Source organism: Lathyrus oleraceus, chromosome 6 (genome assembly GCF_024323335.1).
Source record: "Lathyrus oleraceus cultivar Zhongwan6 chromosome 6, CAAS_Psat_ZW6_1.0, whole genome shotgun sequence".
Lineage (NCBI taxonomy): Eukaryota > Viridiplantae > Streptophyta > Magnoliopsida > Fabales > Fabaceae > Lathyrus > Lathyrus oleraceus.
The window spans coordinates 362,817,799-362,889,887 of record NC_066584.1 but is presented as its reverse complement, the minus strand read 5'-3'; the positions used below and the strand labels follow the sequence as shown (position 1 = coordinate 362,889,887).

General features: G+C 36.4%; 3 protein-coding genes, 1 long non-coding RNA gene and 1 pseudogene across 4 annotated transcripts in view; 2 read left to right on the top strand and 3 right to left on the bottom strand.

The window, feature by feature from the left end:
* The window catches only part of LOC127093119 (magnesium/proton exchanger), a 5,380-nt gene extending 927 nt beyond the window's left edge, over positions 1-4,453 (top strand). The window contains exons 2-9 of the mRNA XM_051032018.1: positions 1-130; positions 867-1,042; positions 1,539-1,657; positions 1,744-1,895; positions 2,032-2,156; positions 3,211-3,427; positions 3,536-3,665; positions 4,028-4,453. The exon at positions 1-130 is cut by the window's left edge and continues 306 nt beyond it. Coding sequence (XP_050887975.1) covers positions 1-130; positions 867-1,042; positions 1,539-1,657; positions 1,744-1,895; positions 2,032-2,156; positions 3,211-3,427; positions 3,536-3,665; positions 4,028-4,325 — 1,347 coding nt within the window. The 3' untranslated portion in view covers positions 4,326-4,453. The remainder of the gene's footprint in view (positions 131-866; positions 1,043-1,538; positions 1,658-1,743; positions 1,896-2,031; positions 2,157-3,210; positions 3,428-3,535; positions 3,666-4,027) is intronic.
* Positions 4,454-11,092: 6,639 nt separating this feature from the next.
* Positions 11,093-13,895, bottom strand: LOC127097167 (blue-light photoreceptor PHR2). The gene is made up of 4 exons (XM_051035678.1): positions 12,841-13,895; positions 12,118-12,344; positions 11,932-12,033; positions 11,093-11,404 (listed from the first exon to the last, which is right to left on the bottom strand). Exons 1-4 carry the CDS (start codon positions 13,798-13,800, stop codon positions 11,320-11,322), a joined length of 1,374 nt encoding a protein of 457 aa, XP_050891635.1. The 5' UTR covers positions 13,801-13,895; the 3' UTR covers positions 11,093-11,319.
* Positions 13,896-18,700: 4,805 nt separating this feature from the next.
* Positions 18,701-20,201, bottom strand: LOC127095646 (3-ketoacyl-CoA synthase 19-like; annotated as a pseudogene).
* Positions 20,202-36,379: 16,178 nt separating this feature from the next.
* On the bottom strand, positions 36,380-49,513 carry LOC127097166 (gamma-tubulin complex component 4 homolog). The gene is made up of 16 exons (XM_051035677.1): positions 49,172-49,513; positions 48,788-49,055; positions 48,565-48,701; positions 48,079-48,177; positions 41,479-41,599; positions 40,983-41,252; positions 40,695-40,775; positions 40,520-40,603; positions 39,759-39,845; positions 39,591-39,646; positions 39,281-39,469; positions 38,624-38,852; positions 38,264-38,352; positions 37,464-37,617; positions 37,076-37,198; positions 36,380-36,992 (listed from the first exon to the last, which is right to left on the bottom strand). Exons 1-16 carry the CDS (start codon positions 49,318-49,320, stop codon positions 36,924-36,926), a joined length of 2,205 nt encoding a protein of 734 aa, XP_050891634.1. The 5' UTR covers positions 49,321-49,513; the 3' UTR covers positions 36,380-36,923.
* A 1,022-nt stretch (positions 49,514-50,535) lies between these two features.
* Positions 50,536-52,005, top strand: LOC127093139 (uncharacterized). Its single transcript, XR_007792436.1, has 4 exons — positions 50,536-50,656; positions 50,735-50,993; positions 51,219-51,462; positions 51,554-52,005. It is a non-coding gene; the product is annotated as an uncharacterized LOC127093139 (long non-coding RNA).
* Positions 52,006-72,089: the final 20,084 nt, after the last annotated feature.

The following is a 72,089-nucleotide window of genomic DNA, read 5'->3' as shown; positions in this document are numbered from 1 at the left end:
ATTACGCATGAAAAAGTTTGGAATTATACAATTGCAGATATTAGCTTGTTGGCGTTTGGAACCAGCTTTCCTCAGATTTCGCTAGCTACTATTGATGCTATACAGAATCTAGGGAACTTGTATGCTGGAGGTTTGTGTTTCAAAGCTTTTGAACTTTATCTTTCTTATGATGGATATTAGAATCAAGTTTCATATCATATGTTTGTTGAGTCTTAAATTCTTCTAAAGAATTCAAGTTATTTGATCTTTTTAGCTTATGTTGGACAGCACACTCATTTGTTTATCAATCGCAATATAGAAAAATGAGATTTTAAAGGTACAAATGTTTTAAAAAAGAATATTTCATTAAAATAACTTTTGTTTCTAAAGTTTAATTGCAGGGAGAAAAAAAGAGATTTGCTTTCAGCACTAAAATTTGAGTGCATTAAAAGCTTGTTCCAAACTTACTGTCCCTAGAAACACAATTTGACGTCTTGTCATATTTTATCTTTATAGGGATAATGAATGTTAAAAATCTATCACTAATTTGTTCCTCATGACTTTCTACAACATTTTTTTACTACAACATAGTCGTTGTTGACTAATTGAATCTCCAAACTCGGGATAGCTTTGTACCGAGAAGCAAAAACAGAGATAAACTCAGCAAGTTAATAATTTTTGGAATTGTCACCGCGGGAAAGTGCAAGGAATTGTTTAATGAGTGAGTTGAGTGTTGTGATCTCTTCTTTCCTTTTGGATAATATTTGATGTGGCAGTATGAGTATTTGTTTTATTCTGAGCTTCAATTGCTTTTTATTTCTTGAGGGGCTTTAGACTTCTGAGCATTATTATAACTATAATTCTACATAACTGTGCTTAATATTCAGGTTTGGGACCTGGAACACTCGTTGGTTCTGCTGCATTTGACCTCTTCCCCATCCATGCTGTTTGTGTGGTAATTCCAAAAGCAGGAGAATTGAAAAAGATTGCTGATCTAGGAGTATGGATAGTGGAGTTATTTTGGTCATTTTGGGCTTACTTTTGGTTATACATGATTTTGGAGGTAGTGCTCCAACATTCTTTTGTTTTAAATATCGTAAATTAAGCTGTTTTCTTCCTTTTAATTTTTATTAACTCATTTATGGACGTATAAGAACTATAATTTGAGCCTTCATTTATCACTAGAAGCCTTCTCTCCTTAGAAACTGTAATTGACCTATTGCGAAATTTAGGGAAAGATAGAATAAGAAAACTTCAGAGGCTACCTCTCACTTTAAAGTATCTTAGATATGTTTTTACATTTCCATGGCCATTGTGTATAATCACGTTCGCATCTCCTATATTGGTGCTGAATATCTAACGCAAGCTTATATCCAAATCTGCAAGTTAGGATGATTATAACTTTGTTACTCATACTTAGCTTTGATAAATTTATACAGTCAGAAGTATTCAAAAGTTAACTTATAAGCAATGCTCTCGTATAACTGTCTCAGTTTGCTTGTTGTTTAATCCTTGATTGTCCTTTTTATGCGGAATATTCACCGTGTAGCTGAATGTAGGTATGGACTCCAAACGTGATAACTCTGTGGGAGGCCTTGTTGACAGTACTTCAGTATGGATTACTGTTGATTCATGCTTATGCTCAAGATAAACGTTGGCCCTATATTTCTCTACCTATGTATGTGCTTCAGTTTGTTTTGTGTTTTAGAATAAAATTTCAGACAATTTTGACCTTTCTATTCTGACACCTCATTATATTTGAAGTGCAAGAGATGAAAGGCCAGTGGATTGGGTGCCAGAAGAAACTCCTAAACAAAAGTCCCAAGAGATAGTGGAATGCTCTGAGATATTTCATTTTATTGAAGAAAACAGGGACACTGTTGATATTTTTTCCATTCATTCTGAAAACCCCAGAGGTACCTGTTCCACCTTAATGTAGTGAAATTTGGCTCTACTTTCAATATTTTCTTCTCTCTGAAACAATTTTCTTATTATGAGAAACATTCTTAAATGTAAGAGCAATCTTATGTCACAATGTGTTCAAATATGCAGATGGGTCGTACATAAGAGTGCCACAAATAGAGGATGCAGAAAATTCTGACAAAGTTATGGAAACGGAGCTGGAGGATACCGGTCTGCTTACTATATGGAGACAGCAATTTGTTGATGCCCTGACGGTACATTATTTATAGTGCTAATGTGTCTTTTAAGATTAAATGCTGATATCATAGATTCAATATAACAACAACCAAAACCAAATCTTACCTGTTAATTGAGGCTATATAGATCAATTTGTGTTGTTGGTCTCTTCAAAATCCAAAATTTTAGTAGAACTATTTAAAGCAAGGTCTTATGAAAAATTCATTTCATTAACATTGTTTGTAATACTGCTAATAACTTACAGTAGCTTAGTTAATCAGGGGATTTTGTGGATATGAAGGCCTGCATATAGTCCAGGCCTCGTATGACGAGATTTTTAGGTACATTATGTACTTTTTCATTTAAGAAATGAATTATGTGATTGCTTGTTATCAAATGCACTGGAAAATCAATTTAAATTTGATTATGATTGCAAATCAAAGCAGATGAGTGACCTCATGGAGTTTACAGGGAAAATTGGATATTATTTCATGATTCTTTGTTTAGTACACCTGTTAAATTTCAGATAGGCCATATTTTCTTATAAAGTAGCTCATTGTAAACAATTTTTCCAACTTTAGTGAATCAGTTTAGTGATAATGATTCCACACTAAGAAATTACGAATAGGAAATTGTAAATTGGAATTTTGTAACTGGTCAGGTTAAATTTCTTAAGGAAACTCCCTATCATTGCTTTTCGTAGTTATAAATTTGAGATGTTGACTTGAACCTTGCTCTTATTGTTGAATTTGGGACTCAGATAGAATGTTGTTTAATGAAATGCATAAAGGATTTATTCATTGTAAAAAAAAAAAAGCAATGCAGAAGTTTGGAGTCAGTTTGGATAGTTGAGCAATTTACTGACGCTGCATCCTTTGATAGTTAAGAGACGCACTAGTTTATGAATGGATCTAATAATTAGTTTGAATTATAAATTTATAATGGAAGGACTAAAAAATTGTTTAATCTATTTAATAATTAATGTCTCATTAGTTTATAAACATTAGTTCACTAATAAAGAGTACTTATGCAGGGGAATTCTAAAAATATACCGTCAATTTATGATGACTAGTCTATAATTTTTTTCAACAGGTGGAGAGCCAAGAGTCTAAAAAGATGAACAATATTTTTATCCGCATAGCTAAAATATTCTGGCAGTTGTTGCTTTTGCCATGGAAATTTATGTTCGCTTTCGTTCCCCCGTGCCATATTGCTCATGGATGGATTTCTTTCATCTGTTCTCTGCTTTTCATCAGTGGGATAGCATATATTGTGACTAAGATAACAGATCTTATAAGTTGTGTCACAGGTTTTCCTTCTAACTCAAGATATTCCAGTCCACTTTCTTGACATTTCGTTATACATCTAAAGTTGCTTTGTTAATTGCTTCTTTCATCCTTATTTACCTCTTTAACAGGAATAAATGCTTATGTCATAGCATTTACAGCACTAGCAAGTGGAACCTCATGGCCTGATTTAGTGGCGAGCAAGATTGCTGCTGAACGTCAAAAAACAGCAGACTCTGCAATTGCAAACATCACTTGCAGGTCTTCATCTCAACTTACATCTCATTCTTGCTTTTGGATATGGCTACATACCATTACATCATGATTTTACGTAAATAATTTCTTAAAGAATATTAATAACAAAATTCATGGAATGCAGCTTTTGATTTTTCGGGTCACCATAAAAATGTCAACTATGAATTCTAAATACCTAGAAAAAGTTATTTCCTAGGATTTTAGAATCAAATTTCATAATATGGTGTGAGACTTCATCCCTTTTCATTTTATACCCATATGAATTCTGTAGTTAGGTTATTATACTGGCCTGCCAAATCCTTGTTCTATGAAGAAGCTTTATAGAGTGAATGAGCTCAAATTAACTTAATAATTGATTCTTTTTGCAGCAATTCAGTAAATATATACGTTGGCATTGGTGTTCCATGGCTTATTGATACTTTGTACAACTACATAGCATATAGAGAACCTCTCAGAATCCAAAATGCAGGGGGACTTAGTTTTTCATTGATTGTTTTTTTCGCCACTTCTGTTGGATGTATCTCAGTTTTGATTGCTAGGCGTATAGTTTTTGGTGCAGAGCTTGGAGGACCAAGGCTTTGGGCATGGATTACATGTGCATTTTTCATGCTGCTGTGGTTGATTTTTGTTGTACTATCTTCACTTAAGGTTTCCGGGTTCTTTTAGAATTGTATTTCGGAGACATTTGTAGTCCTTTTAATTTATCATACAGACCCTTATCCATTGTTCATTTTTGCATTATGTTCATTGTTATATATGTTTCCAGGGTGCCTACCCCAATTGTTAGCATTTAAGTTTTCTTCCCTTTTATTATTTTGATGTATTTCATACACACATTTTTTGTTTAGAGTTTTTATTTTTTAGGAACTATACAATTTATGTTGAATAAAGCTTCTCCCTCTAAAGGAACTAAGCAAACTATTGTATATGACCGGCTTCATGTCAGAGTTATCGAAAGCGGCGCTAGCAGTCTGGTGCGGTGACCCTCCGCTATGGAGGAAGGAGCGGTCTGCGTCTTAGTCTGAGATAGCAGCCACTATTTGATGTTTAGCAAGTAGTGGGAGTGGAGCGCTTTCCGTCCGAAGCAGGTTTGACTTGTTTTGAAAATGAAAATTCAGATTTACCCTTGAAATAAATAAACATGGGAGTTTTGTGGTTTTTTTCTTCCCAATTTGCCTTTATTAAGAACACAAAATAGAGGATTCAATCTTCTTCTCACACGCAACCGCTTTATCTTTCAGAGTTTTCTTCTCAAAATCTTCTTTCTAAATCTAAGGCCGCTGCCTCCATCTGCTTCAATTCTCATTGCTACCCCGCCTCTCTTTGCTTCGTTTTTTAGGTTTTGTTTAGATTGATGGAATCGGATGGAGCGAAGCGGAATGAGATGAAATTAAATGATATTCCAATGTTTGGATCATTTAAAATTTGATGGAGTGGTATGGATTCCATTCCATTCTATCACTTACCATCATATTTCTTCTCCTCCAATTTGGGCGGAATAAACAATTTGTCTTATTCTAAAATTTTCAAACAATGGAATGAGACATTCATTCCACTCCGTTCATTTTTATGATATTCAAACATAGTATTAGAGTCCCCTTTCTTAAGTTGGTTTTGTTAATCGGGAAATAATCTTTGTATTTATTGTGAATAATTTATTTTCATAGAATAGGAAATTAGTCATTAAGAGTTGTAATTAGTCATTATGAATTTTAATTATATGTAATTCCTAACACTATTATATATAGTATCAAATGCAATGAAAAAGGCATCAAGTCAATTTTTCTGACATGGTATCAGAAGGTTCGATGAAACCAAACATTTGAAATTGTGTTACCTTCGCCTTGTTCAGCAACACCCACTAGATTGCTCTCGAAATTGTCTCTTTTACTCAAGTTCGTTGTTGGTTCGTACAACCGTGGTTGTTCGCGGTTTTGTGTCGTATCTTGATTTTGTCTCGATGATGTTAAATTTGAAGGATTGAGATCGTGATTCTTGTGTTGTTCTGGATTGTCGCGTAATTCTGAGTCTGGTCGTCTTCTCTTGATTTCGTCTTTGATTCAAGATTGACGGTGTTACTTCGGGCGTTTGGGATCGCTTTTGGTTGGTGCTTGCTCGTGATTCTGTTCATTGTAGCGATTTTGATCAATTTTGGGCGTGTTCTTTGCTCGTGATTCTGTGTAGGATTCCACAATCACGTTTGTTGGTAACAAAAATTTCTTCCCCTGTTTTACAATATTGCTGTTACCATTGAGTTTGTTGCAATATATTTTTTTCTTTTGTAATATATATATATTATATATATATATATATATATATAATATATAATATATATATATATATATATATATATATATATATATATATATCCGATTTATCGAAGAAAAAAAATTCAATTTGGAAATTTCAATTAAAAAATTATGTCAAGGGAAAGGGATTGTGGACTCGCCTAGATGGTGTCTCCAAGGCAGCAACTGAGAAAGATGCACTACAAACGTGGGAAACTAAAGATGCTCAAATAATCACTTGGATCCTCAGTACTATTGATCCTCAAATGATCAATAATTTACGTTCATTTTCAACTTCTCAAGAAATGTGGAACTATTTGAAGCTTGTTTATAACCAAGACAATGCAGCAGCGCTTTCAATTGGAGTTGGAGATAGCTAATTACAAACAAGGTACTTTATCTATTCAAGAATATTATTCTGGTTTTCTGAAATTGTGGACAGAACACTCTTATATTATACATGTTGGTGTTCCCAAGACTTCTCTCGCGGCTATCCAAAAGGTCTATAACACGAGTAGCCGAGATCAATTTCTCATGAAACTTCGTCCAAAATTTGAAGTTGTCAGATGTGTATTGCTGAATAGGAATCCCGTTCCTTCTTTAGATACATGTGTTGGAGAACTTCTAAGGGAGGAACAATGACTTATTACTCAATGAGCCATGTCTCATGATGATGTCATTTCCGAGCCAGTGATGGTTACATACTGCTCAAAGTAAAGTTAAAGGTCGTGATATGAGACATGTTCAGTGCTTCTCTTGCAAACAATTTGGTCATATTGCTTGTAGCTGCAATAAGAAGTTTTGTAATTACTGCAAGCAACAGGGTCATACTATCTCTGAGTGCCCCACACGTCCTCCACGACCAACACAACGTTCAGTGCAGGCATTCCATGCAACTACAAATTTTGCAGTTGATCCTTCCATTAATGTGGCATCAAACAATTGTGATATACATCCTGAATTGATTCAACAAATGATGCTTTCCGCTCTTTCAGCCTTGAGAATTCAGGATAAGTCTTCTAATGTTTCTCGCCCATGGTTTCTTGATTCGGGTGCATCCAATCACATGACAAGTTTTTTAGAATATTTGCACACTTTACAATATTATCATGGTAATCAAAAAATTTAAATAGTTGATGGTAATACTTTACTTATTACTGATGTTGGCGACATAAATTATGATTTTCGGAACGTGCTTGTATCACCTGGACTTGCTTCTAATTTATTATTTGTTAGACAATTGGTAGATAAAAATTATGATGTTAACTTTTCTAGTGTTGGTTGTCTCGTGCAGGAGCATGTGACGGGGAAGGTGATCACGAAGGGGCCTAAAGTGGGAAGAATGTTTCCACTCCAGTTTATTTCAAGTCATTTACCTCTTGCTTGTAATAATATTTTGAATTCTTATGAGGATTGACGTAGAAAATTGGGTCATCCAAACTTTTCTATTTTGTCTTACTTATGCAAAACTGGTTTGTTAGAAAATAAAATTGTTATTTCTAATGCCTATGTTTCATGTTCTGTTTGCAAATTGGCTAAAAGTAAAATACTTCCTTTTCCATCTGATGTTCACCGTGCACCCACTTGTTTTGAGATGATTCATAGTGATGTATGAGGAATGTCTCCTGTAGTTTCTCATGCCCACTATAAATATTCACATTTATTGATGATTATAGTCGTTTTACTTGGATATATTTTCTCCATTCTAAATATGAAGTGTTTTCTATGTTTAAGAAATTTTTGACATATGTTGAAACTCAATTTCAAGCAAGTGTTACAAATTTTCACTCTGACTCTGGTGGTGTGTACATGTCTCATAAGTTTTAGGAATACCTTCAACAAAAATGAATCTTGTCTCAACGATCTTGTCCCAATACCCCTCAACAAAATGGTATGGTAAAACGTAAGAATCGTCATTTGCTTGATGTAACACGCATATTACTTCTCCAAGATTTTGTACCATCCCGATTTTGGGTGGAGGCTCTTTCCACAAATGTATTCTTGATCAATCTTCTTCCTTCTACAGTTATTGATCTTGATTCTCCTTTCTTTTGTCTTTTTAAAATTCATCTTGATTATAGTGCTTACATACTTTTGCGTGTGTGTGTTTTATTCACTTACCTCCATTTGAAAGGCATAAGCTTGGAGCATAGCCCGTTCAATGTGCATTTATGGGATATAGTCACTCTTATAAGGTATTTATGTGTTATGATGTCACTAACCATCATTTTCGCATTTTTAGGAATGTGACATTTTTTGATAATCAGTTTATGTTTCTATGTGTTTCTCCTGCCATTAATGATATTGTTACTCTGACTGCCACACTCTCTAAGCATATATATTACTACTTGTTATTCACAGGTTGTTAAAGATGTGCGATAGATAAAATAAGTGAATGAAGAACTTCAAGCTCTTCAAGAGAATTTCACATGTGACATTGTCTCTTGTCCTCCTAATGTCAAACCTATAGGTTGCAAATGGGTGTATTCTGTGAAATTGAATTCTGATGGATCCCTCAATCGTTACAAGGCTCGTTTGGTTGCTTTAAGAAACAAGCAGGAATATTGAATTGATTATGATGAGACATTTGCACCGAGTTTCCAAAATGACAACAGTTCCCACGATCATCTCTATAGCTGCTTCTAGTGGGTGGTATCTTCATCAAATGGATGTGAATAATTTTTTTCTTCATGGTGACCTGACAAAAGATACTTATATGACTCTACCTCAAGGCTTGTTCTCTTCATCTAAAGGCGTGTGCAAGCTCAAACACTCCTTATATGGTTTGAAACAGGCACCTAGAGCATGGTACGAGAAATTCCGCTCCACTCTACTTGGATTCTCCTTTACTCAGAGTCAGTGATTCCTTTTTATTTATTCATAGCATATATGTGGGTATTGTTCTACTTCTTTTGTATCTTGATGATATGATTATTATTGGTTCTGATCATGCTTTCATTCAGCGGCTTAAGCAACAGTTACAGGCCTCATTTCACATGAAAGATCTGGGTAATCTACATTATTTTCTTGATCTTGAGGTTCATTCTACATCCAAGGGCATCTTTCTCCATCAACACAAGTATGCTACAGATTTGATTTCTATGGCCAATCTTGAATCGGCTAATCTGGTAGATCCTCCTCTTGAGGTTAATGTTAAACATCATCGTGATGATTGCAATCTTTTGCCTGATCACTTATTGTATCGACAACTTGTGAGTAGCTTTAACTACTTGACTATTACTCGCCCTGACATATGTTTTGTTGTTCAAAAAGTAAGTCAATTCATGCATTCTCCTCACCATCTTCATTTGGCTGCGGTTCGTCGTATAATTCGCTACTTAAAAGGAACCTCTCACCGCAGATTATTCTTTTCAGTTGGAATTTCTCTTCAGTTGAGTGCTTATAGTTATGCTGATTGGACAGGGTGTCCTGATACTCGTCGATCTATTATTGGTCGGTGCATGTTTCTTGGCTCTTCATTGATCTCATGGAAAAAAAAGAAGCAAGCAAGAGTTTCTAAATCTTCTAATGAATCAGAGTATTTGCCATGTCTGCTGCTTGTTCAGAAATACTTTAGCTTCGTGGTCTTTTGGCTGAACTTGGATTTCCCCAGACAGAGTCAACTTCACTTTACGCTGACAATACAAGTGTCATTCAAATTGTTGGAAATCCTGTTTTTCATGAACGCACCAAACATATAGAAGTTGATTGTCATTCAATATGTGACGCCTACGATGATCGAATGATATCACTTCCTCGTGTCAGTACTCAGTTGTAGGTTGTAGATATTCTTACCAAGGTTGTTCCACGCCCACGACATCAGTTTCTTGTTAACAAATTGATGCTCCTTGACCAACCGCATCAATTTGAGGGGGGTATTAATCAGGAAATAGTCATTGTATTTATTGTGAATAATTCACTTTCATAGAATATGAAATTAGTCATTACGAGTTGTAATTAATCATTATGAATTGTAATTAATCATTATGAATTGTAATTACCTATAATTACTGAAACTATTATATATAATATCAAATACAATGAAAAAGACATCAAACCAATTTTTCTGACAGATTTTTACTTCTATATTGTTGTGTACTTCTTTCTTATTTCTTTTCTTTGTTACCTTTTTTGAAGTCTTCTTTTCTTCTTTCTTTCTTTTCTCTTTTTTCTTCTTTCTTTTCTCTTCTTTATTCATATTATCCTCTGTTTTTTTAAGTAATAATTAATTAATAAGTCTATTTATTTTATTTTTTACATTAAATATATTTTAAATTATTCATATAATTAGTTTAAAAAATAGTAAAATAGTCATTATTCGACCATCCGCTATTTTATTTTTGAGATCGGCCGCTCCACTTTGTTGTCTAGAGTCGACTTGATTTCATTATTGTTTGCCGGTTACATACAATTAGAGGTTAAAGCTCATGAGTTTTATTACTCCTTTAGGGATGACAATTTTACACATCCCCAATGGACACCCGCAAATTTACCCACAACCCCCAATGGACACCCGCAAATTTACCCACAACCGGTAGGGTAAAAACCCACAAAAATGGATACGGACATGGGCTCGGACAATTACCCATAAAAATAAGTGGGTATGGGTGCAGGTATGGACACCTTGATACCAATCCCGCCTCATATTCGCACACTATATATTTATGTATTATTTATTTATTTATATATTTTAGTTTATATTATTATATGAAAATGTATGTCCATCAATTATAAAATATATATCAATGTTAAACCATTACGTATTTAATATGAGTATTCATTTATTTCAACAATAAATTATTTAAAAACTTTTTAATGTTTTTAAAAACTTAAAATTAAATGATATATTTATTTTTAATTAGAATGCGGGTCACGGGTACGGATACTTACATATCCATAGTACACGGGTACGAGTGTTAACTTTGGCACCCAAGAGGGTATGGACTCGGCGGGCACGGGGATTTTTTAAAATAACGGATATGAGGATGGATACCATAATACCCTGCCCATTGCCGCCCCTACTCAACCACAGTATCTATGAGATTTGAGCAATTGCAACAAAGAATATCCATTCACAACTAAAATAAAGATTTGAGAACTCATCTTGATATTATTAAAAAATATTAGTTGATATACTCTCATGAGTTCTTCCAAAGTATCATTCATTATTTGGGGAAGAGACAGATTTTGAACCCATATCTAGTTAGAAAACATGGTTGATGCAGTCAAAATGCTAATAAAAAAATAACAGTTGTCATCCAAAAAATAATGTAAAGAGCTTCCATTTTGATACAATGTGATTGCTAGTTACAACAGAACTTGTGAAGGGGAGGTAATCAACATCATGAAACAAACTCTTAGAAACTTGTGGCTTAAGCAAGTGCACCCGTACAAGCAGTGGCGGCGGGAGCACCCTCCAGTTGTTTCTTTGTAGAACTGTACTTTTTGGTAATAAACCTGATGGAAAAATCAAAATGATAACACCAGATACAATTGAGTATAGTTATTAGAAAATTCATAGATGAATTTGTGGAAAAAAATATATGCACTCATATAAATGACTAGTCAAAATGCAAAGTTGTTAGTTATTGATGAATTTTTCTGTTAGGCAGACTAAATGATAAAGTTAGGATTTGAGGTCCACATATAGGTTTTCCTTCTGATTTCACTGCTCAAAATTGTGGCGATAACCTCCACAAACAACTGTGACTTTCGGTGTTATAGTGCACGTGATAACCGCGAAAGAAAAACACAGCGCAATGAGAATAAAGAGCTGCTACCTGCTGTGATGCAACACAGCCTATCACTGTATCACAATATTGACTACTACGACAAAAGTAACCATTTTACGTCATAAAGTTATAAATTTCTAATTAGGAAAACAATCTCCTATTGCTGCACTAACTATTTCCATATATATCTCGGGGAAAGAAAAGAAACGTAACGCTAAAGTTTCAACAAAGTAAGAAGACCAGAATAGTTACCTAAAAAAGTCCCTCCATAGCAACTCATACATCAACCAATTAGTTCCAGTTTTGGATGAGCCATTGCCACCACCATTTCGGTTTGATGAAGCGGAAACAACACTATCAGAGATATCAATTCATCAGTAAGTATTCATGGCAAAAACACCTAATATTCCTTAACAAAAAAAAACATTAGGACCGCACCTGCTAGCAGTTTTCTTCAGCTCATCAAACATTTCGCGAGGAGAGAGGCATCCCATTGCCAGCCATGGAGAAATTTTGCACGAAAAGTTGGCACCATATATACTCTGTGTCCCATCCTTAAACCCCTTGTTTGGTTGAGCTACGCACTCAGCTGCAAATCTTTTAAGCCTCTGAAGTGCTTCAGTCTCCCCTCCTGCCATAGGAGTATTTGGCCCTGCCTTCCCATCCTGCACAATGTCAACAACCAATATAGATTGTTGATGACAAATACTTCTATAGAATGAAAGAAGAAGTCCGATAAAATACAGATAGCAACATAATGCAAAAGCAGACATAGTTTAGCAAAAACAAGAGGGGGTGAAAAAAGTTGTAAATTTCCTGCAAAGCTTTAAAAATGAAACTTAGATAACAAAACACAGATAATAATAACATGTAGAGGAAACAAACAGGATGTAATGTCGCATATGCAAATATCTAAATACTTGTTACTCGATAATGTTATCCTACTACTTTACATCAACGATTCAAACGATACACGTGATTTACATTCAAATTCAATTAATTCATTTTCTGAAATTATTAACTAGCCTCGAAGCAAAACATAAATAACCACAAAAACATTAGATTTACAACAATACCATCTTAGAACGAGCCAATGCAGCATCAAAGAAACAACAAGTTGAATATAAAATCAGTGAATAATGAAACTAAAAAGAAAAACACCTGTGACATTGTAGCAGATGGATTAAGACCAAGGTCCATCAAAGTAGGAATATCACCAATCTGAACATCGCCGCGAGAAGGAAGACCCTTAAGTTGATCCAAAGCTTCAATAGTTTTCCTCACCTCCAATTTCTGAACTCTATCCCTAAAACCACCGTAATTCGAAGGCATATCCTCCAAATTGAAAGGCAAATCATCAACATGATACAAAGTACTTCCCCAAAAGTACTTAACTTCCACACTCTCCTTCTCCATCACACCCTCAATCTTCTCCTCCATCTTCACCTCCTCATGAGAAACCTCTCTATGAGCATAAACAGCATCCGCCCCAACTTCCTTAGCCAATTCAACCAAAACAGCCTCCGGCTTCCCAACTCTCACCACTAGATCCGACCCTCTTGCCTTAAGATTCCTCCGAAGATCCGAAACCGATTCAATCAAAAAAGTAGCACGAAAAGGACCCGTTTTGTCAAACCCAGAAGATGATTTACCGTAATCCGCAGGGTCGAAACAGTAAACCGGCAAAACAGAAAGCGACTCATTATTGGCTGTGTTGAGAGACTCATTATCATGAACGCGGAGGTCATTGCGGAACCAAACAATGGAAACACGACGAAGTGCGGCCGCAGAAGAAGGATCGTTAGGACGGTTAGGAATTACAGAAAGCGGTGATTTAAGAGGGTTAGCAGAGAAAGTGGATTTGTAAGAAGTTTTGTTTGAAGGAGAAGATTGGGTTTTTGTGGAGAGTGAAAGATGGGCGAGTGATGAAGCTTGGGTTGGGACTTTAACCTTACTGGGTTGTGGTGGTGATAATAAAGACGGGAGTTTGGGTTGGAATAAAGGGATAATTGATGAGAGAGAAAGGGAGAGAGAAGCAATTAACGGCGGAAATGGGGTTTCCGGTGACGGGTTTTGGTTGAGAATCTCTTTCTCCGATGATGGTTGGTGGTTGGGTTCCATTTTGGATTGAAGATTATCTTCTGTTTTTGTGATGTTGAGAATTGAGATAGAGTAATAAAAAAACTGTCTTTTAATGTGGTCTTTACTTTTCAGGGTTTTTTTGTATTTTAAATTGTAATGTTGTTGTCTTTATGTTGACTTAGTGTGGTGTGTAATTGTTAGGACTAGGAATTTGGATGGAGACTATCAACAAACATTTTCACCTAACATTGTTCTTGTTGTTCTAAGTTTCAATTTTTTGTGTTTGTTCTACCTACACAATTTCATTTATTTTTGTGTTTTTTTATTCGACCTTGGTATATAGGGACTTGGAGTTGTTAAATGAACTAGTTTAATTCAATGTATAATAATAAAAAATAATTGAAAATTAAAAATGAATTTTTTAATTTCAATTGTCATAAAGTGACTTGGAGTTGTTGAATGAATTACTTTAATTCATAGGTTTAATGATGATGCACTGAAAGTATAAATCTTTTTTATACTGTTATTTTGTCATGTTATACAAGTATTTTAAAATTTTTAATCTGATTTGACGGGATGTATGGTCGTCATTGGTTGACAGTGTAAAATAAATTTACACGGTTAGTGTATCATCCCTTTTCTCTTATGTATAATAATAAAAAATTAAAAATGAATTTTTTAATTTCAATTGTCATAAGATTTTCATAAGAGATCGATTAGTAAAAGCATATTCGAACACTGTATACAAAATTGTTGATGTGATAAAAAGAGAATAAAATAATAAAAAATGACATTGTATATGAAACATGTTACTAGCCGGCAAAAAAAAAAGGCTAATGACAATTTTATCATCACCACCTATTTACGTTGAATTATCCATTGTTTTTATATTTGTGTTAGAAATCCACAATAATCTATGGAGAATTTTTATCAATCTTGATAAACAAAATTATTATTAACCACGCAATGACAATAAAAAGAAAAGAACGATTGAGAAAGAAAGAAAAGAACGCTGGAGAAGAAGAAGAATATTTTCTGCAAAACACAACCTGTGAAAAACTTCTTTATTCACTTTGCAACTGTAAAATTTTGTTAATACAATGTTACGAGTTATTTTCAAGAATAGGGGTTACTCCCTCTATTTATAGATTTATGTTAACTTACTCCCTAAGTCAAAGTCCAAAATTATAAAAGCCCAAAATAGTTAACACTACTAAAAATAGACCTAAGTTGAAATTCTGTGTGAAGCAACATGCTTCGACACTTCAACACACTAATACAACTCGATACACTAGGTTATTCGACACATCCTTGTTCTGTCGAGCAACCTGCTTCAACACAAGGAATTACAATCCAACACACCATCTAATTCATTATGTCTAAGTTATCTACATTCATCATATCTCTTAGTCTTCTGAACACTTTGACCTGCACTCCCTTTGTCATGATGTCTGCAATCTGATTCTCAGTTCTGCAGTGTTACAAATTCATCTTCCCATCTACTACCTGCTCTCAAAGGTAATTGAACCTCATTTCGATGTGCTTGTTTCAACCATGTGTTATCGGATTCTTCGCCAAATTGATAGCTGACATGTTGTTGATCTTCATGGTAATTGCTCTATGACTCTTCGTTGTTATCTCTTCGACCAGATTCACCATCCACGTTGCTTGACATGCACAAAGGGGAGAAACTATGTATTCTGCTTCGCACGATGATAATGCCACTACTTGCTCCTTTCTCGAACTCCAAGCAACTGGTGCACCACCTAGCATAAGCACATAGCCAACTGTGGACTTTCGATCCTCAACATCACTACACCAACTTGAGTCGATGTATTCCATTAATTTGAATTCTTTTCCTTCATCATCTACAGGGAACAAAATGCCATAGTCGAGAGTTCCTTTCAGATACCTTAGTATCCTCTTCGCCGTTGTTAGATGGGATACCTTTGGCTTCTGCATGAATATACTCAACATACCTACATTGTATGCTAAGTCAGGCATTGTGTGACAAAGGTATCGAAGTGATCCAATAAGTCTTCTATATTGGGTTGGGTCGATATCATCTTCATCTGAATCTTTCGATAGTTATAATCTGGGCTCAGCTGGAGTCGGAGTTGGGTTGCAATCTTGCATATCAAATCTCTTGAGTATTTCGCCTGCATACCTTCTTTGATGCATCATGAAACCACTACCACTCTTGTATAATTCGATGTCAAGGAAATATAAAATGTCACCCATATTTGATATTTCGAATTCCTTGTTGAGATCACCTTTGAAGTCTTCATTCTCCTTCTTGCAGCTACCTGTTATCAACAAGTCATCGACATAGAGACGTAGTATAAGAAATTCGCTCTTGCTTCTTCTTACATATACTCCATGTTCAGTTTTGCACTTCGCAAATTCCTTCTCCCTTAGAAAACCATCTATCTTCTTGTTCCATGCTCTTGGAGCTTGTTTAAGTCCGTACAGGGCTTTATGCAGCATGTACACCTTTCTTTCTTCGCCTTGTTTCATAAACCCAACTGGTTGTGCAACATAAACTTCTTCTTCTAATGGGCCATTCAGAAATGCATATTTCACATTCATCTGACACATATGCCAATTGCTCATGTTTACTAGACCAATAACCAACCTGATTGTTTCGATCCTAGCAACAAGTGAAAAAACTTTGTCGAAATTGATTCCTTCTTTCTGAAGAAATCCTTTCGCCATAAGTCTCTCCTTGTATCGAGTCACTTCTCCTTTGGGATTCAACTTCACATTGTATACCGACTTCACATCGATTTTCTTCTTGTCTTGGGGCAATTTGACAAGTGACCAAGTGTTGTTGACTTCGATTGACTTCAGTTCTTCACTCATTGCTTTCACCCACTTAGAATCTTTCAATGCCTTAGCTGTATTGACTGGTTCGACATCTGTGTAGAAAGTAGTGTACTAGCTCATCTTATTCATTGACCAAATCATCTTATGTAATCACACATTTTTGCAACCTTGCAGGCATGTGTCTCGTTCTTTGAGGCCTGCTTGGGCTTGCTTCACCTCTGACTTCTTGTTGAACTTCTCTCTTGACTTCACTAGTTGGTTTATCACATAAGATTCTCACTGAATCCTTATTAACATTCTTAGTCCGATCACATTCCTTAAGCTCATCTATGATCACATCCCTGCTGATCACCACTTGCTTGTTCACTGGGTCGAACAACTTGTATCCTCCAGTTGAATGATATCCTATCAGGATCATCTGACTCGACTTGTCATCAAGTTTTATTCTCAATTGATCTGGCACATGTCTGTATTCTATAGATTCAAACACCTTCAGATGACTCAAGTTAGGCTTGACACCAGTCAAACATTCTTCTGGTGTGATTCCTTCTAGCTTCTTCGTCGGACATCTTTTCAGGATATATGTTGCAGTCTACACAGCTTCTCCCCATAATTCTTTGGGTAGATGCTTGCCTTTCAACATACTTCTCACCATATTCATGATGATTCTATTCTTCCTTTCTGCGACTCCATTCTGATGTGGAGTGTAGGGTGGTACCATCTCATGCATAATCCCTTCTTTCACACATAATTCGTCAAAGTCTTTCGACACATATTCTCCACCACCATCAGTCCTCAAAATCTTGAGTTTTCGATCGCTTTGTTAATATGTCTACATAAACAATATTCATATACAATGATATATATTACAAATTATTGGCCTTTATACATAAAACTATATGTATATAAGCATCAAGTGACATTATCCATATATATAAATATACACGTAACCATATACACATGTTATCTCATAAACATATTATATAATTTATCAATCGCGGGATAAAAATATTCTAGTAATATAATCATGGTTTAATTTAAAACACATTCAACAACATCTAACTAATATATTTTTCATTGTTAGTTATCTACTTTTTATTTTATTAATACAACTAATATATGAACCAATGAATATATACATATATAGTTAGATATTAACTTTTTTTTATTAATAATAACAACACATTGTCTATAATATTTGGGAAAATACGCTAAATAGAGATCTCACAAAATAATAGATATATCTACACAAAACAGATACAACCATTCATCACAAAAATCTCAAAAGGGCATAAACATATTCGTATGATCAGTATAGTAAAAATGAAGAGATGGAAGGGTAATGATCCATCACTATCCTGACTGTCCATAAACACTCATTAGTAAGGAAATTCCCCTCGCCTCTTACCTTGAAATAGATCTTTTTCCATAATCCTCTGTGTATCCAAATTCTTCATGCTCCTTCAATTTTCACGATAACTTTCCTGTTCGCTTTTCTGTATGTTTTTTTTTTGTTTACCATACAACATACTCCTCTCTTTCTCTCTCTCTCCCTTCCCATAATATAATAATAATGATAATGACCATAATAATAATAATAATAATAATAATAACTGTAATAATAATAATAAAATAATAATAATAATAATATAAAAAATTAGCTTAAATGGACTTTTGGTCCCCTAGCTTGGGCGTTTTAAACAATTGATCCCCTATTACAAAACTTGTTATTATGGTCTCTTAATTTTGATGGTCTTTGAATTTTTGTGGTCCCCTCCACTTTTGCATACATGACATTGATGATTAGGATAAAATATTACTTTTAATTATTTGTCATTGATGACTATGATATTTTAATATTTAATATTGTTTTAACTAATTTAATATTTATGATACTTTAATATTTAATATTGTTTTAACTAATTTAATATTTGTAATACTTTTTTAAAATATTAATAAATTATTATTTAATTAATTAAAATTTTGGAAAAGCATCCAGGGCCTAAAGCCCATTTCATTGCAAATATATTCAGTTTTCAAAGACCCAATTCTATCCCAACGCACTTATGCAATACCTTATCATTATTTAAGTTTTATAAACCCTTCTATAATTCTAAGAAAAAATGATGTGGATTTTTTCATCTTCATCTTCCATTTATATGCAACAACTGCAAGCTTTATCATCAACACCATATTGTGTTCTCTCCATGTGTTTCACTTTCAAGATAGCTTTGTGTTTCAGCTTCATTTTGTTTGTGAATAGCATAGAACAACCACCTGAACAAAAAAGACAGTTAGATAACATCATTTTTTTGTCCTTTCCACAATACCAATGAGAACCAAGATCTTTTGTGCTAACAACAACTCCTAAGGAATTTTCATGTGTTTTGAAAAGTTGTTGCACATGATCAATTGCTACAATACTTGCACTACACCCCATTCCTGTGAGATTGAAGACTTCTACATCTTCTCTCATTTTGTATATGTTTATTATTCTTGCTATGAGTGAAGGTATTGATGAAAATAGTGAAATATTAACAACAAGAATATTTATTTCTGAAGGAGATAAACATGTTCTTTTGAAAAGACCATCGAGTGTATCAAACATGATTTCATCTATTTCTTTATATGTATCTTTGAGATTTGGACATGTTTCTCTTACTTCAAGAACGTTTTTTGGACAGTAAGTGCTTTCACCGATTCCTGAACTAACCATCGTTTTCAAGAGAAACATGAATTTCTCTAGACCAAGGTTTTTGTTTCTGTTAAGAGTCTCACATTGGACAATATATGTCCTGAACATGCATTTATAAGTGGGGGCAATCCTCACTCTATCAACTGGTTTTGTAGGGTTGAGTTAGGCTCAACCACATTTCTTAACATGGTATCAGAGCCTCGTTTAAGATCCGGTGGACCACCCATCATTTATTTCCATGCTCCAGATATCCAGTCCTGGGCATGGGGGGGGGGGGGTGTGTTAAAAGTCCCACATTGGACAATATATGGCCTGAACATGTGTTTATAAATGGGGGCAGTCCTCACTCTACAAACCGGTTTTGTAGGGTTAAGTTAGGCTAAACCACACATTCTTAACAGTTTCTTAGGACTATTTTGGCACATGCGTTTGTGTTGAGTTTTGTTTCTTATTTTGGTTTGAAACACACATAGGCTAACATGAAACTTGATTGGTTTCTACGTTTAAGAATCAACTTAGAAAATTGTAAAATGGAAAAGAGTAAAGAAAAAAAGACACAAAATCTTTAAGATATGTTCCATGACTTGGAATTTGTATTTTAAGGGAAAAATATTTGTGATTTGTTTCAAGTACAGGTGTTTATATATATATATATATATATATATATATATATATATATATATATATATGTGGTGTTACACTCTCGTTTCAAGTTTGCAAGTTGCAAATGGATATCATTTTGTTGTGATGGTTGCCTCTCAACGTTTGGATATAAAAGTATGTCTCTTGATGTTGGCTACATGAGTTACTTCAATTCATTTTGATATAACTGATCTTAATAGAATTCTCTCACTGTAAGTTTATTATTAGGATAGATAGCATAGAAAGACCTTGTAATTATAGAAGGGTTGTCCCACATCGTTTTTTCTTAAAATTATAGAAGGATTTATAAAGCTTAAACAATGAAAAGGTATTGCATAAATAGGTTTGGATAGAATTTGGCCTTTGAAAATTAAATATATTTACAATGAAATGGGCTTTAGGCCCTGAATGCTTTTCCAAAATTTTAATTAATTAAATAATAATTTAAGTTATTAATTCTTTAGAAAATGAGAGATAATTAAAAATAGTATTTTTATTTTAATCATCAATGTTATGTATGCAAAAGTGGAGGGGAATCACAAAAATTCAAAGATCGTCAAAATTAAGAGACCAAAATCATTGGTTTTGTAATAGGGGGATCAATTGTTTAAAACACCAAAACTAAGGGAACCAAAAGTGCATTTAAGCCTAAAACTTATATTAATTTCCCTTAACCATTCACTTTTCTTCCTGACTTTTCCCTTCTATTTGCATCTTTCAATTCAAAGGACTAAATAATTTTTCAAAATTAAATATCTCAATTAATTATTCCAACTCAATAATTATTTGATTTTAATAATAAAATATTATCACACCTTAAATAATTATTTAAATAAATATTTAAATAAATATTTAAATAATTATTTAAAATACTAAAGTAATTAAATAAATATTTCTACCCTCCCCGTTGTCAAAACCAATCAACATCAGTAATTATAAAATTACTAAAATATCTTCAATCATCATAAATAGTTGATAACATCAATCAAATCACACAGCAAACACAAAAATAATTAAAAATAGCAAAATTTCTAACTCGAGGTGTTACATGCACCGCCATTAATATTGTAAAGGATCACCATAAATTAAGCTTTGAAATGATATTTCAAGACATTTTGCCTCCTGTTAACAAGGACCCGTCAGTGAAAGGTAAGTATAATAATCTCTCATATTGTTACACGATACAAGTATACTTCCTCATACAAGAAATCATGGATTGGGAGAACAAAGTTTGTTAAATGAGTATACAAAAGTTGGGAGAATTCGTACAAAGAATTTTCATAAGATTTAATGGCACTTAAGACATATGCTTTGGAAACTGTTGCAACTATGGAGACACTTCTGGCATATACGCCAAACAGAACCTGTGTTAATGAAAATAGAATATTACATCGACTCTTTTGAGTGTTTCAACCATACATCAAAGGTTGTGCGTTATGCAAACCCACTATTCAAATTGATGGAACATAGTTATACGGAAAATATAAGGGCACAATACTTATGGTAGTGGCACAAGACAGAAACAATAATATCTTTCCCATAGTCTTTTCTCTGTTTGAATGTGAGACTGGTGGTGGTTGGAGTTTCTTTCTCAAGAATCTTAGAATACACGTTGCTCCATAGTCCAACCTCGATTTGATTTCAGACAGACATGCATCTATTGAGACTGCATACAGTAATCCTGATGACGGATGGCAAAATCCTCCTTCTACCCATGTCTACTGCATTAGACATATTGCACAAAACTTCAAAGACTTTAGAAACCTATAAATAAGCACGTTGGTGGGAGCAACCTATTTTAGGTTCGGATCACATTTCGCAACCAGGGGCGAAAATGGAGTTCGATGTTATGGTTAGGACAATTATTCAGTGAAAGTTGCATGAAAGTGATGAAGGGGGAAATTATCAAAGCTAGCACACACACAGTCATAATCTTTGACTGTCATAGACATATTTTTAGTGTAAAGTAAACAATGGACTACAATGGGGAAGGTCAGATGGATACTATTGGGTCAAACTAAACAAAGGTTGATGCGACTGTGGAAAGTTTCAAGAGTTTGTATGCCTTGCTCCCATGTCATTGTGGCATGTTCATATGCTCGTCAGGACGCTTCCAAACATCTATCCGCCATTTACAAAGTCATAAATATATTTAATATGTACAACAATAGCTTTTTGGTAGTAGCAAAGGAGGATTATTGACTTACATATCAATGAGACATAATTTGGCACAACAAAAATATGCGAAGGAAGAAAAATGGTGGCCCAATTGCACGTGTATTAGAAGCAAAATAGATACGACTGATAAAATAGTAAGATTGTATGGTATATGTCGTCAGCCCGGACACAATCGAAAAAATTGTCTCAATGTTAGAGTGAGTTCTGCATGTGTTAATTTGTGCAACAATCTCTAGCCTTCCTATATGAGGTTTATTTGCAGGACCGGCTAAGGAGTCTCGGACTTGGTGTTTTGGGTGTATGACTATTTGGTAAACAATGTTTCTGACTGGTTGAAAGGGTGTAAATGAGACTCTTGACGAGTCAAGAAAATAATAAAGGTAAAATGACAATTAGAAACGATAAAGTACTGAAAGAAAGATGATAAACGATAAATTGGGACAAAACAAAATATAAACTTTGCGAAGATTAAATGACTTGTAATTATAAAGTGGAGGCAAAATATATTGTTTGTGAGGAGAGTAACTTTTTTCTCGTAAACGCTTTGATACTTCAAGCTTTACCCCTACTGCAAATGTTCAAATTGCCACCTTTGAATCCTCGCCTAACATTCGCTTAAATACTAATTAGAAAGTAACCGTCGGGGGGTTACAAAGCCTTCTTGAGGTGTCACGTGTCGGTCCACTTCTTCCATCTCGACGCATAACTACCCACGACTTCTTTACGTGCCCACGTTCTCCTTCTCCGCTCAAACCCTTGCATGTGTCAACCGACAGACTCTTCCATCCTTCTATCGAGGAGCTTCCGACGGAACCCCCGGTCAAAATTGGTTTTTTTCCCTTAGCCTAAATTTTTCGGCTAACAAATTGCCCCTTGAAAAGGCAGGCTTCGACATGAGCGAATCGATCGAGAAGCTGGCCTTTTGACGTTTCATATTTCGGCTAGCTGTCTTGTCAATACACATGACTTAATATGTAATGATGACTTTTTTCGACCGCGCGATTTCCAAGACACTCAACCATCATTAGCAGTCATCCCTAGGTCGTGGGATTTCAACCGAACCCCACTAACTCTTCAAATTACTCCCTAGCCAACCACTTTCCAGTCGCTTACATGCTCGACTGTTCATCTTGCTTGGCTTATAAATAGAGTCTTCTGCTTCTTTGCATATTTCTCTGCCCCCATACTCACGTATTATCTTTCTCAAAACCTCAAACACACTTCTGCATTGCGTTTTCTTACACATCACTTCTAAAAAACTTCAAACCTTTACTTTACTTCTTCAATGGCTTCTTCATCTCTCGTGAAAGAAAATGTATCTTACGGTACTGGCCATAACCCCATTGCCTTCAACCTTACTTCTAAAGAAGGGATGAAAAATACTCCTCAACCTTCACCGTCTGATGAAACCATTCTCAAGAACTGTCAAAACCAGTTGGTGATCCCGTTTGTGGTGGACAAAAAGCTACTGGCTTTCCACGGTCCCCTTGTTGATGCCAAATATTCTCCAACAAAGGTGGCACCCTTCTTTCCTGGGTATAAACTTGTTATGCCTCCTGCTTTCGACAGATCCGTTGCACTTGATGTCAGGTTTATGGAGGCAAAAGCTAGGGTTTTTCGTTCCGTGCCCACTCCTAGAAATAAGGAGTACTTGGCGTGGCTTAGCAAAGTCCAATGCAAACGTCATGCCAGTGGAGGAGCGTTGGGATTTTCGACCTCATTCAGATATCGAAGTACGCCCATCGTGTTAACCCTTGCATGTTGTTGGCGTCCCTCTACTTCTGGGAAGGTTCGACCAACACCTTCCAGCTGCCATGTGGGATGCTGGCGCCTACTCTCTTCGACGTGGCGGTAATTACCGACCTTTCACCCTTGGGGGAGACCTTTGACCCAACTCTGTCGACAGAGAATACCTTCACATTTGGTCGGGCCAGCCTCCTGAATTACATCGAAGACCATCACAACAAAATTTTTATCGAAGTGTCTGATGAAGAACACATAGATTTCCTCACCCTGTGGCTCTCTTATTATGTCTTCTGTCCTGGGTCCCTGCAGATAGCCAAGAGTTATATTGCCCTGACGATCCAGATACATGAGGGTTGGCAGATATCATTAGGAAAACTTTTGTTGGATTCTTTGTACCAGGCCCTGGCATTGGCAAACTTGAAGCTGAAACTCCTCGCCAACACCCCCAAATCCCTGAATTTGTCGGGTCCTTTGTGGCTCCTGCAACACTGGCTAAACGCTACCTTCGAGTATCAACTGGGATACAACATGTCGAAGCGTCTTATGCGACTGAACGAAGACCGACCCATCGAAGGGGCCAGATTAGCCCTGACGACCAGTCAGGAAACTCCCAACGCCGACATCTTCATGAAATATCTAAACATGTTCATTAAAGCGGACAAGTTCGTTCTTGGTATGGCGCTGTTTGTTGACAGGAATTTTGGCCCTAAATGGTTCAAGGATCCCTTCCCTGGAAGCTCTCCCCAAACTGCAGCACAGTCGAACTCTATATGGAGGGTTTTCCTGTCTCCAACTTTGTTGTCCTATAGGATTGAACCAGGGTCGAAAGGATTCGGCTTCATGAGCCACCAGCCGAACCTTGTCGCCCGTTAACTTGGCCTGAGCCAGATGATCCCAAAGTCTCTGGTATCTCATGATACCGATATCATTTTTTCTGGTTGATTGCTAACGGCTGACGACCATAGGGCATGTCTTCGTTTCTGTCGATCCAACAACCGCTATGAACTCCCAGTTTTTCGATTTCAATAATCTTTCTTGACAACCACTGAGTTTGATGATTGGTGGAATTCTTACTATAATCACTCCTTTGCCAGCGACCAATTCCTCCAGAACATGGTCGACACGCTCTCCACCCTCGTCGGCGACATACAGCATCCGCCTCCGTCTGTAATTGCTCTCGACCCAAAAATCCAAAAACCTGTCGTTGACGAAGCCCCCAAAATGGTACATGTACATTGACTTAATTTTATTTATTTGGTGTTCTGCCAATCTGACGGTATTTTTCTGTTAGGGTCGAAAGAGGGTTGTTGACCCGCCTCTGGCGAAACCTCTGAAAAAGCAACGGGTGCCTTCGACCCCTCCTCCACAAGTATGACCCACTCTTCTTACAAACCAATTTTCTACTAAGACTTTTTTAACCACTTCTTTATATGTCTCCATATTCAGATGTTTGAAGAGGCGCCTACGGCGAACGACGAAGATTCAAAAAGGAGTGCACACTCCCATATTTTCTCTCCATCGAAAGCTCCACCCTAAACTCCACCCGCTCCTAAGCGGCGGAAGAAGGCTCCAACCCAAAAAACTCTGACCAAGGTGGCTCCTATGGCTTCCCCGACCATCCAAAAAGAAGTCTAAGAGGTTCCCGCCCCCCGGGATCCAAAAAGGACTCCAACTGCTTCGCCTCCTGTCGATCTCCAAGTATTGGCTCATACTTCTCTCCCCACACATGGGTTTCTTTTTCTTTGTGATCTAACACTTGTATCTTTTCAGGGACCAGTGGGCTCCTCGATTGAGGTTGAGACCGAAGTCAGGGGTTCGACTGAACATCCCCCCACTGATGTTGCCTTAAGCCCACAACAACAATCTGAATTATAACCCGATTCTCATGCGACCTCTCAACCTCTTGCTTCTCCGACACCTCCAAACGCGAACGTGGCTGAAGAAAATGCACCGGCCAACCTTCTGACTTCGGATGTCATAAGGCTAATCAAACACCGGAATCCTATAGAGGCCTTAAGAAAACTTCAACAAATTCGTCGGTTGTCGAATGACGCACCACCTCCATCAACTGTTGTCGGTGGTTCCTCAGAGCTTTATGCTAAGGTTGTCTTCATCCTTCAGCAACTGAAGACGTCACTCTGTGACGATGGATTTTTGGATGCTCTTAGAGAACATTGGGAGGTCGCTTGTGATATCTTCAAATTTCTCGACTCTCTAGCCCTTCGTAACCTTTCAGCCTCAATGATGAAGTATTTTGTCGAGTTCGAGGCTTTCTTTACTCAATTCACCAAGGATTTGAGCCTCCGACAAAATTCTGACTTCCAAATAAACATGAAACTCAATGAGGCGAAGATCGAATGGGATTCCAGTGAGGCTTACGAACGGGAGCTTGATGAGTTCGAACACAAGAAAGAAGAGCGTCCCCGACAGCGGGAAGTCTTTAATCAGTAAATCTCTGATTACCAAGCCCAAATTGTGGAGCTTCACAAAAGGATTGGCGAAGTGGAAGCGCAAAAGGCTTCTTTGGAGACGGACGAAGGGATCCCAGAGCAGGAGGCAATCGACAGTGAGGTCATGAGGGGGGTGTCTCATGGGGAGAGAGTCCTCAAAATTGAAGCCGATATCAAGTATCTATGCGGGAAGAAAATCTCTCTGGATAATAGGATTAAGCATGAGATGGTCGCGTTTGAGGATTTCAAATCTAGGTTCCCCATTTTTAAAAAAAACAATTATTGTAGGTTTTTCGACCATATTTGTAATGTCCCTCTGGGACACTTTTTCAGCAATTAATGAAACTTATGTCTGGATATGTATTTCCTGTAGCATAGGTTTATATTTTTTCAAATATTTCCCATTTACTCTTAAGACCCTCTGATCCCCACCAAGTTCTTCAATTTCATATGCATTGTTACTGTATGTCCGAGTTACTCGAAATGGTCCTTCCCATTTTGGTGAACATTTACCTAGGGTTCGATCCCGACAATCCATAGGCAAAATTACTTTCCATGCGTAATCATTATCAACAAAGGTTTTCCCCTTTACTTTTCTATTGTAGACCTTAGCTACGTGTTCCTTTTGTCGGATCAGCATTTCGATCGCAGCCAACCTTTCTTCGTCTAAATCAGCCAACTCATCGAACATCATGTTCCAATATTGCTATGACTGAAGATCATTTTGACGCTAGACTCTGACGGATTGTAAACATATCTCCGCCAGCAATATGGCGTCCTGACCAAACGTTAGTCGAAATGGTGTCGAATTCGTCGCCTCTTTGGGGGACGTTTGACACGTCCATATAATTTGGTCCAAAGTCTTGTGCCAATTCTTTGGATTTTTACAAACGTGCTTCTTAATCAGAAATATTATTACTTTGTTGGCTGCTTCTACTTGGCCATTTTCTTGTGCATAGTAGGGTGTGGAGGTGACCAATTTGAAACTTGTCTCGTCGGAAAATTTCTGCATCTTTTGTCTCACGAACACTGACCCTTGATCCGTCGTAATGGTTTCTGGGATACCAAACCTATACATGATATGTATCTGAATGAATTTGATCTCCGCCTCTTGGTCCACCTTTACCAGAGGGACAACTTCGACCCATTTGGTGAAGTAGTTTATCCTGACTAGGATAAACTTTTGTTGCTTCGACGAAGCTGGTCGGATTTCTCCAATGGTGTCTAAAGCCCACCCCCTAAAAGGTCATGGTTTGATAATCGCATGCAACTCACTTGCCAACATATGTTGGATACTCGCATGCCTTTGACATTCCTTACATCCTTTGGCAAACTCAATGGAATCTTTCAACATGTTGGGCCAGTAAACTCCTTGTCGGACAACAACCATTTCATCGTATAGCCTGCCTGGTGGGTGCCATAGGCCCCACTGTGTACTTCGTAGATGGATAAATATGCTTCGGTATCTCCCAGGCATTTGAGTAGTAACTCTTCTGGTGTTTTCTTTAACAATTCGTTGCCTGACCACACGTAGATCAAAACCCTATATTTTTTTTTCTGTCAGTATTTCTGACTGGATTCTCCAAGTAATCGATGATCGGCTTTCTCCAATCTGTCGGTGATGAACTATTGATAGAAAAAACTTTATGTTCCCATGCTTCTTTGACTTCATGAGTTTCTTGACACTCTTCCTCGGGCTCTTTACCATGACTGACGTTCTCGTCGAGTACGTCCTCTGTTGGGAGCGTACTTAGCACCATCTTTTCTCGAACCTCAATCATATCTTGCAACCCCGACTTAGACATCTTGTACCCTGAAGTGATTTGGGCCAGCTCGTTGGCCTCTTGGTTCTCGTTCCTGGGCACATGTCTTATGTCCGCAACTTCAAAGTGTTATAGTAGCCACGTTGCAGTCACAAAGTATTTCAGCAGACTCCCCTTGATGCACTTATATTCGCGCGTGACTTGCTTTATTCTCAACTCCGAGTCTCCCCTCACTTCGATTCGAATGGCTCCCAACTTTTTTAAAAGTTGAAGGCCGACTATTAAGGCCTCGTATTGGCTTCGTTGTTGGAACACTTCTTGTTGGTCCTATAGTTGAACTTTGTTGGGCCCACTTGAGGGGATAATATCAAAACCCCGACTGTTGTTTCGTCTTTGTGACTCGAACCGTCCAAAAATAGGCGCCATGGTATGGTGTCAACGACATTCAGGGATGATTCGACCGTGGCATGATCAACTATAAAATTCGCCACGATCTGGCCTTTCATGGATTTTAAAGGCTTGAAAGTTAGCAAAAACTTTGTCAACGCCAATGCCCATTTCCCAATTTTACTATGTAGAATTGGCTTAGACAACATATGCTTAATAATATCATAGTGAGACGAAACATAAACATCAACTGGTTTAATATATTGTTTAAATTTCATACAGGCAAAGTACAAACACATACATAGTTTTTCTATGAGACTGTACTTAGTTTCAGCATCTACCAACATTCTACTGAGGTAATATATGGACCTTTAGACACCATTACAATCCTCTTAGGCTAACATGCTCCCTATAGTTGTATCATATGCAACAATATATGAACTCATACTTTCATTTCTACTGGGGGGCAGCAGGACAGGAGGCCTAGTAAGATACCCCTTGATCGCGTAAAAAGCCTCTTGTTGCTCATGGCCCCAATGAAAATCACTTTCCTTCTTAACTTTAAGTAGTGGTGAAAACACCTTCCCTTTACCACTTAGGTTCGAGATGAACCTTCTTAAGAAGTTTATTTCCCCCAACAAAGACTGGAGTTGTTTCTTTGTAGATGGGCTTTTGAGGTCTAAGATCGCCTTCGTCTTGTTCTGATTAATCTCTATCCCTCGTTTGTGTACCATAAATCCCAAGAAGTCACCTTCGTGTACCTCGAAAGCACACTTAAATGGATTCATTTTTAATCCATATTTCCTCATTCTATCAAACGAGCGTCAAAGGTGCTCCAGGTGTCCTTCTTGAGATGACGATTTCACCATGATGTCGTCGATATATACCTGCATAAACTTCTCAATGAAGTCATGAAAGATGGCATTCATGGCCCTTTGGTAAGTTTCTCCTACGTTTTTAAAACCAAACGACATGACGACCCACTCGTATGTCCCCATCGCACTAGGGCATTGAAACACTGTCTTGGGGACATCCTCTTCAGCAATGAGAATCTGATTATAGCCGGAGTATCCGTCAATCAGGCTCAGATACTCAAAACATGTGGCCGAGTAGACCAACATTTCTGCCACTGGCATCGAATATTCATCCTTTGGCGTGTCGTTATTTAGATATCTGAAATCTATACAAATCCTAAGCGTTCAGTTTTTCTTGATGACATGCACTATGTTGGCCAACCATTCAACGTATCTTGTCGTTCTTATGAACTAACTTTTTAGGAGTCTTTCGATTTCTTGCTTGATCTTCGAAGTAACGTTGGAAGCAAACCGTCGAGGGTGTTGCTTCGCCGGCTTCCTCCCAGGTTGGATAGGCAGTCGATGTTCTACTATGCTTCGATCCAAACCTGGCATTTCGTCATAATCCCAGGAAAAGCAGTCTTTGTATTAAGTCCACACCTCGACTAGCTTTGCCTTCATCTCTGACCCTACCTTAGTACTTATGTAGGTTGGTCTTTTAGTGGTTCTATTTCCCAGGTCGATCTCTTCGAGGGGATCTTGCGCTTGCATCTTCTGGGACTCATTTTGTGGGTTCTCTTCGAACCCTAAAGGCTCATTATCATAGATATAATCAAGCCTCCGACTTTCCGAAGCTGTTGTCTGGTCTAGTCGACCATCATCTCGAATTTCGGCCTCACAGGCCAAATTCTGGAGTCTCTTCCTTTCTAGAATTGACTTCCTCTTGTTTTCAGCCAAATAGGTCGAAATTCGAGCCAGGCTTTCTGAATCAGTGGTCATCTTCGACGACTGTTTGCCACCCCATAGATGGGATTCCCGTCTCTGATCCTGTGTCTTCCGCGTTATCCCAGATGAAACCATGATCAGGGTCCAAGTTCAGAACTCGACCATTATTGACGAAAGTATAGGATTCCGACTCGTCATCACATGGCGCTATGTTCGCCAAATGTTGGTAAAACGGTCTTTTGGAACCCCTATCGTCAACCCGGTAATAGCTTTGGTCAGCCTCAATATTCTCTACGATGCCGTCTTTTCTCCAGATGATAAACCTTTGGTGGACTGTTGAGGGAACAACCCATATCCCATGGATCCATTCTCGACCCATGAGTGCGTTGAAATTGGCTTTTGAGTCTATTACCATAAATAGTGTTGAACGTGTTGTCGTGCCTACCGCGAGGTCGAACTGGATCACCCACATTATATTACTGGTCTTCCCTTCATAATTTGAAAGGACCATATTGTGTTGTCGGAGATCTTCATTGACTTTTCCCATCTTCTTGAACAGAGTATAGGGCATCAGGTTGATTGCAGCACGCCCGTCGAGAAAAACCTTATTCACTGCCATTCCATCCACCTTAGCTCTAATGAACAATGGTTTTAGATGGTACATCATCCCAGAACTGGGCCTTTCAAACATTGATTTCTGCTCTTCCACCATGCTGATGTTCATGACATAGTAGCATAAAGGTTGTCCCCCTTCTGTTTCGTCTGGTACAAAGTCCCCTTCTATTTCAGAAACTTCAAATACCATGTCGTATTTGGCTGGCAGTACCGACACAATGCCGCAGTTTACGACGAAATCATCACCGTAGATATCGTCGTTGTTTTCGTCGTACATGTCCTCGTCGAATTCCTCATCAGACTGAGGAGAACACTCAGGTTCTTCTTCCTCTGGTTGGGGAGAATATTCTGGCTCCTCCTCCTTCGATATTTCCTCGCTTCGTGGCCGTCCCTCGATCTCTAACAAACATTCCACGTTCTGAGTAATCACTGCCTTTTTTCCCGTTGAGTCGACGGTCATGGCCACTGTCTGGTTGGCCACCATTTTTGCAAGCCCCTTGACCTTTGACACCTGTTCCTTTTGTCCAGCAGTCTTCGGAGTCTTCGACTGTGGGGTGGTAACAGGTTTCCCAACTTTTTTGTTCCGTTTGTGGCATCTCCACTGTGTCCTAATCATAGGATTCTTTCCTTTGTAGTTAGGAGATATTGTGTAACCTCTCCTCTTCTCTAGAGACGTTGCCTCTTTTTCCAACACCCTCTATTTCGGCTTTTTGCCCCCCTTCTGATTGACAGGTTCTATCCACTTCTCCTATGGAACATCTGTTGGAGGAATGAGTGTCTTCGGGCGGGGACGTTGAAATTGTCTCTTGTACTCTTTGTTCCGTCGAGGCGCTCTTTGCCTGTCGAACACAAATCGTGGGACAACAGGATTTTCCTCCTTATCGGTCTTGTTGTCGGCCTCCAATCTTTCGGCGGTTTTCTTGTTGAATACCGCGATGCACTTTAGGCATAATAGAGCCTTCGATCCTTTCTCCTTTCATTTCTCCTGGAAGTCAGACAAACTCTCGCCAAGCTGGGGATAGGCCGACTCGGGCCTTCTTTCGTCTTTGACTCCGAAACCTTCAGTAGTTTCGACCATCATTACGTTAATTGATTCAGGTAACTTGGTTGCTTTGAGAACCTCAATGAGACCATCAGTAGTATCCATCATCATGCACTCTAGAGGCTCACCATACAATGCTTCTTCCACCTTCAAAGGGTCGGAATCCACCTGCTTTTTTTGCCTTTCGCCAAACTGGAGTCTTCTTTCTTTCAGAGCTTTCTGCACCAAATCCCTAAAAAGAACACATTGGTGAGTTTTGTGACCAGGGAAATTATGAAATTTACAAAATCCCCTTTTCTTTTTCTGTTCTAGGGGAGGGTCTTTTAAACCCTAAGGGGCGAAATGTGTCTGTCTTTTACCAATAGATCAAAGATCTCGTCGCATTTAGACACGTCGAACGTATATGTCTTAGCGACGTATTTGTCTGTTCTCTCGGGTTCGACAGGGTTTTTCCTATTCAATGGTTTCAAAACCTTTCACGTATATGGAGGTCCTGGCTTGAGTTCCACCACGTTGACCTCACTCTTGTCGACTATGTCTTCGTCGTCGAAAGAGTCTCCTTCGACTGTGATGTAGGACACTTTCTCTTTTTTATGATATCGATCCGCCTTAGACTTTTCAGATTTCAAACATTCGATACGTCGAACCCTATCGGCCAATTGGTCCATATCTCTAAGATACTGGGTATCCAGTTTCTTCCTTATAGAATAATTTAGGCCCTCAACCGCCATTTTGACCAATTCGTGTTCATGGACTTGAGTAAAGCATTACACCTTCAATAGCCTAAACCTGTTTAGGTACTGATCAATTGACTCAACGACCTTTCGCTTAACGCTAGCTGGTTCTTTAAGGCTGGTCTTTGATTGTCCCATATAAAATTGTTCATGGAACAACCATTCCAATTGTGTCCATGTTTGGATCGACTATGGAGGTAGCATTGTGAACCAGGTAAACACATTTTTCGTGAGAGAACTTGGGAAGTATTTCAACTTCAAGTCCTCGTTGTTTTCTATGTCACTATCCTCGGTCTGGTATCTCGCTACATGTTCGACGGTGGATTCTTCAGTATCCCCCGTAAACTTAGTAAATTTAGGGATTTTCCATCCCCTTGACAATTCTGTCTGTAAGATAAAATCTGGTAGAGGAGAGGAGCATGTCAGCTGTTGGAGGCAAGGACTTACTCCATTTCGCACTATGATCCGTTCGACGATAGCCTATAGGTTTTGTTCCCCCATGGCTGCGTCGTGTCGAACTTGTCGAACCACCTGATCGGGATCCTAATTATGGTTAACCAGTACCACGGGGGGCCTTCGTGTCACTCTTGGGATGTGTTCAAACTCCTGGTATTCTTGTTCGACATTATCGTCTGTCATCTCCTCTTGTCGAACCGGAGTCTCTAGTCGAGGAGGAGGCGTGGGATTTTGACGCACTTGAGCTCTTGGAGCTCCCCAAAAGTCTCCAATCTTGGCCATCTGGGTCACCAACTATTGAATAACTCTGCGTCGAATCCTAGATCAAATGCCTTAAAATAGTACTCATTTGTTGAGTCAGTATGTGTACCATTTCATGGTTACTTTCGTCCATTTGATGTCTCATAACGACAACGGAGCTTGAGGTAAATGTTGGGACTGATTGGGACGTCAATCCAAACCTTGGGGCCGACCAAATGGGGTTGCCAAAGGTCCAAAAACCTGATAACGAGGGAATGGAGATGACGAGGTATCGTTGTAAGTCGAATCGAAGTTATGCATGTTTGCCATAAACTCTGTCGGCATTCCCAACATTCTGTCTATGGAAGCCGTGTAACTGGGCATATGTTGCCCCATAGTTCCCATGGTTGTCGGCGTTTGTGGATGACACGGCGTCAGAATTGGTCCTACGAACGTTGTTGAAATTGTCGACGCCATACTAGAGTCGGCATCAGCGGCCTGGGGTGTCATTGTGTCTCCCGCCGAAGACGTTTCTTCGTGGGGTCTAGGAGACGTCATTTTTCCACTACGCAATCGCACACAACTTAACACTGTCGAGGTCCCACCAGGTGTGCCAATTTGTTGTTATGCGCAACAATCTCTAGCCTTCCTATATGAGGTTTACATGCAGGACCTGCTAAGGAGTCCAGGACTTGGTGTTTTGGGTGTATGGCTATTTGGTAAACAATGTTTCTGACTGGTTGAAAGGGTGTAAGCGAGACTCTTGATGAGTCAAGAAAATAATAAAGGTAAAATGACAAGTAGAAACGATAAAGTACTGAAAGAAATATGATAAACGATAAATTGAGACAAGACAAAAGATAAACTTTGCGAAGATTAAATGATTTGTAATTATAAAGTGGAGGCAAAATACATTGTTTGTGAGGAGAGTAACTTTTTTCTCGTAAGCGCTTTGGTACTTCAAGCTTTACCCCTACTGCAAATGTTCAAATTGCCACCTTTGAATCTTCACGTAACATTGACTTAAATACTAATTAGAAAGTAATCGTCGAGGCTTACAAAGCCTTCTTAAGGTGCCACGTGTAGGTCCATTTCTTCCATCTCGGCGCATAACTAACCACGACTTCTTTACGTGCCCACGTTCTCCTTCTCCGCTCAAACCGTTTCGGTTTCGACCGAAGCTTGCCTGTGTCAACCGACAGACTTTTCCATCCTTCTGTCGAGGAGCTTCCGACGGAACCCCCGGTCGAAATTGACTTTTTTCCCTTAGCCGAAATTTGCCAACTAACAGCATGATAATCGGAAAAAAAAAAATTAAAAGCTTGGTATTTAAAATTACTAAAGCATGATAATTTAAGAAACTTTTGGTTACAACAAAATTAACATAAACACTTCTAAAACAAAAAACACGCGGACATAAACACGCCTAAAACAACACAAATAACAAATAAAAAGACTTAACACTATAACATGTCTAACATATCATAACAATCAAAACAATATCATCTAATGCAGACATTACATTCCTAACATCATTGTCATTTTTAACTCGCGCACCCACATACACTGCATAATATTATTATCATCTACAATTGAGATGTATGAAACAAGTCTCTCAATATTTCTATTTCTTTCTCCATCTTTAATGTCTTCGTACCAACTATTTAAACTCCTTTCAAGATACTTGAAACTTTGAATTATCCAAAAACCCATTTTCATCATAGGCTTCGTCGGCAAATAACATAAATGCTCATTTCTTTTAACAATCATGATAGTACTAATGAAGAAAAGATAAGAAGAATATGAAAAAATATATGTTTTAAATTGTAGAAGACACCTTTATTTATACTAAAAAAAACATATAAACATAATAGATAGTTGAATTGGCGCCACCACTAAGATGTTATACACAAACGTCAATTAAATTGACGCTAACACTTGAATCATGCATGAAGTTGTCAATTCAATTGACGGCGTCACTTGTTTTTTAATTGAAGTCGTCAATTCGTTCCAATTTTTTTTATTGGAAGGTTTATTACTTTGAAAAACACATGAAAAAGATGGTTACTATAGAAATTTATTTGAAAAATTAATTATTTGCATAAAATTTTCACATAATTTTCCATTAGTAGAAATATTTTTAAGTTGCAATGTGTACATAAATCATTAATTCATAAGGATTATTTATAATTTTTTTTAGCTTTGTATACTAATTATAACTCATTATAATGTTCAATATCGCAAATACAAAAGAAATTATGCAGTATCCCGCGCATTGGACAGGTTAACATTAGTTATTCATTAGTTTTAAATATGGGTGGCAATTGGATCCATTAAGACAAAATCCATTTAATCCATCCATCAAAAAATTCATTCAATCCATCCCCTACATAAAAATTAAGTTAATGGATTGAATTAAATCCATCCATTTATAAGCATGGATTATCCAATCCATCCAACACATTTTAATGATTCAATGGATTTTTTTATTTAATTTTAAAAAAATAAATTTTTTCAAATATTAATTTTTTTTTTGAAAAAAAAAAATTGAAAATACAAAAAATCGATTTTTTCCAAAAATTTAAAAATCATTTTTTTTGAAAAATACCAAAATTTTATTTTATTTTCGAAAAATTTATTTTTTTACGAATATAAAAACATTATTTTTTTTCGAAAATAAAAATAAAATGATTTTTAAATTATTTTTTTCGAAAATACAAAAGTATATTTTTTCTGAAAAAAAACTGATATTGTTTTATTAAAAAAGAAGTGATTTTTAAAAAAAAAATTCAAAGAAAAAAATATGGATGGATGGATATCCATCCACTAAAAATATGATAATGGATGGACGGATATTCTTCCACTAAAAATATGATAATTGATGGATTGGATGAATTTTATTCTTAATGGATGGATTGGATTGAATATTTAAAAAAAAAAAATTAGTGAATTGTTAGTGAACTAATGGATTGTTTTGATCAATCTATATCCATCCAATCCATATCGATCCAATCCATCCATTTTGACACCCCTAGTTTTAAATACATGTTCAACATTAACAATTAAATATCAATAGTCTCTATAAATACAGTATAGGGACAACTCTGAATAACAATTTACAATCTGAATTAGTAAATATCAATAGTCTCTATAAATACAGCAGAGGGACAACTCTGATATACATCTTACAATCTCAGATATTTTAGAAACCCTAGTCAATGCACTACAATTTTTGAGACCAAATTGGATGTTTTCTCAGTTTTTGCAAGTATTATCGATAGTAATATTAAAAACCAACAACACTATACACACCAACACTCACTGCCTATATATATCAACAAGCAGCACCAAATTGGGAAAAACAACAACAGCCCTAAGAAGCACAAGCATAGCATCTTCCAAACTGTCCAGTGTTACAATAAAATCAATCCAAATCAACCGGAACAACAACCATATGTCACTGACATCCAAATGGCAGCTGCGGGATGGTCCAACAGCGACAGCGAATAGATAGCAACTTGATTGTCAACATTGAAACTCTCCCTCCAAACAAAAATATGACGAGGGAAAATTTACTCGACCGAAGGCCGCATGCCATATAATAACTTCACAAGTAACAAAATTTTGAACTTGTGTAGAATAAAATGTACTACTGCTGACTTAAACCAGAAAGTGTAGGACGTGGTCTGACAACATTCATTACCCCCTTCGCAGTTGACTGTAAAGGGACAAAAGAATATACAGTAAGACACAAGGATCTCAACTCAACTGTAAAATTGAGAATGTGTCAGATTGTTTTACCTCAAAGAAGGAATTCAAATTTAGCCGCAAGAGAAAACGTCTCAAAAATGGAGTCCGCTGACTTCCAGCAAGTCGGCTGCTGCGCAGTATAGTGTACAAGGAATTTGATTTCTTGTTGAATTCCTGATAACGTTGAAGTTAGAAAAAATGGAAATCATGAATAAAGAAGGAAAAAGATAAATTTAAGGGAAAGAGACCAGATTCTAAAATGTAGCGGAAACAGGAAAGGCCCGGTCAAGTGCAACAAAGAAGAAAAAAGACAATGTACTTAATAAACTGGTAAAATTTATATATCTATATGAAGATGTATGAGGAAAATAATCTATTTTTGGTGAGATTCTTATTTATATACACTATTATTTTGGTAAAACCAGAAATGCACCATCACCTCAGCTATATGATCCAGTTCAGAAGTATTTGAGAAGTTATCTTGGTTCTCAATATTCCAGCAAAATTGCAGGCAAAGCTTCATGATGCCATCCAGTATCCTTGAAACAGAACCAATGTCCAAGAAAGTTTGGGAAATCAAGGCTGATAAATACCTACAGAAAACATTAAAATTATGTAAAGAAACAAGGATGCAGTAATTAGTAATATTTAGGTCAAACAGTTACCAAAAGGAATACAAGTAAACCATTTTAACAGGCTCATAATGCATGTAGAATAACAGTTAAAACGCTCTGGCACCTGGGAATTGCTTCCAGACTCCAGAGAGAATAAAGTGCATGTAAACTCAGATTCCTATTTCTCCCCCATTAAACTGGTTAAATACTGTAGAGAGCAGTGTTGTTAATCGTGATTCGCAGAAACTAATGGTTTGTTTTAATTCTGCTACACAACAATACTCTAGCCACTATTTGCCAATATTTTGTACTAAATAGTAAATACATATTGTAGAAAAATAGCAATTTGTTCTAACTCCACCATACTATAGACCCGTTATTCAGCAACACAGGTAGAGTTGTTTTCCTTAGCAATTGTACTATGTCACAAACAGAAAACTGAAAACCAGGTTAGCTTCAACCGCAAAAGTTAGAATATCACCAAGAAGCTATATTTAATTTGGATAAATATACAAGCACTCTGATAATCATTTTATGCATGTGATAGTAGAACAGTTTAGCAAACAATACAGTAAGTCGTCGTAAAATGTGAAAAACTAAAAATACGAAATTGAGAAATTATTACTCTTGATGAAAGCCCACGAGTTCCGTGAAGTCGTGAGAATCTTGAATATGAGACTGTAGAATATTCCACTGGGACTCTATCACATCCACCTGTAAAGGAAAACATAAATTATGAATGTGAAACACTCGTCATAAAGAGATACGATACACACGCCAAAGAACTGTGATTAAGAATGCCATTCAGTGCTTCTTTTGCTCAATTCACACAAACTTAAGATGCATCCGGCGTGCATTTGCATCCAAACAAACATATCAACATCTAACTAGTGTATAGACCACACAACTACTTTAAAGCTCAAATAATATTTTTAGTAGTAATCTAATAAATTAAACATACATAGCACAAGATATGAATGACAACCTGAATATAAAATTGGAGATTTCTGATTAAGAATGCCATATGTTCTCTAACACGCCACATTGACCGAGATCTTTGATCCCTCTGCTGTGTCAATGGGCTTTTGTCTTGGTCTTTCTTTTTACTTTTGGCAAAAATACCGTGGTACTGATGCATTACTGATGCCCATAACTTCTCCAACTCCATTTGTGTTCGTTTAAGCCGCAGTAAGTATTGGAATACTTTAAGGTACCTGTTAAAAGTGTTAATTGTGAAGTAGCGCCACTGACCTTGTAAGTAGTAATTATATTATGAGTTTATTAACATATGTCACAAAATTGGTTTATCATGAAAGCAGATCTTAACTATTGGATATTGTATAAGTGGCCATGATTGAAACACGAAATCATGTGGAGAGCTCTCTTAATATTAGCCAGTTATGTCAGCTAAGATCCAATAGTCATGATTTGTTCATAGTAAAAAAGTAAATTAATGCTTCCAGAAGACATATCCCCTGTACATATATATCTCTTAAACCAACGGTCCCTTATGTGTTCAACGAGGCCGTGACACTTTCTAAGTAAAGTCTTGCCGAATAAAAAGGGATCCTAGTACATCTAAATAACTAGGAAGAGAAAATAACCCATCCTCGACAGCAGGATAATATCAGCAGTGTCTTACTTGGAGAGGACTTCTTGAGTAAAGAACAAATGCAAAGGCCAATCAACAGAATACGCGAGAGCAATACCATCCCAACCATCAACTGACATTTCTGAAAGTGAAGCACCAGAGATGCCATCTACAGCTGCAGAGGTTGCCTTTGGTAAATCTAATTGTGAAGATTTAACTGTGATTCCAAAAGATGGCATCCTAGAAGATGAAAAAGACATTTTAGGGCAAATAGCTCAAAGCAGCTCAATATGAAGCTAGCACAAGTGAGAGCTTGCATTGCATATCAAAATGAAGAACAATAGTGCACATGGATTCTAACCGCAATGACACTTTCGAGAAATATTTGTCTTCTTCACCAATAGTTTTCAATGAAGCCTGCATTGCAAGGGAATTGTATTAACCTTTTGTTGATGCGTCTAAAAAAGAACATGCTTATGTAACAAATATGTGAATGACATTAAGCCATAAATTCACAAGTTAAACAAACCAGCTGAAATGGAACCATAAGATCGGCTTCAGCAGTTGACTGACGAGGTGGCAACCGCATTAACTGTCTACTTTCCTCAAGGAAACACTATACAGAAAATCATAAGTAAACCACGGATATCAGTATAACTTCTTAGGTTTGAACTGCAGTGAGTAATTGATGCATATTCAGGGCACAGAATATTGAGTAAGAAGAAGCAAGAGCTACCCAATGTTGATATTATAGTTTAATTAAAGTTTAAACTATTAAGAAAGATCTTGAGATTAACAAATTGGATAGAAATATGGTCTTTGATAGAACATTATGAGATAAAGCTTGGTTGTTGTTGTAATGACATACGATATGACATTAGACATATCTTCACATACAAGAACTATGATAAAACTCATGACTGGTCAGTTTTCATGAATACGGTACAATTAGTTAAAAGTAATGTCATATGATATGACATTAGACATATGCGAGCATACAAGAACAGTGATAAAACCCACGACTGTTTCCAAGGGTTAAAACAACTCAAAGAGAAAACATATCACAGTAATCACTATCTCAAGGATAGTTATCATATATTCAAAGCTCTTAATCCTCTACCTCTCATCCCCCCAAAAAAAACTAAATGTTTGTTCTTCATCATTCAAACAAGTGTCAAACATAAAATATAATGAATAGTGTTTTCTTAAACACTAAACAACAGGAGCAAACACGGCACTCATAACATAAGCAAGTCCAAACTTTAGGATAGCTCATAGTTCATGCTTTACCTGGAAGAAGTCTCCTTTTGCCAAAAGAAAATAGTCTTTCAGAGCCCTCAGGTGGCCATTCAAGTCGGCACGTACAACCACAAGCTGCAGACAAGGATGGAATAGAAGTTCATGGCTTTGAACATAAATGTGCCAAAACCAATGAACATAGGAATCAAATATTCATCATAAAAACCTGCCAGAGATGACTGGCTGCAATAGCCTGAATGGAGTCCGCGGCATACTCAAATGATCTTTTATGAAATTCAGATGACTCCTGCAAGAGTTAACAGTAGTCACCTTAAGACTAATCCGAAATGTTAGGGTGAAAGAAAAGCTGACACAACACATAATTCATGAGTTAGATAGAAGTTAGAACTGAAGAAATACGCCAAAAAATGTTACCAACAATCCAACTACTTAATAAAACAGGCTTTCCGAAATCAGCATCAATATGATACAGTAAATTGGAAGGACGCAACACCTTTAGGTCAATAAGCATATTTTCAATCTTATCAGCCTCAGATTGCGGAAGCAAATCTTCTCCACCCATTCCAGTATTAATTATAGACTCCCTTTGAAAATTAAATCGCCCTGCAAATCCATGTATTTTCGGAAAGCTTTTAGGTACTTGAGGAGCGACATCATCCCGAGACAGGAAAGAAGGACTTGGATTCCTCAGAACCCTGACAGCTTTTCCAGCAAAAAGAATTGATTCTGCAACACGCATGGGTATATATTCTGGCAACATATCCTGCAAAAAATAATTAGTTGTATAAACCTGTTGTAACATTTCATTTTGAAGTGAAGGGCAAAAAAGAACTCCAGATATTAAATTGGATAAAAACTACAATTCATTAAAGAAAAAGACATGGACTTTCCCTTAAAGACAAATAAGCTACAAACATTAAGACCCAAACGTTTTTCATCATAAAGGCCATGTAACTTGTTAACAATTTGCTGATAGTAACAGGAATTACCAAAGAGATATGAAAGCCCATGTGCCAATCAGTTAACGATGCCTCAGCAGTGGATAAACGTGCCAACCTTTCAGAGATTTCTATATGAGGTGAGCTATTTTCTACAGTTCTATCTTCTTGCCTGAAAAATAAATAACAGGGTCAAGACGTCAAGTACATAATTGCAAAGCAGTTGTAAATATCAGACTTTAGAAATCAGATATAACCAATGCTACCAAACCAACCACAGTCTAAAAGAAGTGAAGAGGATAGCCTACTGACGGTCTAACCGTCAGACATTCAGAAGATGCCGACGGTCCTCAACAGCACGACGGTCTAACCGTCAGGCTTCTGAAGCTCAAATTTTTCAAAATTTTCCATTTCTATCCTCTTCTGGTCCTGCACTTAATACCTGGTCACTTGTTAATGAAAGCAAAATATAAAACGGAAAAAACATTAGAAATCGTGGGTTGCCTCCCACGCAGCGCTACGTCGGTAAGCTCGACTAGCAAATGATAATTCAGCAGCAATAAAATAAAATCCTAAATTAGAAAACGATGGAAATCCTAATTAGAAAACAAAACGAAATACTAATCTAGAAAAACAGAAAATAATTCCACCCCTACACTTAAAAAAACAAAACCAAAGTATAAATCAGCCACCATGACATTCCACATCAGGACCTAGGAATCTACGAATGGTGTAGATTTCCTGGTATCGTGAAAACTGATGTTACCCTCTAGAGAAGCAGGATGAATCACCCACACCACCTCAGACCCCGCCTGCATCTGAGTACCACCCTACTCCATCATCTGATACTTCCTCCTCCTCCTCCTCAACTGGTGTACCTCCTCTTTTGGCAAGCGCCATACAGAGATAAATACTCTCCGAACAAAACTTATCACCCTCATAACTGACATAACCACTCTCTGCCGCGATTTTAAAGACTATACTAATGTGATGGTCAAGCAGATGGATCACATGTACCAGGAAATCTACATCATTCATAGATTCCTAGGTCCTGATGTGGAACATCATGGTGGCTGATCTATACTTTGGTTTACTGCCCTTGAACATTGAGGACAATACTTTGTTTAAGTGTAGGGGAGGAATGATTTCCTATTTTTCTAGATTAGGATTTCGTTTTGTTTTCTAATTTAAGATTTCCATCGCTTTTTAATATAGGATTTCATTTTATTGCTACTGAATTATCATTTGTTAGTCGAGCTTACCGACGTTAAACGTAGCGCTGCGTGGGAGGCAACCCACGGTTTCTAATGTTTTTAATGTTACGTTTTTTCCATTTTATGTTTTGCTTTCATTAACAAGTGACTAGGTATTAAGTGCGGGACCAGAAGAGGATAGAAATGGAAAAATTCAAAAAAATTCAAAAAATTGAGCTTCAGAAGCCTGACGGTTAGACCGTCACGCTGCTGAGGACCGTCAGCCTCTTCTGCATGCCTAACGGTTAGACCGCTAGTAGGCTGACGTCCGTCAGCGACAGCAGAAACCTGCAATGAGCATATTTTGATAATTTTGACCATTTTGTTCAAACTTAATACCCATTTATACACCAAATTCGGAATTTCCACCCATTTATCACAAAAAGCATTCTCACTAATCATTAAAACCATACCATTACTACTCTCCCTCCACTTTTTCAAACTTTATCTCCTTCTTTCTTCCACCACTTTCTTCCATAAAAGCATTAGAGCTCTCACAAAAACTCCAATAACTTCCTCATTTCTCACTCAAATCACAAACCGTAAACTGTTCCAGAATGCCCATTCCACCCTCTTTCACCTCCACTTAACAAAATCCAAACTTTTCCCCCTCCTCCCGGAATCCGAATTTGGGGTATCTATCATTTTTCACATAATGATGCATCAAGACAAGTTCGAGATTAATTACTTTGACATCCAGTTCATAACCAATGATGATGGCGCTCAGCAACGACATTACGACAGACTGTTTCGACGAGCCATGCTCTCGACAAGATATTGATCAGGAACCGAGCATAACATGACAGACCTGATCGAGCAGATGGCAGGAGTGCGGGTTGGGATGGACGATTTGGTAGAGTACATGCAGCATATACTCGTGCCACACCCTCAGCGTGGTAGGGATGGATTTAGAGGCCAAGGTCGTCACTGAGCACTGCGCACAGGTTTTCTCTTTCCTTTTTCACCTTATATCGAAGCATTGGGGACAATGTTTGATTTAAGTGTGGAGGAGAAACTTTACTAGCTTTCATTTATCGCTTTCTAATTAGATTTATATTTCTGTTATTTATTTCATGTTGTTAGGATTTCATTTTAATTGTTAGTTTAATCGTTAGTTGAGTCATTGCATGTATTGTCGAGTCATTTATGCGTGATTTTCCGCGTATGATTGAATATACTAATTTCTTGAGCCATAACATAAATTTTGAAAAGACTTAGAAAGCTCGGTTCGATTCAAAAGTATATAGGTTGTGATGAGAGGAGAGGCTAGGACGACGAGACTTTGGAAAATCCGACAAAAGAGAGCTATTTGGTCCCTCACAACAATGCATAAATGCATGATATCCAAGTTTCCCTAGTTCAGAATTAAGCAGAAAAATTACTTTGTAAAAGTGTTTATTGTTTACATCGAGTGATAAGTGCACATTAGGCTAGGAATTTGGAGGATTGTTTACTGTATTCAAGTCGTTCGTATTGTAAGCTTGCCGGCATTATTTTCTTGGAATTTTTGCTCGAAATTTTTCCCGAATAAACACTCCATTGGAGCAGGTTTTTATTTTATTAGTTTTTAAGTTACTGTTTGTTTTAGAATTCTTATATGTATATTTGCGGCGACTGCTTGGAATATATATATATATATATATAATATATATATAATATATATATATATATATATATATATATTATATATATATATATATATATATATATATATATATGTGTGTGTGTGTTTTTTACAGTTCTGTTATGAGGTTAATAAACTGTATGTTGTTTGTTTCCAATATGTCCAGCTAAACCATTAGAGTCTGGAATATGAGGACCGTCGTTCCGAGGGGAGTTGGAAAAATTAATAGGGGCTATATATTAATATTAATTCGTTTTTCGGTTCTAAATTTTATTCTAAAAAGATTAAAAAGTTTTGTGCGACAGTGAAAGCACTAAGATACCGGTCAATAGCGCGACGGTGTGAGACCGGTGTCCGACCCTGAAATTTAGATTTTTAATTTCTAAAAACCGCGACAACACTTTAGTTATTAATTAGGACTTATTTATTTTCAAAACTTGTTTTGAAATTGTAACTTGTGGAGCGACAACATGACTTTTACGGTTTCGAAACATGACACGGGATGCGCGAGAGTGAATTTTGTGTATTTAAATTTATATTTCCTCCAAAAATTGTTTTTAACCTTATAATAAGCGCCTAAACTTATCTGAGTCCCAGAGGTACACTGGAAATTACATTCTGGTCTCTCTGATATTCACTAAATCAATTTGTTTTAATTTCAATTTTCAGTTTCTTCCACTCTTAGAATCGTAGCCTTAGATTTACATGGCTTCGATAGATAACGATAATGTTAATTATTGGTCCCTTGAGATTTAACATAAGTTATTAAAAATTATAAGGGTATTCATTTGGATAACTTCCGATTTTAAATGATATCAAATTAATTATATCCAATTCAGTAGCATGATTAAACAAGTATAGAATTATTTTATTAAAGGCCTTCTGATGGAACTCAGAAAATGAAGTGATAGAGCAGTAAAATTTGAATGGATTGAACGGAGGTTATTAGATTAATGGAAAGAAGGGGATGCAGTTACAAGCATGAACAAGAACAATTGCGCCTCCAGAGAATGAATTCTCATACTACAATAATAGAATAATCATGCATGCCTACTCTCTCCTCACACTATATTCCTCATGCTCTATCAACTTTTCGTGAAATTGTGTGTCATATAGCTTAACTTCTTCCAGATTCTTCTCTAGGACAGTCCCCTGTAATAAACAAAACAGCTCCTTCCAAAACAAACTAACAAATATAGGATCCCGGTCACTCACTATGGGTTGAGGAACTCCATGTAGGCGTACACCTTCCTTAGCAACCACCTCTGCCACTCTTCTTGCTGTAGATGGGTGCTTCAATGGTATTAAGTGACCATATAGTCCATTGAAATGTCATCCCGAATTCTCTCATGAATTGGAAGGAGTTGCAGCAGACACATCGGTGGTGCTGCATAGTTTTGTCGTTGCACACATCGCAAAAACAAATTCTTGCAAGGTTTTTGTTTTCGTTTTATGTATTCAATAAAGGTTACTTGCAATTCTTCGGTACGTTTGTAGAAACCCCAAATTGCCACCATTTGGAGAGGAATGGAACTCTTTCAACACCAAGGGAATACAAAAAGGACTGTGCTGAAAGAACTAATTTGCCTTGGTAAAACAGCACCCCTTGTTTCAAGCCGAATCCGAGTCGAGCAGCAGGATCTTACTGCTGTTCCAGCATAATATCCTTGAGGACAGGATCTGTCAACACCTCTTGTTGCACCTGGGACTCATGCAGCCAAATCGGGATCGATGTTAATGCTGTTAATTTCGCATCTTCAGACTTCCTAGACAATGCATCCGCTTGCCTTATTTTTCAGACGTGGTTTATACACAACCTCGAAGTTGTGGCCCAATAGTTTGGCTATCCAACTCTGCTGGTCTGCTGTAGTGATCCATGGCTGCATAAGTGGCAAAGACTTTTCTGGTCTGAGTATACCACAAATTTCCAGTCTAACAAGTAAGGATGCCAATGTTGCAGCGCTAAAACAAGAGCCGTCAATTCTTTCTCATAAGCTGGTTTGCTCAAGTTACTCTTCAACAGAGCCTTACTGAAACAAGTAATGGGTTTTTTTCTTCTGCATCAAAACTTCCCCAATTCCTTTCCCGTATGCATCACACACTTAATCTCATATGGTTGAGAAAAATGAAGTAGTGTCAACACCAGAGCTTTAGCCATTACTCTTTTTATCTGATTAGCTCTTTGAATGCTTCCATAGCTTCAGGTCCCCATTGAAACCCCTTTTTCTTGGTCAATTCGGTAAGAGGCTTTGTTATTTTTCCATACCCCACGATAAACTTTCGATTATATCCGGGTAGTCCCAAAAATTGTAGCACCCCCTTCACATTGTGAGGAACCTTCCACTCCATCGCACTCTTCACTTTGGCAGGATCTACTGCCACACCATGTTCTGTCTGACATTTTATGCCCCAAATACTCAACATGTCTAGCCCCAAAAGCACACTTCTTCAAAATACCCCATACCCGTGTATAATTCATCCAACAGCTCCTCTATCATCTGTATAGGGTATTTATCTACCACTGTAACCTTAATTAATTCTCTATAGTCAACACACATTCTCCATGACATATCCTTCTTCTTTACTAAAATAATGGGACTAGAAAAAGAACTTGTTGTTTCTAATTATACCTTGGCTCAGCATGTCTTGCACATGTTTTTCAATCTCCTCTTTGTGGTGATGGGGAAACCGACACGGTGAAACACTCACCGACCCCGCGTCTTTGTGTAACTCAATGGAGTGAGTCGTATCACGTATTGGAGGCAGCCATGCAAGATTGTCCTCTATTTCATGCAACAAGTTGAACCGGTGAATCGCCGCACCATCCATGCTCAACTTCGCCAATCTGATCTTCCCCTCTACCGACATTCATTGGACTTAAAATACAACACACGAAATCCACTCTTTAGGATCTTCATTATCGAATGACGCAACCCCGCTTTCTTCATCACCATTTTATACTGTCATTGACCCTCCGAGAATGACAGTTGTTCCACACGGTCCGATGATTATCGCTCCTTCATCTTAGCAAACTCAGTCATCATCCTCACACGAAAGTCCCCCACCATCATCTCTCGAAACTCCCTCAGCTTGTGACGCGCGGAGCCCTCCACCATTGCAAGTCTTGCTTCTATTGAATCCATTTGATTTGTCATCTTTGGTAGCATGAACATGGAATGGCTAGCACCTCTCGAGGATCCGACAAGTCGAACCAATGATGGAACTCACAGAAAATGAAGTAATAGAACAGTAAAGTATGAATGAACTGAATGGAGGTTATTTGATTAAAGGAAAGAGAAGGATGCAGTTACAAGCATGAACCAAAGCAATTGCTCTTCCAGAGAATGAATTCTTTTCCTACTACAATAATAGCAATAGTCATGCATGCCTATCCTCTGCCTTCTCCTCACACTATTCCCCATACTAACAAGTTTACCTGAAATTGTGTGCCATGTCACTAACTAACTTCTCCTTCCAGATTTGTCTTTCCCCTACGGGTGTAAACTCTCCACACAGCTGGCTAGGGCCTAACTGCAGCAATCTCATTTTCATAAGGCCCACTAATTCTATCACCTTCACAAGATTTTGAGCTCACGGATATTAAATGGAAAAATAATTCTTTTTATAATCACCAATTCACCATACTTGCTATACAAGTTATAGGACCCCGTGTCATCAGGGTACACCTATAGTTGTGACGCAATACAAGACATGCATAAAAATAAAGCCATGCATATCAACGGCATGCAAACTAAAATTTAATATTTAAATTACCTACTAATGAAAAACTCCCCCTGCCGGTCTTCAAGAATCCCATAAACCATCCATGATGCAAGCTGATTATACATGACCTGATGCCCATGCCAGAGAAGCCTAAGCTTTGGACAATAACAACCCAAAAAGAAAATAACAGTTAGCAGAAAGCATAATCCAAAAATCGATCCAAATGCCTAAGCACCCTAGAGACCAATAGAAGCATAATAAACAAATAGGTTCTTACAAGAAATTCATCATTAACACGCAAGCGAACCCAACATGACCATTTTCAATTTTTCCATTATCCATGCCTATAATTCTCTTTCTATATTAAAAACTTTGGTAGCTACTAGCATTAAAAAAAATTCATGATTAAAAACAGTAAGTACTTATTGACTAACAATCTAACTTAGCATCAAAATATATACATATCATACACTTGGAAATGACATAACAAGCATCTTAACAACGCCGAAAATATAACGCATGAAAAAAACTGCACACCTCTGTATACAAGTTTGTAATTCAGGAACTCCACAATGGCATTTTTTATGCAAAAGATTAAGAAGCTGACCACCACGAATATCACCGCGCTCAATCTCTAGGATGAGCTCATACAAAGGTGGCAAAAGGGTAAAAAACTACAAACACACAAAAGAAAACAGAATACAAAGTCAGAGTCAAACTAAACATAAAAAAAGGGAACAATGGAACATAGAAATTTAACCTTGTTAAGGCCTTGAGTAACGGTTGCCAAAATGGGCATGGTTTCAGACAACAACAATTGTTCCATATGTAGAATCGAAGACGTATAAACCGAGAGTATCTCAACAATGCCATTAGCAAGAGCTCTCCGGTAAACACTAGGCTTCTCCTTATTCTCCAAAAGCTTAGCATTTTCAGACCTTATCCAGTTTAAATTCCTAGACTTGGCTGAAAAACGCTCTAACTCTCTATAATAAAACCCTAAAGTGATTATCCTCTCAATAAGTTCCCTGAAATCAACACAATTCACTCCAAAATTGAAACCACAAGAAATTTATTAAAAAAAATTACAATGCAAACAAAACATTTTGGGGTTTTAGAAAAATAAACAAAAAATTGAACGAACCTGTCACTGGGATCGATAAAGGAAATGTCGGGAGCGAGTTTAAAAGTGCATTCGTCGGAGATTGGAGTAACGGCGGAGAGATTGTCTCTCCGGTCGATGATTAGGTCGCCGGTGTAACCCAATAACGCTAAGAGAAGCTCGTGCAACATTGTTGTGTGTTGAGAAGTAACCCTATTATCGTTTGTGGAGAAGAACGACGAAGAAATTTGAAGTGAAAGAGATTTGAATTTTGGTTGAGTTGGAAAGAGACTTCACTCTCAATTGAGAAGCGCCATTGTTTTTTTTCTTTTCTGACAACAGCTCCAAAAATACACTGGAACTGATTTTTTTTTTCTTCTTTTTGAATAAAGGTTTTTTTTAATAAAGAATTTAATAGTAATGCTATCCGTTTTCTCTTTAATAAAATTGATTCATTTCGTTTTAAAAAAAAAAGGCAAATTAGTAAAAAAAATTGCTGATGCTAATTATTACTTCGCTTATGCTAATTAATTATTAAATAAAAATTATTGAGCAACAAATTAATAAATTATTAGTTCTAATTAATTAATAGAAAATTATGGGTTAAATGGTTAATGGGTAGTTGTCGTGTTTTTAATTTTTATATTTTATTTTTAAATAATATTTTAATGTTAAAATTATTTTGATATTAGTTTTTGAAATTAAATTAGTAGGAAATTTGGATTTTAATTTTTGGGATTAAAATCAAATAGAATTAAGCATTTAAGGATTTATCCAAAAAAAATACGGAGACAAAAAATAAAATAAAATGTCAACTTAAATGGATCAAATGACTATTTGAGTCAAAATTTATTGGTACAACACCCGCTCATACCAACCAAAATTTGAAATTCTAACGCATCATAAACAACCATTCAAATTCATAAAAAAAAATAAGCACTCTTGCAAAGAAAAAAATATTTGAACTAGTAACAAACATGTGTGTATGCATGGGGTGGAATGTTAGTGGGATATAATTTATAAAAGGTTAATTGTTATTCATATTGAATAAGAAGAGATTTTATAGTGGAATACACAATTGATTAAATGAAATTTTTAAAATTGAAAATAAGTAATAGAATAATTTAAAAAGAATTTTAAAAAATGATGTTCGAGAAAAAGAAAAAAAAATGCATTGAGCTAGGAAAAAAAGTTGTCTTAAAAAAGTAAGTTGAGTTATTAAATTATTTAAACTAATGAAATTGATGTAAAGAATGTTTCTATTAATAAAATTGAATGATGAATTAAATTATAACATATTAATAAAACAAATGAAAAATTGAATGTACATAAAAATCTAATAAAAAAACGTGAAATCATCAGGATGGGTATTGATAGCAAGTTGGCCCATATCATTTCGTATATAAGGAAAATAGGGTTTTGTTTTGGAAATACAAGGAATGCGTTAAGCGCAAAAGTTGAAGGAATGCAGAGAGGTCCAAGTGTTGCAACAATGGCTGAAGAGAAAGTGAGTGGTATCTCAAACCGGTATGGGTGCATGTTCACGTATTATTAGTCGGTGTAATGGATTGAAGAAGTGTAAGCTTAACAATGTTTATTTTGCAGGTTACCGTCGAAATCGGACTAGAAGAATGACTGGATTCAAGAATAACTTGACAACATTTACCGTGAAGCTTTAGGTGTGAATGATGACGCAATCGTGAATGCGTGTTTAACAAAGAAACGTAAAGGAAAAGAACATGCAGTTGCAAAACCTGGGGTGGGTGATACAATGAAGGTTGTGAAGGAACCAGTTGGTGGTCCCAAAAAAAGTCATCGATGAAACTTCAAGGCGTGCTGAGATATCCGGAAAAAAGAATCGAAGGTAACATGTTAAGTGTTTGAATGTTATGTTAGTTGAATTGGAAGTAGAAAAAATTTGAAATTGTGTTGTTTATGTTGTTGCATGTGTGGTTGTTATGTTTGTAGTTATTTAAAAATGTTATATATGATGTTAACTACAGTGATGTATGCGTATATAATGTGTAAAACACTACATTGAGTAGTTATAAGTTTTGTAAATGAATTTATAAATGTTAATATTATGAAGGGATGGCAAGTTATCTAAAGCAGATGAGGATGAAGGGAAGAAAGTACAAAAGAGGTTGTGGGAGGCTTTCCTGGATCCTAAATTGGAGCATCATAGTAGTAGTTCTGATTTGGATGTTGAAGACTCTGATGCTGAAAAGTCTGATGATGAAGATGTGGAAGATAAAGAGGAAGATGACAGAGAGGAAACATATTACTGGGAAAAAGATATCAGTTATGGTTATAAGGCACGAAAAAATGTTATGGTAAGATAATGTAACTCATTTTATACACTTTTTGATTATGTTGATACCCATTGATATTGATATTAATTGGTAGTAATATTTACATGCACAGAATTTTCCTAGAGAGGTCACCATGAAATGTCTATTTTGGAACCAAAAAGTAATAGAGATTGTTGATGAAGAAACTAGAATGAGCTATTATGGAAAGGTCCATTGTGCAAAGCGTAACGACAAGGTGGTGAAAAAAAGATAAATTTATAGGAAGTGACTGGTACGAGTTTGCTAAAACCAAGAAGGTCGGAAGAAGTGATAAGCTTGGATTCTCCATAGATAGTTTATCTCCCGAAACAATGTATGTTTCTTTGCTGAACCATTGAAGTAATTTACAGGAGACCGTTTAAATTATATGTTAATAGTGGTGTTTTGATGAAGTTTTTTTAATGTTGTAGTAATATGTTTTGATGAAGATTATCTTTAGCAGTAGTGTTATGATAGTATGGAAGTAAAGTACTATGATAGTTTGGTATGTTTTAAAGTGTGGGATGTATGTAATGTTTTGGATATTTCAGGGATAATATAATATTTGTGTTTTAATTGTATGAATGTTTATGGTGTGTTTTTCCATATAAAACATTGTTAAGAATACTTGGAATGAGAGTTGACAAATTAAGAGATATAACGTATAAATTGAAAATAGTAACCATGACAGGTTTGAGTAGATAAGCAAGTTGGTGTAGTGATTGTTTTTGGATTGAGTAAAGAAGCAAGTTATCGTAGTGAGTGTATAGTGAATAAAATAAAAAGTATAAAAGGTTTGCATCGTGGTTGTAATGTATAACTGATTAGACAGGTGTGACAGAGTTAAAGGATAATTGTTGATGTTATAAGCATGTGAATGTGGTGTATAGTCAATCTGATGTGAAAAATTAAAATATTGGAATAGTCCATATACAAAGGTAAAATGATAACATAGATTACATTATACAAGGAAATAGGTTTTAATATATTCACATAGATAGGAAAGTAGGAGTAGAGTAATAAATGAGATGTGCTTTAGTAGATGCATAATTGATTTAAGAGAGTTTATTGTCAGGAATATATGGTTTTGTGTGTAAGGAAAGTATCATTTCAGTTGTTGCTAAATGAATGAAATTGTAGTTAACGGTACCAATCAATAATACAATACTATTTCATAAATTTATGAGGCAAAACGAAATGTAACAATGAAAGTATAACATATTTGTATAAATTAGGAAAACCATATAATGTAAAATAATCGTAGATAACACCACAAACCAACTAATAATGTAACAAATTTCATACCATTACAAACATAAAATAAGGATAACCATATAACTAAAATTAACAACGGAATGAAAGAAGTTGCAGTTGGGTAAATGTCCACATTACAAATTTAGTATTGGCCACTTCTGCAACTGTGTGGCGAATGTGGAATCTGCATGAAGGAGTAATATGAAAACTATTATCACTTCATAAGGCTTATATGACAAGTTATGAAGAAAGTTGGTTAAAAATAAACGGTAGAGTTAAAAAAGTGTTGTTATGCACCTGTTAAAGATTGTGGAAGACTTCTTTATAAAAAACATTTTACCGTGTTCTTTGACTTGAATGTGTTCGTCATGTATCAAAATCTTGATACTTTTTTTGAAGTCACTCTTGAAATTGCAACATAAGTTTTACCGTGACTAAAAACATCTCGTGGAAAATATAATCCAACCCAATCAAGTGATTGACCTTGAGATTTATTGATTGTCATTGCATATGAGATAATAACTGGGAATTGTCTTCGATTTAATTTAAAGGGTCACGAAGATTGTGAAGGAGACATATCCATATGTGGGATGTAAATGAGGTTCCCATGACCTTTACCATCTATTATCCTTGCTTCAAGTACATGGTTAGCCGTATTAGTAACAATTAAACATGTACCGTTACACAAACCCTCTGATTGATAAAAGGTTCCTCATTAGAGTTATAGGTGTTCCAATCTTCAATTTAATGTGATGTCATGGTAATCCTGATATTCTTAGAGAGCCGAGAAATTATGGAGTAACCAATTCAATGATGTCCATGTCATGTATTTCAGATCTATCAATTGAGTTGGAACTATAGTAGTCTCTTGAATCACCTTTAAAAAAATATCAATGTAATATGAAATGAGATCATTTACATGAAATAATAACATTAATGTGATACATATGAATAAGTACCTGGAATTCTTTCAAGAACATGATCATTGATGTTATCTACAATTTCAATGGTTGCAGCCAAACTAGCTCGACTTCTGAGGTAGTTGTATGATTAGTAATTATCCAAAAAACTCAGATAGGTACTGTCAACAGTAGCCTTGATTGGGTCATCAAAGCTTAATATTAAAATTGCATAAGGAATATTAATTTTTGCACATCCATCATTTGGTTCAGATATTTTTCCTTCCCCAAATTTGAGTAACCATTTTGAAAATTGTTCTATTTCAAGACATTCAATTGGGTATGTACCACTTCGAAGTCACATGTTTTTTGTCAACGTAAGTACCTCAAATTTATTCCAAATGTATGAAGCATTTAATGACCCGTGTATAATATCAGAACGGGTTCCTCTAGGTAGAACAAGAAGAATTTGCCTAAAATCACCACCAAATACAATAACCTTACCACCGAAAATGGAATCGGAATTTGAATGGTTACTCATAATATCTCTAAGTGATCTATCAACTGCCTCAAAAAAATGTTTATAAGCCATGGGTGCTTCATCCCAAATTATTAATTGTGTATGCCTTAACATTTCTGCAAGGTCATCCTTAGGTTTGATGTTGCAAAGAGAGTTGTCAAAAGTTGGAACTGGTATTTTCAAAATTGAATGTGCAGCTCTCCCACCTGGGAGAAAAAGTGCAGCAATTCCGCTTGATGCAATGGTAATGACAATTTGATGCTTTGATCTCAAATAACTTGCAAGGGTTCGCCACATAAATGTTTTTCCGGTTCCGCCATGGCCATGCAGGAAAACAAACGCCCCCCTTTTGGTTGGTGACAACATTGATGATTTTGCCAAAGATGGTGTTTTGTTCATCTACAATGACAATATAACGAAATGTTACCAATTTCATAAACAAAAAGTTCAACTAAAATCACGTACACTTTTGTAAGTTTTACATCAAATGACGAAATGTGTATGAAGTTAAACAACATGGCCAATTAAAAAAATTAAGTTCAGAAACAATTATGTAGTTATTGTTTAATGTTGCACAACAGTGCAAATAAATCAACACCGATGTAAAACTAATTAAAGTATCCATTTATCTATAATATAAAGTAACAACCTGTGAGTGATGCATACAACTTAGCAAAATTTGATTAAAGTGTAGCAACGTCATAATTTCGTTTGTCGTAAATCAAGCAATTACGAAGTTGTTCCAAAACATAACCATTTGGATATGGAATAGGACGGAAATCCTTCAAAGTACATCGATTAGCTTGCAAAATCTTTTCAATTTCAACTAAAGTCAAATTTTGTTGTTCTTCATCATTCAAACTAAGTTCTATAGTAAGAGAACATAATTTTATGCTTCATCATAAATACATCTTATATGATACATAAAATAAATACAATAATCAATACTAAAGAGTTATGTGAATATGTACCTAGATTGCAAGACAAAAGTCGTTGTTCATACAATATACCATCTGATAGTCATGTCTAAGTACTATTCCATACATGACTTGGTCTATTTATTGTATCAGACAATAACATAATGACAAATAGTTCCCTCAAAAATTGTCTTGAACCTCATTCACTTGCTTCCTCGATGGCCAAAATAAATTCTTTGTCATCCTCAAGAAACCACATTGCAAAACATGCATCTCTAAAGCTAAAATATTGTGTTCCTCCAACCTTATGTATGTCTTCGTAAGTTATTGGGCCTTTAACTACATTGAGCATCATTCTCAAATAAAATAATTCATCGGTAGTTGGTGGAACCCATATTAATCGTCTGATGGTATAACCTTTCTTCCTTGGTTTCCAACATCTACTTTTCTTGTCATAAACAAACTTTATAAAAAATTGACCATATGTAAGGGTTTTTGCCTCTTCATACTTTTCATTGGCAATTAACCATGTTGTAAACATGGATTCAATTACACTTGCTTTTTCTAGTATATTTTCCATTGTGGCATGCTCTGCAAAAAATACAGGCTTCTCTCCAATCCAATGGTAAAACATATGTTCGACTGCATGTTTTCTTGCATAAATCTTGAAAGAGAAAATTCTCCAACAATGCCTCACTTGGTGAAATGTAACGACAATCAAGATATTATTGAATTTCATCACACACAGCACCCGAAGTTGAACTTCCTCCTTTTGGTTGGACAATAGAAGCAGTTATTCTATCATAACCCTTATTAATGTATTTGAATAAGTACTTAATGGATTAACATTAATTGCGCCATTCCATGTTGATATGAGCCTAAAACTTTAACAACAATCTTGTGTTGTAAGGCATAACATGTCTGTTATCAAGAGATACTCCATTCTTGACAATTTTGTGTGTGTTAGCCCTTCTTTTATATCGAGGGAAACCTTTTTGGTCAACAATGGTTGTTTCATTGAATTTTTTGGGAAAGAATTTTGAACATTTTCTATTTTTCATGCATGCAGTGGCGGAACTGAGGGGGGACGTGGGAAGGTCACGGCCACCCCTCAACTTTTTATTTATTTTTTAATTCATATATATTAAATTACTAAAACATCCAATTTTAAATTAAAATTATTTTTTATTTTTTATTTTTCATTCAAAGTTAGGTTAAAATACAGATAAAGTAAAAAGCTCATACATTTCTTTTCTTTCTCATATGAGTTTGCTACCGGCACCGGAATCGGAACAGATTAAAGTGATCGGCATCTAATAGGTAAAAAACTTCATTCATTCTTCTTTTATAAAAAATAACAAATTAAAGTGATTGCTTGATTTGTGTTTTTGAGATTTTTAGGGTTCTTCTTTATTGATTTGTCAAAATAATCTATATGAGGTTTATTAAGCCAATTCATAACACTGTAATTTACAAATATAGTTATACACTGTAATAAGGTTTATTTAATCATTGTTGCTGCTAATTTCTAATAGTGAAGTTACTGGTATTTGAAAACGGATTAAAGTTGATTAATTAAGTTTATTAATTTTTTTCTCTTTTAATTTTTATGTTCTCTAAATTGATTTTTGGATCTGATATGATATTATAGGAAGAGTAAAGATGAATAATAGGAAAATTGATTCTTTTTTCAAAAGGAAAACATGTGAAATTGAAAGAGAAGAGAGAAATGAAGAAATTATAATCCCGACATCCGAATCTGAAATAGTTCTTGAGAATCCAACAATTGAAGAGCATCATGGTTTTGAAAATTCTTTGGAACGCGATCCTGGAAAGCGTCCTCCGATTTGGCAATATCCACCAAATCAAGTGGATGCAATACGAAGAGGTTATCTAAAATGGGGTCCATATCAAATTCATTTAGAAAACTATCCTTTGTCCGGTAATGAGGATCATCCGAGAAGGTTTCAACATACTTGGTTTAGCATATTTCCATCATGGTTAGAATATTCACCATCTGAAGATGCTGCATATTGCTTACCATGTTACCTTTTTAGCAAAAAACTAAGTCGATGTCCCGGATCACTTGTCTTTATTTCTATGGGTTTTAGAAATTGGAAGAAAGTTAGGAATGGAAAACATTGTTCCTTTCTTAAACACATAGGGAAGGATCCTTGCTCACCACACAACAATGCAATGAAAGCTTGTCAAGACTTGTTGAATCAAGATGGTCATATTAGAAATGTTATTCAAGTGCAAAGTTCAAGTCAAAGAATGAATAATCGGTTACGACTCAAGACTTCAATTGACACTGTTCGTTGGTTAACACTACAAGCTTGTGCTTTTAGGGGTCACGACGAAAGTAGCAAATCAAGAAATCAAGGTAACTTTATTGAGTTATTGAAACTTTTAGCATCCTACAATGATGAAGTTGTAAAAGTTGTGTTGGAAAATGCTCCACAAAATTGCAAGTATACTTCACATCAAATTCAAAAAGAGCTCTTGCAAATTCTTTCTAGTAGGGTGAAAAAGAGTATTCGTGAGGAAATTGGTGATTCCAAATTTTGTGTCGTTGTTGATGAAGCTCGTGATGAGTCAAAAAAGGAACAAATGGCTCTTGTATTAAGATTTGTTGATAAAGTTGGTTTAATACAAGAGAGATTTTTTGATGTGACACATGTTAAAGACACCACATCTTTAACTCTCAAGGAAGCAATATGTGATATACTTTCTCGACATAACCTTGATGTTTCTAACATTTATGGCTAAGGGTATGATGGTGCTAGCAATATGAGAGGAGAATGGAATGGTTTACAAGCCCTCTTTATGAAGGATTGTCCTTATGCATTCTATGTTCATTATTTTGCTCATCGATTGCAATTTGCATTAGTTACATCATCAAGAGAAGTCAAACCTGTTCATAAATTTTTTGAGAAGCTGATCTTTATTGTGAATGTTGTTTGTTCTTCTACAAAGCGTCATGATGAGTTACAAGTTGCCCAATTAGAAGAAATTGCTTATTTGTTAGAGATTGATGAGATTGTAACTAGTAAAGGTGCAAATCAAGTTGGTACATTGAAATGAGCTGGAGATACTCGTTGGGGATCACATTACGATTTAATTTCTAGCTTGATAAACATGTATGAAGCAACTTGTTTAGTTTTTAAAAAAATTGCAAAAGATAGAGGGAGTTATGCTACACGTGGGGATACAGATAGTTGTTACAATTACTTTAAGGCATTTGATTTTATACTTATTTTGCACTTGATGAAAGAAATCATGGGAATAACAGATATGCTTTGTCAAGCCTTACAAAAAAAATCAAGATGTAGTTAATGCTATGAACTTGGTTCGTTCAACAAAACATCTTATTCAAGGTTTGAGAGAAAATGGTTGGGATATATTGTTTACTAAAGTGGTATCTTTTTGTGAAAAGCATGGTATTGAGATTCCTGATCTTAATGATGTTCATTCAACAACAAGATTTGGACGCTCCCGTCTTGAAGAGAATCAAGTCACAATTCAACATTACTTTAAAGTTAAAATCTTTTTCACTACCATTGACAAACAGTTACAATAGTTGAATAGCAGATTCAGTGAGCAAGCAATGGATTTGTTAACTCTTTCTTGTTCTTTATCTCCTAAGGATGGATATAAAGCTTTTAGCATTGATACTATTTGTTCTTTAGTTGAAAAATATTATCCTATGGATTTTAGTGATCAAGAGAAGAAGAATTTGCAATTTCAACTCCAACATTTTCTATTTGTTGCTCGTCAAGCATCAAACTTGAATAATTTATCAACTATTCAAGAACTATGTTCATGTTTGGTTGCATATGGACAGACTGAAACTTACTTCTTGATTGATAGACTACTTCGTCTTATCATGATTCTTCCCGTTTCTACGGCCACAACTGAGAGGTCTTTTTCAGCAATGAAAATTATTAAGACTAAGTTGAGAAACAAGATGGATGAAGGGTTTCTTGGAGATAGCATGACAGTATATATTGAAAGGGAGATTAGTGCAAGCATTAGTTCAGAGTTAATTATTGACGATTTCAAGTCACTCGGAACACGTAAAGCATTACTTTAAGGTAGTTTTAAGTCATGTAATTTAAATTTTTAATAATTAACTTTGTATTTATTTTAACTTTAATTTTTTATTTAAAATACTATTTATATTTTATTTATAATCTTTATTTTACGTTAGCGGTCATCCCAAATTTTTTTATCTGGCTCCACCACTGCATGCATGGTGATGATAATCGTGACAACCCACACGGGTCATGCATCACATGTTTCTTCACCAAATTATAAAGTCTTGGATGTAAGTTGGGGTTAGGAATTTCACAGGATATGATTTTGTCGATATCATAAGGATTGAGATACTTACTTTAAGGGTGTAGGAAAATAATAATATGTGCATGTGGAAAACCTCTCTTTTGAAACTCAATTATGTATATAACTATCATGAAATGTAACAAAATATTAGTGAAGTTGTAGAAGTGAAACATTCTACATAATGCTTATAGTTATAATATGAATATAAAATAGGTGAATTGTATGCAACATGTACAACATAAGTATTAGGGATAACTTGTATAATGTATTCATATTAAAAAGAAAATAAATGATGTTGGAAACGTGAATATGGCAACATAGGAAACTCATATGCCAACACATTTCCAAGTATATGTTTGTGGGTGATATCAACCATAAATTCATTAAATTTAATTTTAAACGCCCTTGAGATAATATTTGAATGATCATGAGGTTTCAAATTGTTTGTTGTCAACTCTCTTGTGATTTTTGATTAATTCGGATTACATGTGAATGTCGAAAACAAATTAGGGAACCCCACTGAACTTGAAATAGCCATACCGTTGAAATAGAGTTGATCCATGTATCTTTTGCTGCCAACACATGTTGACGGCATAACAACTCTTTTTCCAATATTTGCATTTGTATTATGACTTGGGTTGTTCTCATATTCTTTCAGTTTATGATATTTACCAACCCTCAATTTTGATTGATTTTTTCGTAGCCAATTAAGCCTATCTGTTTCCATCATCGTGTAACCATCAACCAAAAATTGTTGAAATAGTCTCCGTGAAGAAAGAATAGTTTTTGCCTCATGTTTTTCGTTTTTACAATCTATATGAAAGCCACTCCATTATTGTTTGACGACTTCTTTTAGTTTCTATAACCCCGCCTTCGTATGCATGGAGAATATTAGCTATGTATCCATCCTCACCATATGGGAATAGTAATGGATATTGAAAAGCAAGATAGCTTGGATGAAACTCACTAATTCTTTGCAAATTTCCACCATGTTCTTGAGTGTTTATATCTCTTTTTGTACCAATATCAATGTCACCAACAATAAGGGCATCAACTTCAGAAATTGTTGGCTTGTTGTAAACCCTACCGTCAGTTTGACAGTCAATTAGTCTCAGTTTTAAGTCCTTCACGTTATGAATTTTAAGCATATCATGTGCCATCCTAAAAGATTTTGCATGGGCATTATTTTGATCCAACATTAACCTCAGGTTAGTTACAATTGTTCTGTCAATATGTTTGTTGTCCTTATATATTAACCAAAAAGAATAAAATGTCAACTACATAGTAATAATAGGATTCATGTTGCACAATGTTAGTATTCATAATAAATACATGAAACATTTCATCCGGTTTTCAATTTCATTGTCTATGTCGAATATATATGACTGTGCATACTTAGGTGGTTGACTAATCTTTGGCAGCATCGTCCCTATATTATGGCAGGTTTGTTCGTGAAGTCTCAGAGTTGGAGGACTACCTCCCTTTGTAAATTTGGTGTCAAATTTCATACTAGGAGAGGTGAAAGAGAACATCCCATCATAAGTCCTCGTGTTAGCTTGGTAATTATTTTTATAAACTATTTTAGGGTCGAAAAGGAGTTTTTGAAGTATGATGGGGGGTCATCAATCATGGGTAGTTTAACCTTTCCTCCATGATAACATCATTTAAATTCGAGGACATTACATTCCTCGATTTCTCCTTTCTTTCACCATACCACATGCAAATAAGACAATGTTGGCATTCCCAAACCGGGTCACAAATGTCAAAGAATTCTGTTGGGACATTAAATGTTAAAGATAGTAATGCAAGATATTAAACACCAACGTGTAATATATCACATGAACTACAACTAATTTAATGTTAATATGTCATATAAATAATTAAATGACTAACCTTGAAGGTGGTCCTCGACCATGTAATTGTAAGACCCCAATTTTGACCCTAAGATCCCTCATGCTATCTCATCATATGCATTAGCATTGGGATCATACCTTGGCATCCTCCTTACCCCTCTTTCATTAGGTTTGTTTTGGGAGAGATCACCAAGTACCATGTGATTGTATCATACTTGTTATTTTATTATCATTTACTAACCAAAATACCAAAAATATGTCTTTGCATTTGTCTAACTCTTTTGTAGGTAGGGCAAATGATCACCTTTGATCTATCAAGTCCACATCTAGGGTTTAAGACCCTCATTGTTAAGAGCTCAACCAAGGAATGATACACAATGGATCTAGGAATCATATATGAGTCCTCATTGATCTCTACATGTTATTTTGATCAAGAATTCTTCAAGAGTTTGGATTTGGTTTGCCTTGCAAACCCTAGTTCATCTGGGTATCTTGAGTAACTTCTTCACCAAGCTTCTTCACCAATTGATAAATCAATTCAAGGGAAACTTAAAATTTCATCATCTTATGCATATATGATCTCCCATGAGTCCAAAAAGTCAAGATAATTGCAAGTTAGCAAGGTGGTTGATGGTGGTTGACCAGAGGAGTTCATCTGATCAAAACTGGGTTCCCCTAGACCCTATCTCCTACAATTTTCATTATATGAAAATTATTCCAAGAGAAAAGTTACTCTAAATGACATTACAAACAACTTTCATGTTTAGGTCTATGAAATTCTGGCGTAGTCAGAATTCAGATGTTCTACTCCAAGTCATGACATCTGATCCAACATTGTAACATAGCAAGACAGTTAACACATTAAACCCTGTACTAAAGCACGCTTTCACAGATGTCACGACATCTCCTTCTATGTCACCCTAGAATGAAGGAACCCCTAGTCCTGTGCATCAGTTATACAACCTTAGCAGAGATCAATCATCGTTCTCACTTCTGTTGTTTTCCTACACATGTTATCTGCACGATGTCTTAATATTGATCATCTATTACATTATTCCAGTGTGCTTGCCTTTTTCTTGTATTTCCTGAAATAAAGGTTGAATACATTAATCTAATTACCACTTATTAGATTGCTAACAAATAGGCTATTTGTTAGGTTCATTAATTGTAGGGTAGTATTTGGTTTCCTGGATTTTAGCTCAGCTGTTGGATTCCTAAAGAATAGCCTGAGAAAAATACTGAAACAAAAAAACTAATCATCCTACACTTTAGCACATGCTGTTAGGAATGAATGTCACAACATTCAGTTTGACATTCAGAACATATACATCATGCTGATTCTGTTATGTTCTTGAGAAACAGACTGTGCTAAATTTGTTGTACTGTAACAGACCAACCAGTCTCTAGTTCAGTATCAGCCTACATGAACAACTGTCTAGACATCCAGTTTGACAGCTTCACAATGATCCTTTGGCCAAGTCTGTATTCACTTGAAAACCAGACTTAAATATATACTGAGCTGAAGCATAAAAGCCAACCTGCCTATTGTTCAGTATATGCTGTCGATGATGAATGTCACGACATTTTGTTTGACATACAACCAGAAGGCTATGTATCAGGTCTGTTATTATCTTGGTAGGCAGACTGAAATATAAGCTTAGTTATGGCATACGGGATTATAACATATGCAGCAGGAAAACAAACACAGGAAATTGTTAACCCAGTTCAGTCCAACATGACCTACGTCTGGGGGCTACCAAGCCAGGAAGAAGATTCACTATCAGCAGTATTAATTCAGAGTTAAACTCCCCCGTTTACAACTCTTCACTTAATCCCTACCCAATGCAATCTATACCTAGGAACTCCTAGATAGAAACCTCCAGTTTCCATTCCTATCACTACAACTACAATGTAATGTTCAAACACCTTGAACTTGCTTCACAGCTTCATTCAAGAACATAATCACTCTTGCCTACAGGCTTTGAGTTACAAATACTCTCAGCTTTTACCACTGAGAAACACATGGTAACCTACCCACAGATTGGTAGGTTTACCTCACACACACCCCTAAATTTTCATTCTATGAGGCTTACAAAAACTAGGTTACAATAAGCTATTTATAACCTAATCACCCAACTGGATTTGGGCCTTCAGAAATCGCAGCAAACTTGTTCTTTGCTGTTACAAATACAGCAGAAAATTTCTGCTACAAACAAGGTCTTCAATCCTAAAATCTCTCCATATATATCTCCTTATTTTGAGCCTATATATCTTCTGATTGAGTCTTTGAGACCTCCATATGGGAGTTAGGATATTCACCAAATATCCTCACTAATCCCAGAATATATACTGAATTAATTCATTCAGTTTTCTTCACATGTACGATGTCACAGGAATGATGTCGTGACATCGTACATGACATGTTGGTCCAGATGTTGAACTTCTTCAACCCAACATATTAAAACAACAGAGATGATTACATTATTTGTTTTACAAAATTAATGCCAATCCTAAGGTATTAACAATCTCCCCCTTTGGCAAATTTTAGCTAAAACAAATAAACATTGCACTGGACAAAACATCCCAATATGGGTATGCTTTTCATCTCTGTCATTGACTCCACCACCACAAACACCAAAGTTGGTGTACATGAGGAAGTAGAGGTACAAGAATCAGTTGTACCAGAACCCTTCCCCTCAACAGGAGAGCTTCCTGAAGAATATGTAATGCTGAGTACATAGACAATGTAACTCAGATCACAAGGCACAGCTGTCTTCTTAACTCAGATCACAAGACACAAGTGGTATACCCAGTTGGTGGATTTTATGCCTGACCCCAGCTTCTGTTTGCCACCACAACCACAGTTAGCTTGCTTCTGGTACATTCTTAACCTCAGGACTATATTTCTCTCCCTCTTTTTAGCTAAACATTTGTAAAGGAACCCCTCACAAAACCAGATCCAGGCGCAGTTTGCCTAAACCTTAACATACCCCATGATTCAGAGGGAATGAAGTGTTTCTCTTGTGAGAAGAAGAGGGATATTACATCCTTTAAATAGTCCAGCCCGTGCTTAGGAATTAACGGTAGGAATAAATGCTTGGTCAAGATTCATTAATATTTGCTGAGAAACAGTCAGAGAATCACCAACAAAATCTCAGACTATCTTTGAATACCTTTTATAGCTCTTGACTGTTTCTTTTCCAAAACAACAGTTCCAGTGCATGGAGACTATTCCATGTATTCAGTCAGACACGTTGCACGCGATGTCTTAACATTCCATGCGGCTTTTCCCTGCATTCTGCCAGTATTCAGCATTTCCTAAGACCACTTTCATACCTCCAGTAGAGACTTGACATCTGGTACTACTAAAGCCAAAATCACAAACACCAGTAGATGGTTACTCCCCCTGTACCACACAACTGTGACCATCAGGCTTATTCTAATTTATCAGAATTAGACACACCACATCCATAATTCCTAATGACTTTAAGCTTCATAAGGAACTAACAGCAATGTCCATGACAATGTCATGACATCAGGTCAGACATTCTTCTGCTCACTCAGCCTTGACTTACACCACATCATCCTAACAAGGTGCCATACTCAGTTATCTGAGACCACATAGACCACAAGCTTGATGATTACTTGCAGCACAAAGCCAGAACTCCCCCTGTCATGAACCACCCACTCTCCTCTTGAAACTTGGAGATCACACATGGGCATATCCAACATCCCAAAGTTGGACCTTCACATACTTCCTGATTCAAAGAGAACCCAGACCACTTGATGAATGGAAAACATAAGACGCATCTTCATGTCTTCAAGAGCACACCCCCTGTTCAACCCTATTGGCTGAACACATCCACACTCTGTGTCAATCTCTCTTCTAACCAGAACAGAAAACCACTTCACAAAATGTTCTAACATTAGTTAGGACATCCTCACACCATAACAAGGCACAACATCTGATAATTTTCAGATATCACTGAGTCACCAGCTCAGTCCAAAGGAGCCAGACACAAATTTGGACACATACATTATCATCCCATTATAATAGATAATCTTCCATAGATAGCTTGGAACTCCTACCACAAGCTCCAAGAGATGAATAGTTAGACATCTCCTTTTGTCCTCAACTTACTACTTTTCTGCTCAAAAGTAATTTGTCTCAGTCTTTCCTCAAGAATAATCAGCTGCCCTATGTTGATTACCTTGATCCTTCGAACTTACTTCTGAGATAGACCAAATGCCACTGGTTGATTACCTCCTTCATGAATCCTCATGTGAAAAGTCAAATGGCATTCTTTGACTTCTCCACGTCTATCAGACCTCTCCCAAAGATATTCTGACCTTCCAAGTGAGACTTGAACTTCAAGCTACATGTTGAACAAAACTTAGATTTTCTAAGACATGAACATGTAACATCCTTTCTATCCAGCAACTGCAAAGAACTGCAGCGAGGACGTCCTTTTTGAAGTATCCAATCTACAACCCTGTAGACCCTTCTATCTCAAGTTGATGTGCCACTTCACCAACTAAGAATCTGATGTTGAACCAAATGTCCCAACATTGTGTTTTGACATCTAGCTGTTGAATTCAGCTCCTTCTTCTGCCACTTGAAAGAACTTCCTCCCTTCACAGAACAAGAGTTCAATGTTCTCATAGACTTGATTGTGGAACCAAGTTTGAGTAAACAACCTCCATCCTGCAGGTTTGCAGTTAAGTCATCCAATCTCACACCTTGATGAATTCCTGCTTCTTTTCCAAAGACATCAGGCACTCTGATGCATGAGTCTTCAGAAGGACTAGTTAGAAACTAACCCTTCAGCTATACCAGGGATTCCACTTCCTAAAGCAAGGCTGTTTCCATGAGGTTAAGAGTGCTGCCACTTGTTCTTAACTTCACAGTGTGCATTAGCCACTGCACTTCCTTACTTAGATCAGAGATAAACTGATCCAAGTAACCACCATCAAGAGTTTGCTATCTTCTTCTTCTTGTACACACCAAGGCTGAACATGTTTCTTGCCAGGAAACCTTCTCAGGGATCATATGCTTTTGCTGCCACCAAAGAGATAGATCATAAACCAATATACTATCCTTCCTGTGATTCTGCACAGGGTCTTGAAGAAGAGATGTTCCAACATCTTTAATAACATCAGTTATCTTGAGCTCCAAGGATAATCAATTAAATACTTGTACTTGGCACAAGTTGACATTGATCTTAAATCCTTTCCCAATATTCCTTTCAGATACTTCCACCATAAGACTACTTTGAAAATACTCTTCTAGTGTCATATCTTCTGCTTGCAAGCACTTCAACAGTTTTGAAAATCTTCTCAGATTAAATTCACCCTTAGGAATGAGAGAGATGAATTCTTCCTTGCAAATGTGTCACACAACAGCCAGAACCCATGTGACACAGGTCAACAGCCAACCAGACCCTAGGCTGACCAAATGTGAGGAGGTTAACCAAAACTCCCCTTCAAATTAACAATCATGGAAACTTCACACCAATATCCATGCATTGTACAGACATGTCTCAACATGACATACTCCATCCCTACCAGTGGCACCTAACTCTATGAGTTATACCTATACATACTCCAATCACACCAATCAGACTTCAGCTGACCATAAGTACTAGTGCAAAACAACACCAGTCAGTAGTAGATATGCAATGCCAGAGCATACTACCTCAACCAACCTCTGAATCTTCATCTCACTCCCTGAAGGAATTGCCACTTCAGATCGTGGTGTTTGAATAACAAGATTCATGGTCCCAATCCTCTTAAATGAAATAGCAGTCAGGTTATCCCCTTATTGACTTCTAACATCCAGGGGACTTGTCTTCCAACACAATATAGTACTTCTGATCAATCTACAGGAATAAGGCACACAGCAGGGATTGCACAATGTCACATCTCAACCAGCTCTACTTCTAGAGATCATACTTCTAAGAGTGACCTTCTTGAGCATACACACAGTTGACCCTACCCTTGTCAACTTAGCACACACAGATGTCTCCTCTTCCAGGTCAGGAGTAGGTTTCAAACCAAGGTATTCCTTTGTTTGACTCCTAAAAACATCTGCTCTTCAACCAGTAGCTTCATACTTGTTGAACAACATGTTCTAACATCACATAGAACATTAGTTTAACCTCCTTGAAACACACCCTCCTCGAAGGTCTTCAAGGTCTTCATATACACTACCAAGGAGAGTACAAGAATAAGTGATCAGGTGATTCTTACCATGAAGAGTGGACTTGATGAGACTCAGGTATCTTTGACATCTTCAGATGATTATGATGAAATCTTGATTGCAGCAGCCTTTCATCCACATGAGGGGAAACTACATCAGAGTTTGAGTTTTGCCAGGTATTATGCAGCGGAAATCATAATACAACTCAACCAATGAACACACACTTCATCAGAATAGCCTCCAAGAGCATACCAAGTTTGAATATGATTCAATACTTGCACAACTGTCCCACACAAAGGCCAATTGCCAATCTCCAGAGGCAGGTGCACACAGTTCCTGTCATGAATAGTCCGTCCACCTACTTCAAGGGACCATTCAGGGAAACCACTGAACCATCTACAAGTTCCAACATCAGTACTAACATAACTTCTTGCCAGATACCAGAAAGTATCAGCCATGGATCTCATCCAGAAACAGAACAGGATGCCTGCTCTGATACCAATTGAAATTCTAGCATAGTCAGAATTCAGATGTTCTACTCCAAGTCATGACATCTGATCCAACATTGTAACATAGCAAGACAGTTAACACATTAAACCCTGTACTAAAGCACGCTTTCACAGATGTCACGACATCTCCTTCTATGTCACCCTAGAATGAAGGAACCCCTAGTCCTGTGCATCAATTATACAACCTCAGCAGAGATCAATCATCGTTCTCACTTCTGTTGTTTTCCTACACATGTTATCTGCACGATGTCTTAATATTGATCATCTATTACATTATTCCAGTGTGCTTGCCTTTTTCTTGTATTTCCTGAAATAAAGGTTGAATACATTAATCTAATTACCACTTATTAGATTGCTAACAAATAGGCTATTTGTTAGGTTCATTAATTGTAGGGTAGTATTTGGTTTCCTGGATTTTAGCTCAGCTGTTGGATTCCTAAAGAATAGCCTGAGAAAAATACTGAAACAGAAAAACTAATCATCCTACACTTTAGCACATGCTGTTAGGAATGAATGTCACAACATTCAGTTTGACATTCAGAACATATACATCATGCTGATTCTGTTATGTTCTTGAGAAACAGACTGTGCTAAATTTGCTGTACTGTAACAGACCAACCAGTCTCTAGTTCAGTATCAGCCTACATGAACAACTGTCTAGACATCCAGTTTGACAGCTTCACAATGATCCTTTGGCCAAGTCTGTATTCACTTGAAAACCAGACTTAAATATATACTGAGCTGAAGCATAAAAGCCAACCTGCCTATTGTTCAGTATATGCTGTCAATGATGAATGTCACGACATTCTGTTTGACATACAACCAGAAGGCTATGTATCAGGTCTGTTATTATCTTGGTAGGCAGACTGAAATATAAGCTTAGTTATGGCATACAGGATTATAACATATGCAGCAGGAAAACAAACACAGGAAATTGTTAACCCAGTTCAGTCCAACATGACCTACGTCTGGGGGCTACCAAGCCAGGAAGAAGATTCACTATCAGCAGTATTAATTCAGAGTTAAACTCCCCCATTTACAACTCTTCACTTAATCCCTACCCAATGCAATCTATACATAGGAACTCCTAGATAGAAACCTCCAGTTTCCATTCCTATCACTACAACTACAATGTAATGTTCAAACACCTTGAACTTGCTTCACAACTTCATTCAAGAACATAATCACTCTTGCCTACAGGCTTTGAGTTACAAATACTCTCAGCTTTTACCACTGAGAAACACATGGTAACCTACCCACAGATTGGGAGGTTTACCTCACACACACCCCTAAATTTTCATTCTATGAGGCTTACAAAAACTAGGTTACACTAAGCTATTTATAACCTAATCACCCAACTGGATTTGGGCCTTCAGAAATCGCAGTAAACTTGTTCTTTGCTGTTACAAATATAGCAGAAAATTTATGCTACAAACAAGGTCTTTAATCCTAAAATCTCTCCATATATATCTCCTTATTTTGAGCCTATATATCTTCTGATTGAGTCTTTGAGACCTCCACATGGGAGTTAGGATATTCACCAAATATCCTCACTAATCCCAAAATATATACTGAATTAATTCATTCAGTTTTCTTCACATGTACGATGTCACAGGAATGATGTCGTGACATCGTACATGACATGTTGGTCCAGATGTTGAACTTCTTCAACCCAACATATTAAAACAACAGAGATGATTACATTATTTGTTTTACAAAATTAATTCCAATCCTAAGGTATTAACAGTCTAGAGCTAATTTTGCTTGGAAAGTCACTTTTTATGTTAAAACATTATAGGTCATTTTGTCTAAACCCTAATTTAAAAGTCAACTTCCCAAGGCCATAACTTGCACAATTTGTATGATATGAAAGATTTCCAAGTTTCAAAATCAAATTCAAGGTGTCTACTTCAACTTTTGTGTCTGGAGGAAGAACTAATTCAACTTTTATGAGCATGTTATATGAGGATACATTATAGGTCATTTTGGACCAATACCATTGAACAAGTGATTTTCCTCAACTTCAAAAATGCATAACTCATTCATCTCAAATCCAAATTATGTAAAATTAGTGACCATTTTGAAGGTTTCTAAAAGGGCTACAACTTTTATGAAGACACTTTTCTCATTTGGAGCTCACATGAAAAGTTATCCAAGGTGGAATAATTGAACATATGGCTTAACACTTAGAAAATATTTTGACATGTTGAAATTTTCAAACTTCCACCTCAAAATTCAGCATGATACAAGTTCCAAATGGAAAAGTGTTCAACATAAGAGTTGTTCCTCTTGATCTAACCTTTCCAAAGAGTCCAAATTCACTCATTTTGAATAAGGTTTGAGGGGTCTGCACATGGCTTGAACATGGTTGTATCAGTTGGCAAGAATCATTCTTCAAACATCAATACACTCTTGCCTTACAATCCAATTCTCATTCAGACTCAACCTCACTTGCATTTGGACCTAATTGAGTTGCTTCATGGGCCTGTACATGCCCATGCAAGCTTGCACTTCACATTGCCAAATTTGGAAGCATTTTCAAGTGTGCAAATATCACTTGAAATTGCTATAAATAGAGGTTTATTGCATCAGTTTTGAGGACCTTGCGCGCCATCTTAGTCTCCAACCTTTGAAACCCTCACAATTGAAAGGAAAACCTGATAAATTTCAATTGAAATTTGAGTTTGAATCTCACTGTTTGGAGATTCAAAAACTCCAGGATACAAAGCCTTGTACCATTCATAATCTACCTCTGCAAGCTCCATAAGCAAGATCAAGCACGAATTGAAGCAAGAGAGATCAAGTTCTGCACAGCATCGAAGGTATTTTTCCAGATTTTTCTTCTCTTCAATTCTCTCTCAATTCTCTTGGATCCTTGGTTGTCTGAAGTCCTACCAATGTAGGCAAGAAGATTGAGTTGCTTTGAGGTCAAATCGAAGCAACTCAGTTCATACACCTCTAAATTCAACTCCATGTATCTCTTAATATACTTGGAGTTAGGTTAAATTGAGGTCATATTCGTGATCTACGCCATTTTTTCTTTAAGATCATATCCTCTTTTTTCATTTTTATGATGGCGATGAGAGAACCAGTCCGACTAGGGTCATCGGAGAAGATGACCGATAGTTTGCTCCGGCGATGTGCTGGACACGTTCTAAGCCATTGGATCTTTTCAAATTGTTTTAATCTTGAGCGTTCCTTTTAATTACCAGCTGTGTGGCGCGCTGACTCAAGTGTACCATGGAATGCGTGTTTTCCACCACTTGATCTGCCACCTCAATTAATGAGGGAGATCAAGTGATCCACGTTTTTTCAGATTATTTGATTTTCATTTTATTTCATTTATTTTCATTAATTCATATTAAATTAAATATTGATCCAAAACTGGGAGTTTCACCAAAAAATTCTAAATAAAATCCTCTTTCATTTTCTGAATAAAAAATATTTTTTAGATCATTATTAATATTTTTCATGATTTAATTGATTTTGTGAATATTTTTAATGGTTTAAAAATACTTTTAAGTTTCCAAAAATTCTGAAATTTTTTCTCCAAGGTCCTTTAACCTTGTTTGACCTATGATAAATCTCATGGCCATTTCTTTGGTGTTTTGATGAGGTTTTAGGAAATTGACCAACCATATTTAATTTAATGCATTATTTTTACTATTTTTAATTGATTAAATGTCAAATAAGTTGTGTAGAGCCATTTTGATTGACTTTGTGAGTTTGACTTGTGTTGTTGGACCTTGGTCAAGGTTGATTTGACTTTGCTAGGTTAAGATCATTGGATTTAGGGGATTGATGGAATGTACATTCCATCTCCCAAAATGAATGAATGATCTTAATTTGGTAAAAGTCCTCCTTTGTCCAATTTTGTTTGATCCATTCCCCCTCTCTCTTCATCTCATTCCCATTCTTTATGCATTCATGTCATGGACCTATAATATCTATATATCCTAAGGCTAGTTGATTGCAAAATCAACATAAGTATGGATAAGATTAGGTCCCCCACTTTGCATATTCTTTTTGTGTGTGGTATATTTCATGAGCATAGTCTATTATACTATGTCTCTAACATGCATTAACACCAAAATTCTATTGCCCGACTTCAAATAGTTGTGACTTCTACATAAGTCTA

Bases quoted from the DNA above. Each gene is read 5' to 3' on its own strand.
- LOC127097167 (XM_051035678.1), bottom strand. From the start codon at position 13,800: ATGGAACCCAACCACCAACCATCATCGGAGAAAGAGATTCTCAACCAA. The intron at 12,345-12,840 runs GTGTTTTTCTTT...GACATTGTGCAG, and splicing joins CATCTGCTACAATGTCACAG to GATGGGAAGGCAGGGCCAAA. The intron at 12,034-12,117 runs GTGCGGTCCTAA...TATCTCTGATAG, and splicing joins CTGAAGAAAACTGCTAGCAG to TGTTGTTTCCGCTTCATCAA.
- LOC127097166 (XM_051035677.1), bottom strand. From the start codon at position 49,320: ATGTTGCACGAGCTTCTCTTAGCGTTATTGGGTTACACCGGCGACCTA. The intron at 39,647-39,758 runs GTTTGTTTAACT...CTTGCAATGCAG, and splicing joins TTATGGTTCCATTTCAGCTG to GCTTCATTGAAAACTATTGG. The intron at 38,353-38,623 runs GTTGTCATTCAT...TTTCCTTTACAG, and splicing joins ATCTCCAATTTTATATTCAG to GTGGATGTGATAGAGTCCCA.